This window comes from Hypomesus nipponensis, chromosome 18, assembly GCF_054491055.1.
Source record: "Hypomesus nipponensis isolate SF chromosome 18, ASM5449105v1, whole genome shotgun sequence".
NCBI classification, from domain to species: domain Eukaryota; kingdom Metazoa; phylum Chordata; class Actinopteri; order Osmeriformes; family Osmeridae; genus Hypomesus; species Hypomesus nipponensis.
In genome coordinates, this window is record NC_140378.1 from 1,410,779 (window position 1) to 1,482,867 (window position 72,089).

The following is a 72,089-nucleotide window of genomic DNA, read 5'->3' on the forward strand; positions in this document are numbered from 1 at the left end:
AGAAAAGGGTGGAGTGCCATCTCCGGGTCGGGGAGGAGATCCTGAACCAAGTGGAGGAGTTCAAGTATCTCGGGGTCTTGTTCACGAGTGAGGGAAGAATGGAGCGTGAGGTCGACAGGCGGATCGGTGCGGCGTCCGCAGTGATGCGGGCTCTGCATCGGTCCGTCGTGGTGAAGAAGGAGCTGAGTCGAAAGGCGAAGCTCTCTATTTACCAGTCGATCTACGTTCCTACCCTCACCTATGGTCACGAACTATGGGTAGTGACCGAAAGAACGAGATCGCGAATACAAGCGGCCGAAATGAGCTTTCTCCGCAGGGTGTCCGGGCTCTCCCTTAGAGATAGGGTGAGAAGCTCGGTCATCCGGGAGGGGCTCAGAGTAGAACCGCTGCTCCCCCGCGTCGAGAGGAGCAGGCTGAGGTGGCTCGGGCATCTGATTAGGATGCCTCCTGGACGCCTCCCTGGTGAGGTGTTCCGGGCACGTCCCACTGGGAAGAGGCCCCGGGGAAGACCCAGGACACGCTGGAGGGACTATGTCACTCGTCTGGCCTGGGAACGCCTCGGGGTCCCCCAGGAAGAGGTGGTGGAAGTGGCCGGGGAGAGGGAAACCTGGGCCTCCCTGCTTAGGTCGTTGCCCCCGCGACCCGATCCCCGGACAAGCGGTAGATGACGACGACGAATTCAATTGAATTGCTCCACAGTGCGCGCGCTCCAAATTCTCACAGACTCATCCCGCCCCTTGACACTAGGATGACCACTTTGTATTTTGTCGCACAGCATTTTCACCCCTTGTTCCGCACGTCGCATATTGAAAATGCTGTGCTATACAGTGCAAAGAGGAACAGGTGGTCAACCTACTGACACGCGTGAGCTTGGCCAGACGCACACACGTCCTTTCTGGAAATGGTGTGCTGAGCAAGCCCCACCCTCATTTCGCTTCCAATCGCAGCTCGCCGTTGCGAATATAAATTATTTTTTGGCGGCCATTGTTGTTATCAACTGGAATCACCTGAAAGCCGTGTCTGAGGCAGCACATTTTAAGCTAGAATCAATGATTGGGTTTCTGAAAGTACACTACTCTTGAACTATGTTGAAGCTTTGAGCACTTTGAGACCTTTAGATCGTGAGTTTGAAGTGACGGAAAACCGAACTCGAAAAGTAACTAGGTTTTTCCCTCTGTGTAATTACTGAATCATGTAGCATCTCGGCGAATTCATCAAAAAGGTAGAGGAAGGCAGCTTTTAGGAGAACAAGCAATTCCCCACAGACCTGTTGGCTCAGAATTTTGATTTGGGTCGAGAAAGTCTTTGTAATAAGCCTATGCGCCAGGGAGACCGCATAGGCTTAGGCGGCAGCCATGTTTGGACGCGTCATGTTCATAAGTTCACCATTTTACAGTTCGGTCGACACCAAAAATGTGTTTGTTACCAAACCTCGAGGAGGGAAGCCTTTAGGAGATGTAGGAATTGTGCTTGTAGCCAGATGCTCCAATTATTTTTGTGATTTGTGGAAAACTTGCAAGTGGAGTGAGACTGCGTCCCGGGGGTACATTGTTTTGACTTTGATTCAGTGACAGACTCGGCTCGCTCACTCACTGGCAGTGTGTAAACGATATTGTAATTCACTAAATTCTAGTCTAAACGTCAGGGAGGGCTGCTTTTTGTAGACAAGAGTCTGCTGAAGATAGCCAGTATATAGGATATTTCAAAACATGCCTATTTCATTTGTCATTTTCCTGAGAAAGCGACCTACGTTAGCCAGGAAACAAAAACACGCAAATAAATCTATTGTGTCTACACAACATTGTTGACAGATTGACTATATATCATTTGAAATGATAACATTACTTGTTTCCACTTCTGTTGTTGAAGCAAACTCGATTGACTTAGGTGGGTAGAACGTTAGGCTACAGCTTAGCAACGAAACCATATCCTGATTCTACTCGGTTTCAGTTAGCTAGCTAGCTCTAGATATCTTGCTGTAAAATAACACGACAAAGATCTGGACAAACAGCATTGTGAATTGTAGATTTTCTTTACACAGGTTATTTATTTGAATGAAACAGTCAGGAACATGAATCAACGTTAGCCCCATTGCCAATAAACTAGGCTAAATTATCACACATTCTACCTATGCTCTTGCGTTAACTAGCAAGCTAAACTTGTTTACATGCCTACAGTCTAGGTGTTACTAGTAACAGTTACTAGCAATGCTAACGTATCCTGTATCTAGAACCTGCCTTTCTCCAGTTCTTTCAAATAGATTATCTAGACAGGGTTAGCAATAAGCCAGACTGCTGTTCGTTTTCTGGCTATTTTTTGGAAGCTTCCCTTCTAATGCCGACTACAGCTAGTCTAACTAGAGTTATTTGAAGTGTGTAGAAAAGTATTTAGCATTCTACCTGGTATGCTATATACAGGAAACTTTAGCATTGCTAATAACAACATAATACTGTCCTTATAGCTTTCGGTTGCAATGAGCATACGGTCGGAACAGCACCTCTTTCCAGGTTCAGCTTCCTAGCAAATCCTGCTTGAAATTGTCCAAGATTGTCAAAACTGTCTTGGGTGAAATGTTCAGAGCAAATTAATAATTGAGTGTCGAACTTCGCCGGGATCTTTTCATAAGACAACAGCAGCCATGCCTGTTGAATGTTTGGCTCCTTGGGAAGACTGTGAGTGTTAGCCTTCCCTGTATAGCCTGGAACACAGCATTTACGACCGTGGTCCATTTTCAATATCCTTGTTATAATTCAAAACGTTCTTCTTTGTAATTCCTTATAAGTAGCCTACCCAGAGCAGCGCGCAGCTAAACTAGTATCGGAGATAGACGCTACCTCGGGCTGGTCTGGATGTAAATTCTGGGGCGTGACAAAGATACAGATCAGAGCCAATAAGAGGGCGATCACCGGTCCTACGTAGGACCGGTAGCTTTTTTGAAAAGCTAGCGTTTTACAGCCAAATTTTTTCTATTTGAGATTTGAATAGGAAAGAGGTGTCAATGGACTATGATATTCACGATATGTTCAGTTTACCCACCGAACTGTCGTTATTCAACTATGACAAGGTAAAATCGGTTTTGCAGTCAATTGCCCCTTTAACCTTTGCCCCAAAGCTGACCAAAAACTAATACTCATATCATGCAGTCGGTACACAGCTAGATAATCAGCGTCAGCTCCCTTGAGTACCCAGCATGCAGTGCGGCATGTCAAAAACGCGAAGACTTGTGGAAAATAGTTTGCTTACAAAAGCTGTGCGAGGGATTTCAATTGTTGTTTTCATTTAGTTAAATGTTTGTAATGTTGTTGTTGGTTAGTTAATATAATCGTGTTGGTCACCCTGATTGTGTATGTTGTGTAGTTTAACCGGATCAGAGAATCGGCTGCTTTACCATGACAGGCTGTTCTCTCAAGGAGCTGAATATGAGCACTGCTCTAGCCCAGTTGCTCACATGACTGTTGTAGTGATGGGGGAAACAAAGCTTTTCGAAGCAGCAAACTCTTTGACACAATTGTCTCAAAAGTATCGCTTTTTCGAAGCGTCGATGTATGGCGACTGTATTGAGCGATGGAAGAAATCAAGTGTGTTAAGTCCTCGAGACGTCAGTCTCATAATCGTCATTGACAACTTGATAAATAAAGGTTATGTGACAAATGATTCGGTTTGCAACTGTCAAAAATATGTTATCATATATCTTGTTGTATTATAAACTTTGCTACTTTACGTTTCTGAAATTTATTTTTAGGTTCTTATTACATTAATCACACAAAGTTCAATTGCGTATGGCTTCGTGGTAAGAGCACAACCCTTCACTCTGACGTAGTGAGATCGCATCCCTTCATCCCGTTTTAGTAAAAGTATATGCTAAAAGAATATATTACTATATGACAATGTAAGCTAGCGGTTAAGGTTTTGGAACATGCTTTTGCAACCGGGAAAGGAATGGCCACATTTAAAGGCTGGTAAAACTAGAGAAAGATGTAGGCTATGTACCTTGTGTACACCTTCTATCTCATATCTATCTATCTAGCTCTGGCAATCTATCTGTATCTGGTTCTTAGAATGTAGTGTCCGTAAATAGGCCTATGTCTCCTCTTTATAACCTACAAATATTAGTGATGTCTGATGTCTTGTAAGCGTTTGAATAAAACGCAGTTTGTCTCAGCTGCTCGTGTGACGTCCAATGTTTCGGATGTCACTTCGACACTTCAACTCTGATCACGTGGTTTTTTCCCATTTGAAGCCACGCTCGACACGTTTGTATCGGTACAAATTGTTTCGAAAGGTCGATACCGCTTCGTGAGCACGGTATCGAGCGTAACATCACTAGACTATTGTTAATTGTGCATTGACTGAGAGTCTGGAAAGAGATCAACTCAAGAAGAGTTTCAATATTAGGTATCCTATAAAAAGTTAATACTTAGCCCTTAGTAATTGGGGTGTGCTTGCCTTTGGCGAGCACAAACCATTGTTATCACACATATATATTATTATTATTCTTTTTGCCCCCCTAAAACTTTGTCAATATTTGGACTATATAGACAAACTAGGTGTCAAACGTTTCGTCTTGGTACATTGAGTTGCTTGTATATGGATTTACGTTCCGTAGCACAGTTTAGGAGGTTACAACGTTTTTGTGGCGACAAAGTGCCTTTTGTCGACGAAGGGTAATCTGTGCAAGCTACGTCACCACGTCAACACACGTTAGCAACGACGCATGGATACAACGTGATAGACTTTCTAGCTCGCAAATTGGAGCTTTATGGAGGACCAAACCTGCCAAAATTAAAAATAAATGAATGAATAAATAAATGTATAAATAAATGTACTTATACAAAAACAATGTCAATTGTTATTTACATTGCCATTTATTTCTGTATTTATTTGTTTTTGTATTTATTTATTTCTGTGTACATTTATTTCTGTATTTCCTTGTCCTTAAGCTAATGAGGTAAGCTGTCAATCAATGTATGTCACGGTGTCACCTTAACCCCATTGGTTGATCGGTATCAGAGTGCGAAGATTGACTTTCCATGCCTGGGGTTGCTATGAATACCTTGGTAAACAAAAGACTGCACACACGCAACAGACAGCCAGGGATTTGAGAGTTTTGGCTAGCTAACCTTGCTAAAAAAAGTGCTAGTCAAGATGTTTTACTTTTTTGCGTTGAGGCTCTTTGTGGAAAGTGGAAATTGTGGAACAATTTAGTCCTCATTAGGCTACTGTTTGGTATGTACAGTTCGTAAAGTATGGTAGCTAGCATAGCCATTTCTAGCTCTGCTTCACAATATTGCGTTATGTATTATAAATTAATGTTATACATACATGTTAATAAAGTAGCAGACATACATGATACAACACACCAGTAACCAATTGACATTGTGTTAATATACCGAAAATATCCGTGAAATGAGATGGTGCTGCTGTCTGTCCCGCCGAAAACCATTCAAACAGGTTGACAGCAGTGGGGTTTTTTTGTAACAACAGCGAGTGATCACGTGTCGGCGAGATCAAAGCGTGTCGCAACTCTCTTTTTCTATGGCTCTGGAAGATTGACTTTCCATGCCTGGGGTTGCTATGAATACCTTGGTAAACAAAAGACTGCACACACGCAACAGATAGCCAGGGATTTGAGAGTTTTGGCTAGCTAACCTTGCTAAAAAAAAGTGCTAGTCAAGATGTTTTACTTTTTTGCGTTGAGGCTCTGGATACCAATTTGAACCATTTAGCTGCATGCAGAGTCATAAAGAGTAAGAGTTGCATCAATTGATTGGCTTTACGTTCATGGTACTGCACTGTAGGCTAGTTAGAACTAGAGCGAGCTAGCATCAGTTTCAAACACAGCAGCATCGTTGTTGAGGAACAGTTGTACTGTATTGTATGATGGAGCTGTGCCAAGGTAAGAATGTGTAAGTTCTTGGCCCATTTTCTGGCATCTAGTACATTTAACATTTCAGTATCTTAAAGTGCCGAGATTTTTTGATGCTAGCTAGAAATGTAGAAGCCAGAACGTAGCAAAAACAATGTGCTACGAAGTGAGTGATGACCTGTTTATGTAATGTTAAGTGTAGCTAGCTAATTTAGTGCACTATTTATATTTATTGAGAAACTAATGCCTACAAACAAGTTTGTGTGAGAGGAAAGCTGTATTTAATTATTAATCCATAAATGTGGTCGCTTATTTGCACCAAAGTCTGGGAGTTGGTACAGTAAGAAATTGGATGATATTATACAGTATCAAGGAACCATCAAAGAACAGAGTACAACATGGTTAATCTATTCATAAAGTGAATGTTTACTAAGCAAACTGAGTTAGAGACCATTGGAACGTTCAGTCCATCATGAGTTAGAGACCATTCAGTCCATCGTGTGATTATCATTACAGCTTACTGTTTGTTTATGTGTGTGTGTGTCTATGGCCCTTGCAGTCTGGCATTGCTACTGAGGTTGATGTGAGCTGAAAAGGAGGACCAGTGCCTTGGAGGTGGATGTCAGACCACTGGACGAAGGAGCGCTGGACGGGAGACCACTAGTTGAAGGAGCGCTGGATGGGAGACCACTGGATGAGAGAGAGCTGGAAGGGGGACCACTGGATGAGGGAAAATGTGATGGAGTGGGCTGTCTTATATTTGAACCACAGTATTTTTTGTCATTTCTATGCTTTTAATTGTGGTCGTTATTGAGTTATATTGAGTTTGCTCCTGTTGACTTTAGCAAACCACCTCTTTCTCCTCTCACTATCAGCTGGGAAGCTGTAGCCTACATCACGATTCCCTATTTGGAGCATACAATACATCCCCATGCATCACACCCAACCATTATGAAATCCAAGATGCTAGGTGCAAGACCAAGACAGCGCAGTGTAGACAAAAGTTTAACCTTTATTGTGTCACCCTTTACACTCTTTTCATAGCAGAGACTAAAATAACGTGTACATATTATAATAGTCATGTTGACTATCATGTAGTTGTACTGTAGCCTTTCGCAACCAAGTCCTTGAGGTTTAATCATTGTGCACTACACATGCTTAAAACTTTATAAAACTGTTTCCTATTTCTATCATTACATGGTCATAATCACCTTGTGTGCTGTCAGTTATTGATGATTCAATAAAAAGGAATAAGTAGGGCAAGATTAAATAAAGATGCAGAACAAACTACTTGTTTGTAAGTTACATTTAATGACAACACATGGAGGGTATGAAGAGATTCTTAAGTTGGAGTACAGCTCTGGTTGCATCTGTGGCGGTTGGTTTAAACCTGATGGACTTGCTGTTGATAAATTGTGTCGGTAAAACTGTAGAGTATTACAGTATAACCATGCTACGAGTTCCTTAGTTTAACCCGTTTGACAGATCGTTGCTAGCTAGAGCTAAATTCATCTGAATTTGTGGTTGCCGTGTACTGTATACTGTAATACTCTACAGTTTTACCGACACAATTTAGTCATAGTTTATGGAGTGCATTTTTGTCATTATCAACAGCAAGTCCATCAGGTTTAAACCTGATGTTCCTCGTTGAGGAACAGTTGTACTGCACGTGGTTCATGTAGCTCGCTGTAGTTCCAAAAAGCCCCACTGTTGTCAACTTTTTTGAATGGTTTTCAATGGAGCTGGCCAACGGAAGTCGCTTTCTCAGGCAAATTACGAATGAAACAGGCTTGCATGAAGAAATCCGATATTCTGGCTATCTTCAACTGACTCGTATCTACATAACGCAGTCCTCTCTGACGTTTTTGGTGTAAAATGGAGTGAACTACAACATTGTGAAAACTCACTGCCAGTGAAACGCAGGAAAAAAGCTAGAGCTTTTTTGTGACGTGATTCCGGTAGCTCGCTGTTGTTACAAAAAAACCCCACTGCTGTCAACCTGTTTGAATGGTTTTCGGCGGGACAGACAGCAGCACCATCTCATTTCACGGATATTTTCGGTATATTAACACAATGTCAATTGGTTACTGGTGTGTTGTATCATGTATGTCTGCTACTTTATTAACATGTATGTATAACATTAATTTATAATACATAACGCAATATTGTGAAGCAGAGCTAGAAATGGCTATGCTAGCTACCATACTTTACGAACTGTACATACCAAACAGTAGCCTAATGAGGACTAAATTGTTCCACTTAACGTTTAACATTCGACTGTTGAAGTAACTGGTATTTTTTAAATTCATCATTCCACTTACAATTTACCACATTAACAACACTTATATCTGTAGTACTTGATGCAAGTTGAATCAAACCATGATCACCAGCAACTGTTCAATTGATAAAAATAGAACAGAATATACAAGGCAACCAACTGCAATTCAATAAAACATTTTATTGTTTACTGTACAAAATGTCCAGTGTTCTTCCACTCCGTTTGTTTGTAGTGATCCAGTGATCTAAATGTCTGCTGTTCACAAACCTCAGCCTAGGCACACACACAATTATTATAGTGGTTGAAATGCAGTATAAAATGTCCAATGATTGAGCTCCTGCACTTCATTTGATCCTAGAAAAAGTGTTGCTTAGCTCTACATTAGATACTAGCCCTAGTCTAGCTCTAACTGCAATTAGAATCTAACTAGTCATAATCTTACGATAAATTGTATCCAAAGCTGGCTATATGAAATACTACTAATAACAATTGATATGTGTTGGTTGAAATATATTAAAAATGCTGGATTTTCATCAATTTACCAGCTAACTTGCTTCGGATCCTTTAATCTGCCATTCATTGTTGCTAGCTCTACTAACTAGGCTAATATGAGAAGACTAACTTTGTATGCCAATGAACACCAATAACTAGAACTAATTTCACAGACTATAACCAAACCAACGGACTTCTGGTTATGATACACGTGCTCTCTAGCTATAGCTTCAGTTAAAGTGTTGCTTAGCTCTACGTTAGATAGCTAGCTAGCTACTAGAATTACAGTTTAGCTCTAACTGCATTTAGAATCTAACACGCTATAATCTTACGATAAATTTGATCTAAAGCTGGTTATATGAAATACTACTAATAACAATGGATATGTGGTGGTTGAAATATAAAAAAATGCAGGATTTTCATCAATTTACCAGCAAACTTGCTTCGGAGACACTGAAAATGAATGGGGTTCAACGGTGGAAAATACAATGTTTGGAACTATAGGTCGCGTGAGACACGCTTTACTTCCGCATTCCTCAATAACAATGGGAGTCTATGGAAGTGTCGCAACTCTCTTTTTCTATTGCTCTGCAATCTTCGCACTCTGATACCGATCAACCAATGGGGTTAAGGTGACACCGTGACATACATTGATTGACAGCTTACCTCATTAGCTTAAGGACAAGGAAATACAGAAATAAATGTACACATAAATAAATAAATAAATAAATAAATACAGAAATAAATGTACACAGAAATAAATAAATACAAAAACAAATAAATACAGAAATAAATGGCAATGTAAATAACAATTGACATTGTTTTTGTATAAGTACATTTATTTATTCATTCATTTATTTTTAATTTTGGCAAGTTTGGTCCTCCATAGAGCTTGGATTACGAGTGAAAAATACCACCCACAAAAAATCACAACCATTTGGCTTTGTAGAGAAAGCGATTTCGAGTGGAACTGCAATCTCGCATTTTTGATTTAGTCTTTGAAATGTTGAGTGCGAGTGCAGTGTGCAGGTCGCCCGTGACACCGCCTCGTCTTTTAGGCGGCAGCCATGCTTGAAAGCGTCATAGTAGTATTTTTTGTAGCTAGCTAATTTTATAATTCAATTATTATTATCAATTTTACACTAAAAAACTGAAAGAGGGAAATGTTATGACTATATGACTATTGTGAAAACAGCCAGGCGGTGAGATTTTAATATAGATTGCGGCAGCAACAACAGTGTTGTCAACAGTGTTGTCACTCAGTCAACTGTCGATCTGCGTCTGGTGAGTATTCTCTTAATTTCGTACCAGGGTCAATTCTAGATCTAATGATGAACGATACTGTGCAGTGGACGCACTCATTCTGGTGTCTGTGAATGGCACGTTCACTCTTTTTAATTTTGTTTAATAAGGTGCCAGATTTCTAGAGACTTCCAGGCTAAAAACACACCGTTAACAGTCTTGTGTCCAGGGTTACCCAACTTGTCAATTGCTGCGTGTGCTTTTTTTTTCTTCTCTTTCTTCTACTGTCTATGCATGGCAAGTGTGAAAACGCCGAATTGCGTAGAGGCAGAGAGCGGTATTGCAGACGGCAGCCACATATTGAAAATAACTGAACTCATTAATAACTGAACTCACTAATTTTGCCATCTTTGCCACCCTTTAATCCTGCTCTTTGTGTTTGTGCCGCTTCCTGCAGCCACTTTTGTGTTTTTGAAAGAAGGGCATGATGGGGTAGCCTACTTACCGCAATTACTCAACACCCAATGCAACACACACTGCAAAAAGCTGCCTTAAAAAAACAAGAAAAAAAGCCAAATTTAAGTGAATATTACTTAAAATAAGCGCAATTATCTGCCAACAGAATAAGAAAATTTGGCTTGCCAAGATTTTTTTAAACAAGAAAAAATATCTAACCTCAACAAACTTACAGATACCTTAAATCTAGTGTGTTCTCACTAATAACGAGTGCATTTGCCTTAATACGATTAAAATATATAAGCTTTCTTTTCTCAATATGTTGGAAAATGTTCTTAAATTAAGTAAATACTAGTGTCATAATCTTGTCATAAAGCTACACACTAGGTATTATTTTCTTGATACAATACAATGTAAGTAGTTTTTTCTCAATGTGTAGTATAATCTGCTTAAATTTAGCATATACGTCTTTACACAATTCTTGAAATAAGGAAAAATCCCTGAAATATACATGTCATATTAAAGTTAAAAATCTGTAATCCTGACATAATAGAAAATGTAAAAGGCTTGCTTAAAAAATTAAGATACGAGTCGAATTTCTTATCACCTCTTTATTTTTTTCGTTTATCAGCAGAGCATAAGACCCAAGGCTGAAAATCTGAATGGGCAAAATTAAACAATATCATTTGACAGAGAAACATCACACATTTTCTGGGAGGTTGAAAAAAACAACAACAGCATACATGAAGACCCCAAGGCTGAAGGGGCAAAATTAAACAGTATCATTTGACAGAGAAACGTCATAAATTTTCTGGGAGGCTGAAAAAACTACAACAGCTCCTCCAAAACATTGTATTGGGGTCAGGCATCCACGTTATTACTAATGTTCAAGCCTATTTGGCAATGAACGTCTTCCACTCAGCCATAGCTTTTTTTATATGACAAAGTCATATCTCGGTCATGGATGGAGTCCATGAGGACTTCTGTCTGCAGCACAGAGGAGTGTGGCAATGCACTTGGGATATGTAAGGTGAAAGGTGTAGTAACATGCAAGGATGTACATCACACTGACAGAGAGGTCTTCCTTTGGGAAGGTCAGCACAGGCATGGTTCCAATGGCCAGTATGCAGTTGGTTTCACAGACAATCACAACAGGGCTGGAGAGTGGTCTTGCCTGAAGAAAGGTGTTGGGGTCTTCTGCAGACTGAAACAAGAATAGAAAAACAAAAATAATCACTTAAACAAGTCACTGTTAAGAGAATATGATCAAGTAATATGAAAAATACATGCATACATTTCTTACCTTGAGGATGTGAAGCATAGCCGCACTTGCATGTCCTAATTTCTTGTGAGCCACAGGTGATGGGAACAAGTCTGGCAAAGCCTTAATCACGGCAACAGATTGCTTTACTGTGAAAAAGAAAAATAGTCTCATTATATTTACTGCAATCGGTAAAAAAACACAAAAAACCTTACTAAAATGGGAGTCTGACATGGGATTCTGATAGCACCATTCACTGCAAAATATAGAAATTAACACAATTAAGCATCATGTCTAATGAGATAATCCAATCCAGTTCAATGATGAATATGTCAAAATTGATGACAAATAAATTGAAAGTATAATATTTTGCATAAATGACGTAATATCAGAACTGGTCAGTGAGGTAGGCTACTTAATTGGGCACTGCAAAAGAGCTACAGTTCCTGTAGACAACCATCTCTCCAGCTCTCCATCTTAGCCAAAGCCCATCTGAGAGGTCACGACAGCTAGTCAGACTTGTTAGATCAGAGAGGTATATTAACATCGTTTGAGTATTGAATGAGTCGAGACTTCAGGACCCCGGGTTCTGGACTGGATGGAGTGCTACAGAGATGGTGTTCTGTCAGAGTCTCCCATGTATGAACAGGAACACTAAAGCTATGTAAGAGTGTCTCTTTTTAGTAAATACCACTTCAAGAACCGAAATGGTCAAAACAACAGACTACAGATAACTACAATAACATAATTCACCATTGTAATTACGAACTCATGATTAACGGTATTAGATTTGTTTTTCACTGACGTAGATTTTTTACTCACATGGGATTCTCAATAAACTGCAATTACCTTTATCTGACAACGGAGGCCTCATTACTTTTTTTAAACTCCATAAAACTGTGCCTTCTCAAAAAAGGTTTCCCAGCGGTTCTTTAGTTCAGACAAGTAGTGAGCGTTTTCCTGATTGAGGATCCTCCAGAGTTCATCCATTACCTGGTACAGAGAGACAGACAAAAATAGATTAATTAATTAAATATATAAAGAAAATAAATATTACAATCTACATTCCAGTTAAAATCGAACTAATATATCTTTTAAATTGTATCAATTTCTTGAACCACTGTGGAAGTGGAATTTGTGGACTAAATGTATTTGACTAAACAGGACAAAATGATCATTTTCCACACAAAGTTATGTAAAAACATCTATCAAGTCCCAAAACTTGAAACAGAATGTGCAAAATAGAACTTAGCCAATAACCCAATATATGCTTACATGATCCAGTTCTCTGAAGCAGGGATATGCTTGAAGAATCTTGGTAGGCCTGTCAAATCAAATCAATTTATTTGTATAGCCCTTTTTACACGCAAGCATGTCACAGAGGGCTTCACATACGCCCATAGAACTGCCCCTCAACCAACCTAAACCCTCAAGGAAGACAAGGAAAAACTCCCAGAAAAACTTCCAACAGGAGAAAAAATGGAAGAAACCTTGGGAGGAGCAATTCAGAGAGGGATCCCCTCCTCCAGAGACGGTTGGTAAGAGAGAGGAGCAGAACACAAGCTAGACATAGTCATACAATGTCAATTGGTTTTGAAACACCAAAAATCCATTGTTCGGCTTTATAGACGTTGGATGGGACCTGGAAACTTGCTGTTGGCCGTCATGGAGGCTGGTTTCCGGTACACAACCTGGTCCAGCGTTGGTAGACCGACGACCAGGCAGGTCCTGACAGCTCAGATCCCCCACACCACAGGGGATGTGTGGGGGGGACAGAGAGGAGAACAGGGATTAGAGAATGCCAGGAGCAGCTAACAGTTTCAGTCGTAATAGAATGAGATCCCCACCGGTCAAGTGTGGACTAGTGCAGCAATTTAACAAAGCTAAGAGGGTATTTGATGCAGCCCCACACACCAAGACAGCGACAGCCCCCCTTGGTTGGAACATGAAATCTGTTCCGGGGGAAACAACTCTAAAATAGGTTATATTTATACGAATAAGGATGAAAACAACCAGCCCCCCGTTGTCTCCAACTAGTAAACTATAACAATAAAAATATACAGCAATGGAACTATTACAGTAACAATATACAATAACAGGTTTACTTTATTTGTAACATTTAAATGGGCAGTGTGAACATAAACTAAAATTACAATTTAAAAGTTACATGTGATACACACATAGGCAAACGCACACCCCAGGTTTACATAGAAAGTACACACATTTAACAATCATAGGATTGACTAAACAAGAACGTTTTTAATCTAGTTTTAAATGTCGAAACAGTATCAGCCTCCCTAATTGAGACAGGTAATTTGTTCCAGAGAAGAGGTGCTCTATATGAGAACGCCCTACCTCCAGCAGTTTTTTTCTTAATTTTGGGTATTACCAGATAGCCGGCATCTTGAGATCTTAGAGTCCTTGCGGGGCAATAGGGTGCAAGGAGCCCGGAGAGGTACAGTGGTGCCAATCCATGTAGAGATTTGTAAGTTAGTAGTAAAACTTTGAAATCAGCTCTGGCTTGGATAGGGAGCCAGTGTAAAGAGATAAGAGTAGAGGTTATATGATCAAACTTTCCTGTTTTTGTCAATAGTCTAGCAGCAGCATTTTGTACCCGCTGTACATTTTTCAAGTAAGTAGCAGGCCAGAGAACAACACATTGTAGTAGTCCAATCGGGACGTAACAAAAGCATGTATTAGTTTTTCAGCATCATCCTTTGAGAGGAATTTTCGTATTTAGGCAATATTACGTATATGGAAAAATGCAGTTCTGGTGATTTGTTTAATATGGTACTCAAACGAAAGGTCTGGGTCCAATGTGACTCCTAAATTTTTTACCAACTGGCTTTGAGATACTTTGACACCATCTAAGTTTAAGGTCAGATTGGATAAATTATTTGTTTGTTTTTTAGGGCCGAAAATTTGAACCTCGGTTTTATCCGAATTAAGAAGGAAATTTGCTGTCATCCAAGTTCTCAACCCGGAAACACATTTTTCCATAGCATGTGGAAATTCTCCAGGCTTTATGGACATGTATAGCTGAGTATCATCTGCATAACAGTGAAAATTTACCCCAGAGCTTCTAATTATGTTTCCTAAAGGCAACATATAGAGTGAAAATAACAGAGGGCCTAGAACTGAACCCTGTGGAAGTGCTCCTGGATGAGCAACCATCATAGTGGACATATTGTGATCTATCAGATAGATACGATCTAAACCACTGAAGTGAAGTACCAGAGATCCCAACATAGTTCTCCATACGCTCCAGGAGAATCTCATGATCCACAGTGTCAAATGCTGCACTAAGGTCTAGAAGAACCAGAACAGAGATAGAGCCCGCGTCAGAGGCTAATAATAGATCATTGACTACCTTAGCTAATGCAGTTTCAGTGCTGTGGTGAAGACGAAATCCAGACTGGAGAGGTTCATGAAGCTGATTTGAGGAGAGGTGCTCAGTTAGCTGTTGTGCCACAGCTTTTTCTAAAATTTTGGAGAGAAATGGCAAATTTGAAATTGGCCTATAGTTGCTAATACAACCTGGATCCAGGTTTGGTTTTTTAAGAAGGGGCTTAATAATAGCTTGTTTGAAATTGTCAGGGACTTGTCCAGTTACAATAGATTCATTAATAATACTAAGCATGGAAGGTCCAATAATAGGGAGAAGTTCCCTACAAAGTTTGGCAGGGAGGGGATCAAGAAGGCAGCTGTCCTGCTCCCTAAGAGCATCAGAGTCGATGAATTTCCGTCTTGCTTGGTACTCAAGGTCCAACAGCTGGGCAACATCCTTCTTATTGGGTCTGAGCTTGGATTTGTACAGCTCTTGAAGAAGTTTGTAATGTCTTGCCTGGTTCTGTGTGCTATCAGTAGTAGTTTCAGATCCTAGAAAACACAGTTTAACGTTTATCATGATGTAATGAAATTACAATCAGTTTCTATTATTACAGTTTGATAGAACCATACAAAAACATATAGGATAAAAACTGTTAAGTCCGATACGCCCGGTACCAGGCCAAGTGTATTAGTTTAGTCTGTTTTAAAGGTTTCTTAAGGACAAAGCTTTAATGCAACATCAGTCCATATCCAAGTTTTTCTCTTTCACTTTTGATAACAATAAAACTACTGCATTTGGAGACTATATAACTTACTAACATTGTAACTGTTACTGACAATAGATAATGAGGTTTAACCAAAAAGACCAAGATTAGTTTTGAAGCTCTCTCTCTCTTTTAAGTTAGCCACAGCTCCCAGACCCTATAGGGTTTAAGAGGTGTGACATTATTTTTAGATGAACTCATTTAAAGAGATGGTTTTCTCCATTGTTAACAGTAAACGTTGCATTAATACCAAAACACAATCTTAATATGGGTTCTTACCATCCACTTGTTCAGCCTCCGGGGAACTGCATCTTGGTCTTTCCAAGATCAAAGTTGAAGCAGTGGACTCATCAGTGTCATCAGTAAATGTCTCCTGACTGCTGCTCTCAAAGCTAAGGGCCCGACGCCTCTTTCTCAAAGGCGTCGCTCCCTGCTTCTTTTTGGGGGTTGTCACATTCTGGACCCTTTTCAAAAGCTGCTTTTTCACAGATTCCTGACAAAAACACAACACACATTAATAAAAATAGATGTGGAAATTAAGCCATACAAGCACTGATCTGAATTAGCTGCGTAGTGACATACCCACTCAGCTCCACCGGCTGCAGATTTGTCCTGCAACATTGGGTAGTACTCTATGCGACGCTTAGCCATTACAGATAGTTCACGGATGCATGGATACTGGAAGTCATCCCTTGCAGTTCTCTTGATGGCAATCATGCTTGTTACCGTATTCCTTATTAGGCGACAACGAAGATCTTTGGAGAGTGTATAGTCTCCTTCTTGTCCAGCCCGCTGTTTCTCAAAAAATACACTTCTTGACTGCTCCAGCTCGGTGTCTGTGTATACAACATACTGTGGGCTTACAAGTTGTACGGTTCTGCTGTTACCATGTTGGTTTCTTGGGTTTGAAGAGAGGAGAGGGGTGGAGGAGGATGAGGAGGACAACGGGGTTGAGGGAACAGGGCTGGCATCATTATCTAACGCTATCTCCACAATGTTTAAATTGAACATTACCTCATTTTCATCATGTGAAATTCTCCAAATGTCTTTCCTTCTGAAGAACTGCTCAGGCCCCGGAAAGAGATCACGCAAGTCCTCCTTGGAGAGACTAGGAAGCATGTCTGCGCTTATACTAGCAGCTGGAAAACACATTCAACCACACTGTAAATATATAATCTGATAACATAAACATAAAACTAATTATTAAGCCGTTAAAAAGTAGCGTAGCACAAATGTGGTCGTTTGAATGCGGGTCTCACAGCACGTCGCACATGTAACATAGCAACTGACTATTTTCCATAGACAAAAACTATATGACAAACGCTATAGTATGACTTCAAAATGTACAATTAGGAGGCTAACAAGTAACACTACCAGGTAGTAGCATTGCTACGAGTATTATACTAGGTTGCTAGGTAACGGAAGCTAACTGGGTAGTTAGAGTCCGTTTTGAAACTCACGCATCTAGTAAAGGCTTACTGTCTGCCAGCCCTTTCACCTAAATTCATGAACCCTTTTAAAAACACCAACTATTCGGACATTAACCCCCAAAAATAGGCTATGAGAAGGCTGTTGGCTGATAACCAGGCCCAAACGTAGGCTAATTCCCAATTCCGCGGGTTTTCGTTGGAATTCAGCGCTTGCTAATTAGCTACGTTTGGGCCTGCTGATAACGTAAAGTCACAAATGAAAGGGCGCCAACTACAGTAGCTAGCGTTAGGCCAAGCTAAAACAAAGCTAAAATTAAGGTAGCTCTAGCTACTTTGTTAGCGAACTGACTAACTTAAAGTTAAGGTGCAGGTGCAGCAATTAAGTACTATTAATACATTTTCAAGACATGGCTTTTCGAGTGGTTAGCTTATAGCCAAAATTAACACGATTCTAAAATTAGCATGGTATGACTGGTTAGCCAGCCTCACAATAAGCTGTTAGAGCTAGATTAGTTTGATAAAACAGGCCTAAACAAATCAATAACGTTAGATAAAATACAATTACCTTTTAATACTGAAATTGTTGTAGGATCCATACCCGGATAAGCCCTTCCATCTTCATCCATAGTTTAAAGTATTCAGACGACTTGCAAAGGCTCGAGAGTATAACTGCACAACAGGGAAAGCTAACGTACGGTGATGGCTGCAAGTGCAACTGACCACCACCCGGCCTTGACAATTTTACCGCGTTTGGAATGTACCATGTCATAAAATGGGGGTGACTTTAATACTAGAAGCGTTGTACAAACGGAGAATGTGATTAATTAAATGTCATTATTTAAAATTCATATAATATGTTTAAAGATTCATCACACGCCACGTTACTTCCAGTGAATATTATTATAAATATAAATAAATACAACTTAATTCACAGATGTCCCCTATGCTGCTAGATAGTGGAATACAATTACATAAGAAACATCCTTTCAGTTACTTTCCCGCTGATGTTTTTCATGGATTGCAGAGGAAACGTTTCGCTCGTTTTGTGAAGTATTTTGTTAACTTCAAGATGCTTTGGCGCTGCGCTATCTGCCTCGTTTTCCTCAGTTTTTCACTAAAACTGTTATTGAGCCATATTAATCGAATGCACAGCCATAGCCCTGATTTCAGGTTGCTCTGTGGTATTGACGGATGTACCGAGGTATATCGAGTGTATAACTCATTCTATCATCATGTGAAAAGAAGACACTCTCAACACCTTCTTGAAAACACCAGAGCAGGCGATGGCAACCATGCAGGTCAACAACCACAGGAGGAGAGTCAAGGAACACACCAGCAACAAGTAAGTAAAGTTAGCTAGCATGCATTGCTTGTCTTCGGCGCCGTTGTTCTAGTGTTGTGTGGGAATCGCAGGAGCTAACCGGTCGAAGGGCGTACAAAAATAAAAGTTGATATTTACAGACAGATTTTTTGATTACTTCAATATGAAGATAAAAAGCAGTAATTTACAATTTTGAGAACCATAAAATAATCATGTTGACCATTTATTATGTGTGTTTAATCTATAACAACAATAGCCGCGCATCTAAAACTTGGTTTATGTGAAAATTATCAGTTTGATTTATGTGACAATGAATGAACATACCTAAATCTAACAGAAATGTACTGGTGAAATGTCATATCTTCAGTTTCTTATATGTGACACACAGGACAACGTTCAATCCAATCAACTTCCAGAGGAAGTTGGTATCTCTGGTATCACCAATCAACAACTGACACCTGATACAGATGAAAGGCAAATAGAAGATGGAGCTGCAGTACAACCAGTAAGCTACTGTTAGTGAAAGTCTACTGAAAATGACTTTTAGGAAAGTACAATGAATATTTATGTGTTTAACACTTTTGAATGTTAAAGTATCCTTCTTTGCTCATTAAATTCTTATTGAGTACTTTGTTTTATGGATAAACTTCAGGGTTAGCCTTCACAACCATTTCTTCTGTTGTAGTTACAAATCAAAAGAGATCACGTTACATCAACAACAGTTAATTCATTTTGTACTGCTTTAGGATCTGACAACACAGGCCACTGCCTTTGTCATAAATGCCGGGCCAAACATCATCTCTCACAGGTAAGATGCTTGTTTACTAATAGCACAGTATATATTTACTTATGTACACAATAACACATAGCTTTTTTGTAAATGGTCCAGCTATGGTTGATGGTCAATCTTTGTAGCATTTTATTCACTTCACTTTTGTTGATCTCTTGATGCTAATGTATAGGTCATAAGCAAAACTGTATATTACAAGTATCAAAATCTTTTTTTCATTTTCAGAAAGGCATGAATGACATTGTTGCTGGAGTGCAGCAGTATCACTCATCATTGTTGGACAACCTCAGGGGCAGATGGAACAAGTATTAAAGAATCATTCAGGAAGCTCATCAGGACACCTTCAAAAAGAAGTAATGGGCATATTTGACAATTTTATTGCCCCTTTTGCAAGTGTTGCAACAACATTTCGACAGAACAGTGTTATTAAGAAGCAATTCAGTATTGTGGATGCTGAAGAAATTCCAATTGCTCGAACCATATGCAGGACGAAACGTGGAGGATCTAAAGACTTCTTCATCAAAGACAAAGTGTTTCATTATGTCTCGTCTCGTCATCTGCCGCTTGTCCGGGGATCGGGTCGCGGGGGCAACGACCTAAGCAGGGAGGCCCAGGCTTCCCTCTCCCCGGCCACTTCCACCACCTCTTCCTGGGGGACCCCGAGGCGTTCCCAGGCCAGCCGAGTGACATAGTCCCTCCAGCGTGTCCTGGGTCTTCCCCGGGGCCTCTTCCCAGTGGGACGTGCCCGGAACACCTCACCAGGGAGGCGTCCAGGAGGCATCCTAATCAGATGCCCGAGCCACCTCAGCTGGCTCCTCTCGACGCGGAGGAGCAGCGGTTCTACTCTGAGCCCCTCCCGGATGACCGAGCTTCTCACCCTATCTCTAAGGGAGAGCCCGGACACCCTGCGGAGGAAGCTCATTTCGGCCGCTTGTATTCGCGATCTCGTTCTTTCGGTCACTACCCATAGTTCGTGACCATAGGTGAGGGTAGGAACGTAGATCGACTGGTAAATAGAGAGCTTCGCCTTTCGACTCAGCTCCTTCTTCACCACGACGGACCGATGCAGAGCCCGCATCACTGCGGACGCCGCACCGATCCGCCTGTCGACCTCGCGCTCCATTCTTCCCTCACTCGTGAACAAGACCCCGAGATACTTGAACTCCTCCACTTGGTTCAGGATCTCCTCCCCGACCCGGAGATGGCACTCCACCCTTTTCCGGTCGATAACCATGGCCTCAGATTTGGAGGTGCTGATTCGCATCCCAGCCGCTTCACATTCGGTTGCGAACCGCTCCAGTGAGAGCTGAAGGTCATGGCCCGATGAAGCCAACAGGACCACATCATCTGCAAAAAGCAGCGACCCGATCCTGAGGTCACCAAACCGGACCCCCTCAACACCCTGGCTGCGCCTAGAAATCCTGTCCATATAGGTAATGAACAGAATCGGTGACAAAGGGCAGCCCTGGCGGAGTCCAACCCTCACCGGAAACAAGTTCGACTTACTACCGGCAATGCGGACCAAACTCTGGCACCGGTCGTACAGGGACCGGACAGCCCCGATCAGGGAATCCGGTACCCCGTACTCTCGGAGCAACCCCCACATGAGCCCCCGAGGGACACGGTCGAATGCCTTTTCCAAATCCACAAAACATGTGTAGACTGGTTGGGCGAACTCCCATGTACCCTCCATGACTCCGCGGAGGGTATAGAGCTGGTCCACTGTTCCACGGCCAGGACGAAAACCACATTGCTCCTCCTGAATCTGAGGTTCGAGAATCCGGCGGACCCTCCTCTCCAGGACCCCTGAATAGATTTTCCCAGGGAGGCTGAGGAGTGTGATCCCCCTAAAGTTGGAGCACACCCTCCGGTCCCCCTTTTTAAAGAGGGGAACCACCACCCCGGTCTGCCAGTCCAGAGGCACTGTCCCCGATGTCCACGCGATGTTGCAGAGTCGTGTCAACCAAGACAGTCCTACAACATCCAGAGCCTTAAGGAACTCCGGGCGGACCTCGTCCACCCCAGGGGCCCTGCCACCGCAGAGCTTTTCAACCACCTCGGCGACCTCGGCCCCAGAGATAGAAGGGCCCCCCCCGATGTCCCCAGACTCTGCCTCCACGTCGGAAAGCGTGTTGGTGGAATTAAGGTCTTCAAAGTATTCCTTCCACCGATCCAGGACATCCCCCGTCGAAGTCAGCAGCGCACCGTCCCCACCGTATACAGTGTTGACAGAGCACTGCTTCCCCCTCCTGAGTCGCCGGATGGTGGTCCAGAACCTTTTTGAAGCCGTTCGGAAGTCATTCTCCATGGCCTCGCCGAACTCCTCCCATGCCCGGGTTTTTGCCTCCGCGACCGCCAGAGCCGCGTTCCGCTTGGCCTGCCGGTACACATCAGCTGCCTCAGGAGTCCTACCAGCCAATAAAGCCCGATAGGCCTCCTTCTTCAGCTTGACGACATCCCTCACCTCCGGAGTCCACCACCGGGTCCGAGGGTTACCGCCGCGACATGCACCGACCGCCTTGCGGCCGCAGCTCCAGTCAGCCGCTTCAACAATGGAGGCCCGGAACATGGCCCATTCGGACTCAATGTCCCCGGCCCCCCCCGAGACATGATTGAAGCTCTCCCGGTGGTGGGAGTTGAAGCTCCTTCTGACAGAGGGTTCCGCCAGCCGTTCCCAGCAGACCCTCACATTACGTTTGGGCCTGCCAGGCCTGACCGACGTCCTCCCCCACCATCGGAGCCAACTCACCACCAGGTGGTGATCAGTTGACAGCTCCGCCCCTCTCCTCACCCGAGTGTCCAAGACATGCGGCCTCAAGTCCGACGACACGACTACGAAGTCGATCATCGAACTGAGACCTCGGGCGTCCATGTGCCAGGTGCACATATGGACACCCTTATGCTTGAACATGGTGTTCGTTATGGACAAACCGTGTTTAGCACAGAAGTCCAACAACAGAACACCACTCGGGTTCAGATCGGGGGGGCCGTTCCTCCCAATCACGCCCCTCCAGGTCTCACTGTCATTGCCCACATGAGCATTGAAGTCCCCCAGGAGGACGAGGGAATCCCCGGGAGGAGCGCTTTCCAGCACCCCCTCCAGAGACTCCAAAAAGGGTGGGTACTCTGAGCTGCCGTTTGGTGCATAAACACAAACGACAGTGAGGACCCGTCCCCACACCCGAAGGCGGAGGGAGGCTACCCTCTCATCCACCGGGGTGAACCCCAATGTACAGGCACCGAACCGAGGGGAAACAAGTATTCCCACCCCAGCTCGACGCCTCTCACCAAGGGCAACTCCAGAGTGGAAGAGAGTCCAGCCCCTCTCAAGGAGACTGGTTCCGGAGCCCGTGCTGTGCGTCAAGGCAAGGCCGACTATATCTAGCCGGAAACTCTCTACCTCGCGCACCAGCTCAGGCTCTTTTCCCGCCAGCGAGGTGACGTTCCACGTCCCTAAAGCTAGCTTCTGCAGCCGAGGATCGGACCGCCAAGGCCCCCGCCTTCGGCCGCCGCCCGTCTCACACTGCACCCGACCCCCATGACCACTCCTGCAGATGGTGAGCCCACTGGAAGAGGGTCCCACGTTGTCTCTTCGGGCTGTGCCCGACCGGGCCCCATGGGAAAAGGCCCGGCCACCAGGCGCTCGCCATCGAGCCCCACCCCCGGGCCTGGCTCCAGGGGGGGGCCCCGGTGACCCGCTTCCGGGCAGGGGCAACTGGGAACCATTGTTGTGTTTCTTCATGGTTGGTTTTTTTGAGCCACGCTTTGTCTGGTCTTTCACCTGGAACCTGTTTGCCTTGGGAGACCCTACCAGGGGCATAAAGCCCCCGACAACATAGCTTCCAGGATCACTAGGACACGCAAACCCCTCCACCGCGGTAAGGTGGTGACTCACGGAGGGGCCATTATGTACCATTAGTCAAAAGTCTAGAACAGTTCTTATCACACCCAAGGATATGGTCTATGATTGACAAGGGACCACAGAGGTGCAGAGTTTTTTTTATAGACATTGTCGATGGTGCCCTTCTAAAATCACATCCCTTATTTTCAGAGAAACCAAATGCATTACAGATTGTTGTATACACGGATGAAATAGAGATCTGTAATCCACTAGGATCATTTGCATCAAAAAACAAATTATTAATGGTGTATTACACCCTAGCAAACATAAATCCGAAATACAGGTCTAAACTTGCTGCTATTAGGCTACTTGCCCTGGCTAGGTCAGTAGACCTCCGTCAATGTGGTGTAGATGTAATATTGAATAGAATCAAAGAAGATATGGATGCATTGTACAATGGTGTTAAAATGCAAACTATTAATGGACAGAAAACTTTATGGTGCCATGGTCTCTATTTGTGGCGACACTTTGGCGCAGCATGAACTTGCAGGGTTCAAAGAGGGTGTGGGCTTTGCCTATAGTAAATGCAGACACTGTGAGTGTACTTTTGAGGACATGCAGTCATACTTCAACGAGGATTCATTTACCAAAAGGACCTTGAAGAAGCATATCAGACAAACTAATGAAATAGAAAATGCAAACACAGACTTGCTTCGCAACAGCCTAAGAACAACATATGGGATCAATAGCAGGAGCAAATTAGTTGATATCCCTGCCTTTGATATTATTCAACAGACTCCGCAAGATATTATGCATGTAATTCTGGAAGGAATAGCTCCTTTGGAAATCAAGCATGTTTTGAATCATCTTGTTCAGTCAGGGCAGATAGATCTAGACTCTGAATTCTGCTATTCTTGGTTTCCCTTATTAACCTCTGGATGTTAGAGATTGGCCTTCCCCGATATCAGTTAGTACGTAAATTGTCAAATGATGGTAAATTAAAACAGTCGTCTGGTCAAATGCATGTCCTGATAAGGATATTGCCATTTGTTTTGGAAAGCTTGAAAACCAATGCAATGGAGGCTGTGACATCATACATCAGCTTCTGTGAGGACTGCTGTATACCAACACGCACCAGGGTAAGCTACAACAACGACAAACCCTGGTTTACAGCTAAACTCAGAAGGCTGAGGCTGGACAAAGAGGCTGCATTTAGGAGTGGGGACAAGGACAGTTTCAAGGAGTCGAAGAACAGGTTTAGCAAGGCGGTGAGAGAGGCTAAACGACTCTACTCAGAGAGGCTGAAGCGCCAGTTCTCTGCCAACGACTCTGCTTCTGTCTGGAGAGGGCTCAGGCAGATAACCAACTACAAGCCCAGAGCCCCCCACTCCACTAACGACTCTCGTCTGGCCAACGACCTGAACGAGTTCTCCTGTCGTTTTGAAAGACAATTGGACTGCCCTGAACTATCCCTTCTCCCCCCCCCCCTGCTCCCCACCAACTCTGTGACGACACTCTCCATTCATGAGAGTGAAGTTAACAGACTTTTCAAGAGGCAGAACCCATGCAAAGCAGCTGGGCCAGACGCTGTCTCCCCAGCCACCCTTAAGAACTGTGCTGACCAGCTGTCTCCGGTGTTCACCTACATCTTTAACACCTCCCTGGAGACATGCCATGTGCCAGCCTGTCTCAAGTCCTTCACCATCATCCCTGTGCCCAATAAGCCCAGGCCAACTGGACATAATGACTACAGACCCGTCGCCCTGACCTCTGTGGTAATGAAGTCTTTTGAGTGCCTGGTGCTGGCACACCTTAAATCCATCACAGACCCTCTACTGGACCCCCTGCAGTTTGCCTACAGAGCCAACAGGTCTGTGGACGACGCAGTTAACATGGCCCTCCACTTCACCCTACAGCACCTGGACTCCCCAGAATCCTACGCCAGGATCCTGTTTGTGGACTTCAGCTCTGCCTTCAATACCATCATCCCAGCCCTGCTTCAGGACAAGCTCTCCCAGCTGAACGTGTCTGATTCCACCTGCAGGTGGATCACAGACTTTCTGTCTGACAGGAAGCAGTGCGTTAAAGGTGACATGACATGAAAACTTCATTTTATGAGGTTATTTAACATTAATATGAGTTCCCCTAGCCTGCCTTTGGTCCCCAGGTGGCTAGAATTTTGGATAAGTGTAAACCAAGCCCTGCGTGTTCTTCTCCGCCTTTGACAAAATGAAGGTTCAATTGCGCTGTTTGAAAATCTCCCCCGAGTGACGTAGATCGGGGGAAGGTTACCTCCCCTCTCTCTGCTTTGTCCGACCAGATCATCTGGCCTGCCCATGAGAAACTGAGCAAGTGCAAGTGCAATATCGGTTTTTCCTGGAGAGAAATCAGATATTGCATCAGAACCAATACTTCACGCCACAAAAACAGTTTTTTCCCTTCCACTGTTGGCCTCTTCAACAAGGCCACGGGTCCACACTGACTGTAAATGATTTCCTGCTTAAAACACATTGCATTTACACAATTCTATCTTGTACATTTGTATCTTTTGTAATATTTGTATTTTTTTGTATTCTCATATTGTAATTGGCAACTTATTTTATGGCAACTTTTTTTTTATAGTACATTTTATTTAATTCTAATTCCACTTAGTACTGCTAGTTTATGTACCCTTAATATAGATAGTCCACATATTTTAATTTTAGGTTCCTATCTGTTAATTGTATGCACCTTCCTGCCAAAGTAAATTCCTTGTCTGTGTAAACTTTCATGGCGAATAAATCCCTCTCTGATTCTGGTTTTAAAATCGTCTTCCTTGTGCTTTCTCTGACATTTTTACCCGCCTCTCCATTGAAGTTAGTGAGAGTATTTGAAAGGCTGCTCTCGCTTCAAGGCTCATGACTGAAAATCTGTAAATGTGAGCTCTTTAATAGTTACATTGGCTGAAAGAAGACACGTTTTCCTACGTTTTAAGGTACGTCAGAGGAATTTGTTGAATATCAGAAAAAGAGCAGCCAGCAGTGTGCCACTCTGCTGGCTGCTCAATCATAAACATCAAGAAGGAGCTAAATTTTTCATTGAAACTGTCACAATTCCAAATCTGCTGAATATTTTAAAAAGTTGAATCATTTGGGAATAGCTGAATGTATTGTGAACATTTTAAAGGTTGAATGGTGTCTCTAGCTGAAAGTATGCTGAAGTAGTTAAGTTTGAAAGAGGAGGAAGCTTTTTAATGATTTGAAAGGATTTACTATTTCTTTTAATGGGAGAATAATTTGCACAAAAACCTTAATTCTTTAAAAAGTATAAAAGTGAGAAATGAGCCAAGAAATACCACAAGTCATAGCACACATCTCCTGAAGGAGCTGAACGTTTTGATACCAAAATTGTAGGAATCGGTGAAAGTATGCAGGACTAGTTAAAGGGCAAAAAAACAGTTGAAGAACTCAGAAGTTGAAACACAAGATAAACAGGAAAACAATAGTGAGAATGCTTAACAGCATTCTCACAATTATAATAAATATATATGTGAGAGAACAAAGGTTGTGCCCTTGCCGAAGGCAAAGCACACCCAATTAAACCAAACTGGAGGCATGCCATTCCACCTTTTTGGCCCAAGCTAACCAATGACACCAATGGATTACGCTTATTTAAAGGTGATCAAACTGAGTTATCACTTTCAAAAATGCCAGAACAATACAAAGATGGCATCAAGGCTTGAACAATCGAACATTGTGTAGCACCTATGACGGTTGAACAGTGTGATAAGGACCAGTTCTAGATTCGTTGGGAGCAGTAGCAAGATTTGGGTTAGAAATAAACAGACCACAGACCATAGAATAGATTTAAATTTGCCGGCGTGCTTGATCTTGTACTTAACCAATGGATATCCTTTAAACCGAAATAAAAACAGACATGTACTCTTCAAATGAAACTTAGATTTTCACTTGTGATCTTTAAGGTGGATCCTGTAAACCTTTTACTTTGACCTGTATTTATATTAATCCAAATAACATTTTTATCTATACCTTCTATATTCTATTTTTCCCATGGGTTGGATCTAAATTATATTTCTTTTAAGTATTCTCCTAATTAGCTTTAAACAAAAACCGTTCAGCTAATAAATTGAAACACTTTTCAATTGTATTCCAATCACAACCAAAACTATTATGACATCAAAACCTACAATGTAAAATCAATTCAAATCAGTTCTAAATCAGCCAGTCGCTGTTTTGCAACCCTTCACTGTGCAGAGTCTTTTGATACCAACGTTGCAGGTCTTTCGTGTGCCGTCTTCTTCCTAGGGAGGAGTCTATGGGTGGCTCGCCATCTTGGTCTTCACACGTGAAGTGGACCATTCAATTTCAAAGAACCCCAAAAAACCTGACCTGTTTATAAAACAGCGTCATACATACAAACACAAAATTAGTGTAATTTCTCAAAGAAAACAATTTAACCGACACTGTATACATTTACAATGGCATGCATTTCAGAATGAATCAAACAAAATGGATGCTAGCTCGTAGCTACTACATCGTAGGGTCTTTACAACATGAGACCAAAAAGTCTTCAAAAATAATTAATACAACCGATACATTGACTTTCTTTATATTGTAGTTTGGCTTTGACAAAACATATTATCAAAAGAAAACTTACCAATTCCGTTCAACGAATTTCCCAAAACAAGTAGTTTCACTAAGACAACCAACACCGTGGTTGGCGTACTTTTTTCTTGTTTGCTCTTGATTATTTATTTCTCTCTTTAGTAAATCGTTTTTTTTTTTAACAAACTTTAGCTATGTTTGTTATAAAGTATTACCAAACTTTAACTCAAGTTTTCGTTCTTTCTTTTTAATGCAGTATTCTCTTTTCTTGCTAGAACTCTTCTCAAGCGTTTCTCTCTCTCGTTCTGGCAGTAGCAACGTCTCAACTGCTTTCGCTCAACTTTTGCTGATTGGCTGATCGTCAATAGGCTACTCTTAAAGAGACATCACACATGAACTATCAAGCCTATTGTTAAACCTATTACTTTATTTGTATTCTACTTATTCAAGTACCCTATTTTTATTTATGTAATTCACCTGGGTTACACTCTCCCCCTCTAACTCTATGCAAGCCCCTTTGCATAGCAACAGGCTGAACTGTTACGGGTTCAGGCATCTCAACATAACTAGGTTGAATTAAAGAGTTGGAAACTGCTGTGCTCAAACTTTGGAATAAAGATTGGACAATTGAGACGAGCGGATTTCCTAATTCAGGATAAGTTAACCTCTTAGACTTCTCTTTTATTCTTGTAGAACGTCTAAGTAAATCATCCATTTTATATTGATCATTCCCTGAGGTCGTTTCATTCATAATTGCATCAGGCATATTTTCAACTAACTGAGGCTCTATTACTTCTTCAGGTCTATCAGACAAGATCTCAGGTATGTCTTTTTCAGAGTCAGATATAGCTATATCACGTTTTGTCAAGGTACACCTTGATTTTCTGACCTCACTCCTGAACTGTCAGTGTTTTCCTAGGTAAAGTTTCCACTTCAGGGTATTCCGATTCCATTTCTGGTAAGGAATCCATCCCAGATATGCACTCCGTGGCCGGTACGGACTCCTCCTGCGGTAAAGTCTTCAGGTCCAGACGAGTCTTGGTTTGCAGAACCACTGGAATGCTCTTGTGGATGTCTTACGATGTCACAATGTCGCGTAAACCTTGTGGTCGTCAAGAGTGGTGCATCTCCATAAGAATAAACCATATGGTCGTCTTCAGAGGTAATATCCAGATCCTCCTGCTCTTCCACATCAGGGTTTTGTCTTGTAGCTGGCCTTTTGCGTGCTTTGGGCACCGCATGATCTTCAACACAGGTAGGTAGAAAACCACATGGTGAAACCCTGTATAAACAGGGAGGTCACCTGCACGGCTTACGACAACATGCACACCGTCTTCCCATTTATCCGCCAATTTGTGTTTACCCCTAAGTTTAACATTTTTTACCAAAACTCGATCACCAACATTTTGTGTTGACTCAGTGACTCGCCTATCAAATCTGATCTTATTCCGTTCACACTTTTTGAGTGCATTTTGATTGGCAATCCTATAACTCTTCTAGTTGACTCTTCAGATCTTGTACATACTGTGAATGTGACTTCTTCTGGTTAGATACAGGGAGATTGAAAGCCATGTCAACTGGTAGTCTAGGTTGTCTCCCAAACATGAGTTCATATGGAGTATAACCAGTGACATCATTTTTGGTGCAGTTATATGCATGTACTAACGGTTTAACAAAGTCACGCCAGTGAATTTTGTTACTTGGGTTTAGAGTACCTAACATCTGCAAAAGCATCCTGTTAAAACGTTCAACAGGGTTACCCCTTGGATGGTATGGTGTCGTTCTCACTTTTTTGATCCCAGCAAACTCACAAAGCTCTTTGATTGTCCGTGATTCAAAATCAGGACCCTGATCACTATGAAGGCGCTCTGGGAAGCCATAGTGCACAATGAAATGGTCCCATTTTGCTACAGTTCGAGCCTTTTGGTTTGGAGGTGGTATAGCCACTGCATACTTAGTAAAGTGATCTGTAATCACCAATATATCCTTAGTGTTACTACAATCTGGTTCCAGAGAAAGAAAGTCCATGCAGACCAGTTCTAAAGGCCTGCTGGTCTTAATGTTAACAAGCGGAGCAGCCTTCTCTGGAAGGGTTTTACGTCGCACACAGCGGTTACAAGTCCTGATCTTTTCCTCAACAAATGTCGACATCTTGGGCCAATAGAACCTTGATCGAATAAGATCCAATGTACGGTCAATGCCCATGTGGCCCATATCATCATGTAAACTTTGGAATACAACAGCTCTCAACACATCTGGAAGCACTAATTAGAAAGAAGTGTTGGCTCCTTCCTGCCTTCTTCTATAAAGAACTCCGTCTTTTAGCTCCAAACGGTTCCACTCGCGCAGCAACAGAGAGAGCTCTGGAAGCTCCTGCCTAGCAGTGGGTGGTGGTTTCTCTCCTGTCTCCAACTGATAGACAACCTCCCTGATGCTGGGGTCAGCTCTTTGTTTTTCTACAAGCTCTTTTTCTGACAAATGGGGAATAACAGGACAACCATCCTGATGCTCTTCATCTTGGAAGACGTCTGGTATTGCACTGGAATTCATGGCAAGAGACTCAACCAATACAATCGCAGAGTGCCCATCTTCAAGATTAGAGGAACGGACGAGGTGTCGATCACAGACGGCTTTGACCACATCTTTATGGACTTCTTTTAAATGATGGAGAGTAAACTGATGAATTCGCTCTTTCTCCTTTGAGGACACGTAATCATTTGAAAGTTGGTCATGAGGGAGTCTGGAAAGAGAATCCGCATCTTGGTTTTGTTTTCCTGCGCGATACACCAGTTTGAATGAATATGTGGAAAGGGATGACAACCACCTGTAGCTTGTGGCATCCAGTTTTGCAGAGGTCAATATGTAAGTCAGTGGATTACTATCGGTTAAAACAGTAAATTCAGTCCCATAGAGATAGTCACTAAATTTCTCTGTAACTGCCCATTTGAGTGCTAGGAATTCGAGTTTATGGGCGGGATACCTAGCCTCACTGTGGGACAGCCCTCTGCTAGCAAATGCTATTGCCCTCTTCTGCCCATCTTGTTCATGATAAAGGGCAGCGCCTAACCCAGTAGTACTTGCATCCGTGTGTAAAATGTAAGGGAGCTTTGGGTTGGCGAAACCCAACACAGGGGCCGAAGTGAGCTTTTGGATTATGGTGTCAAATGCCTGCTTACATTTTGGTGTCCATCTGTTTCCAAATGGCTCCTTGGGATTATGATAGTCACTTTTTTCCCACTTTCTTTTGATTTGCTTTTGCAGTGGAGGATACCTCGCAGTAAGGTCATTTAGGGGTCTGACTATACTTGAGTAGTCTTGGATGAATCTACGGTAATACCCTGAGAACCCAAGAAATGACCGCAATTCTTTTAGAGTTTTTGGATATGGCCAAGATTTTAGTGTTTCGATTTTCTCAGGGTCAGTTTCAACTCCGTGTTCAGATACAACATGCCCCAGGCACCGCACTGAGGTTTGTAAAAACCTACATTTTTCTGGCGATAGTTTCAGGCCATATTCTTTTAGACGGTTTAGTACTTTAAGTAGTCTACTTTCATGTTCTTCAAGTGACTCTGAGAATATGATAAAGTCATCAATAAAAACAAGAACCTCTTTTAGGTGTATATCAGCCATGCAACGCTCCATTAGGCGTTGGAAAGTACTTGGTGCGTTTGTGATTCCTTGTGGCATACGATTGAATTCCCAAAACCCTAACGGACACACAAATGCAGTCTTCTGTTTGTCAGATTCCTCCATTTCAATTTGGTAGTATCCTGACTTCAAATCAAGTACGGAGAACCACTTTGATCCAGTTAGAGCAGAGAAAGTCTCTTCAAGGTTTGGGAGTGCGTATGCATTCTTTACTGTCTGCAAATTCAGCTTGCGATAATCAATGCAGAGCCTAACATCACCATTTTTCTTTCTCACAACTACAATAGGAGATGAGAATGGAGACTAATTCACGCACAACTCCTGAGCTCAACAGCTCTTGTAGATGCTTACGGACTGCATCTATATCTTGTTGGTGAATTGGTCTTGCTCTTTGCTTGATTGGAGTCTCATCGTGGAGCTTAATGTGGTGCTTTACTTTGCTTGTATGAACAAAATCGAGTTCATGATGAGCAAACACTTCAGGCATTAAGTTGAGCTTTTGTGTAATTTGTTCTCTCCATTCAGCCGAAAGGGGAGAACCGTCAAAATTGAAACACAGGCTAGAGGTTTCAACTGTCTCTTTCAGGTGGTCTGAAGAATTGTCTGTTGACACTGAGTGCTTCTTCAGCTCAACACTCTGTACAGCATGCACCTCTGCCACTACTGTCCTTGCTGGAATGATAATGTCATGACATGTTTCATTTTTTACCATAACTGGTAGATGGTTATTCTGCCTGGTAAGACAAGTGATCAACTCACGGCACACCAAAATTCCACCTGGAAGAGAGGAAGATGATGGTGGCTCCATAAGGACCCATTTTTCAGAGTGGGACCCTCGGACCCTAACTAATCCCTCAAGGATAACAGTTTGATTAGCAGGTATCAGCTCTGGCATTTTTGCTTTAAGTCTCACCAGTCCCAGGTTACTGTTGAATGCTTCTTCATGCCTAAGTTCAAGGATGTTTAACACTGCTCGGTAGCTATGTTGTAACGGTTGGTGATTGGCTTGTTTTTTCTGACTATAATCAGAATAGAGGATGTCAAGGGTATTAGTAACAATCAACACCTGTTCTTGAGCACGGAGATTGGGTAGCACCAATGCTAAGGTCTTTACGTCCATATCAGTCCCTACAAACTCTATAGCCTAGATAGGGAACTTCCATTAGCCCCCTCAACTTCTAGGAGACTGTTTAATGGTTTAATGGCTTGGCTGGATAAATGTTGCTCATAGAATGACAAAGGGACTGTAGTAACTTGTGACACTGTGTCTAAGAGACAGTTCACTTCATCAAAAATGATGACTCGTGCTGTGCTCTTGGCACCAACTAACCCTTTTGGTAGTTTTACAGTGGGCTCAGTACTGTGTATATATTTTAGTGAAGCTCGTTTTATGTCATTGGGACAATGTTTGGTCTCTCCAGCTCTTGTTTGTCCCCCAACAGGAGCTGTTTTTAGTTTAACTGTTCTGTAGCTGGATTTAGAGCTTCCCACTTGATCTGCCGTTCTCTAAGTTGTTTTTTCTTAGCTGCAACTAAGGTGGGATTAGATTCACCGTCACAGGATGTTGCTATGTGGCCATCTTTGCCGCACTGAAAGCAATACCAAGGCCTAGGCTTGCTGTTAGATTTGAAGCCGGGTCTTGACTGCTTCACAGGCTTCTCACTCGGTTGTTTGGCATTGTCTTTAGGTGAACCTATATAAGTAGTGCTTCCCTTGGGCTTTTTGTTGCTTTGAGTCTTAAGGTGTGAAAGCTGACTTTTGAGCTCAGCTATCTGTGTTTTTAAACTTGCTGTTTCACTAACCACCTCAGAGGGCTCACCAAGACATGCTTCCTGCAGTCTTCCCGACAGACATCACCCGAGTCTTGGAGTAGCCAACTGGTTGCTTAGCTGCGCCAAGGTGTTGCTTCATACGAGTCATTTTTCCTTCCTGCTTATCTTCTTCTGAGCGGAGAAGCAGCAAAAATTCTGAAAATGACGGTGGTTTATTTTTTTTCTGTTCCAGACCGAGGTCCGTTATAAGAGCATTGTCCCAGCAACCTCTACAGAATTGCCTAAGAAGTTGGCAATCAAGTGCATCGGCTGAAACACCACCCCTTCTCATGGCCATGCTCAGGGTAACTTACAGCCTTTGCAAGTAGCTGGATGGCTTTTCGCCATGATTTTGCAGGGTTCCCATGAATTTGGCAAAGAGCTCGTTTCCATCTTCAACCGTGCAATATGCTGAGTCTATCAGCTGAACGTAATCAGTCGCCAATGCTTGAGGACTCAAATGCTTTATGAGGTCTGCAGCTGGTGGCATAAGACTATCAACGATTCTTCTAGTACGTTGAATATCTGACATGCCAGGGTCATTCAGGATGAGTTCTACATTTGCCCGCCACATGTCAAAGTCTGCTTCATTGTTTGGAAGGGGGGATCTACCAGAAAATGCTCTGAGCCTTGTTGTTGCATGGAGCTGGGAGTTTCCTCATTCCTGACTGTGTTCGACAATTACCCTCTGCACATCAGTGGGGTTTACATCACTTAAGGTGATTGATGGGGAAGTCTTTACATTAGCCGGTTGGCCTAGTACAGTTGCTACGGTATTGGTCAGGTTTTGAGGCGGCGCAGAATGCACCGTGGATCTATGGTCATGCGGCTGTGCCATAGTTAGGTCTAACGATTCGGGACCTGTGTCTGTGTCAAGGTTAAGAGTTTAATCATGCCGAGGAGAAGTAGAAGGCTCACTAAGTTTAGTTAACTCCTCATTAAGTACTTCCTGAAAGGATTTACCAATTAACTTGGAAATTGCCTGCAGTTCTTGGAGATAACTCTTAGTTGGCGCTACTACTGGCAGTGGCAGGATATACTGTGGCTAAAGCCTCTACATGGAAGATAACCTCTGCTTGGCTAGGGTTCTCATAATTGAGAGGCAAAAGGGGTTCAATTGACTTAATAGAATTTACCTACGAGACATCTCTTATCATGTTTCTGTGGAACTCAGACGCTGGGTCATCCACATGGAGATACCGATAAATGGAACCAAAGCTTTTGAAATAGTCAGAGAGTTCTTCATCTAAGTCAGTAAGGCCACTAACTATTAGAGAGTTAGATATTTTCACACGTTCACGCATTACTACATCCATTTTCTATTCTGCCGGACTTAGGACTATTTTGGATCTGTGAAGTTGGTTTTTTAGAATTAAATATGAAGTTTCTTCTATAGTAACTGCTCCTGGCTGGCTCGCCAAAGATAATGTAGCACCTATGATGGTTGAACAGTGTGCTAAGGACCAGTTCTAGATTCGTTGGGAGCAGTAGCAAGATTTGGGTTAGAAATAAACAGACCACAGACCATAGACCATAGAATAGATTTAAATTTGCCGGCGTGCTTTATCTTGTACTTAACCAATGGATATCCTTTAAACCGAAATAAAAACAGACATGTACTCTTCAAATGAAACTTAGATTTTCACTTGTGATCTTTAAGGTGGATCCTGTAAACCTTTTACTTTGACCTGTATTTATATTAATCCAAATAACATTTTTATCTATACCTTCTATATTCTATTTTTCCCATGGGTTGGATCTAAATTATATTTCTTTTAAGTATTCTCCTAATTAGCTTTAAACAAAAACCGTTCAGCTAATAAATTGAAACACTTTTCAATTGTATTCCAATCACAACCAAAACTATTATGACATCAAAACCTACAATGTAAAATCAATTCAAATCAGTTCTAAATCAGCCAGTCGCTGTTTTGCAACCCTTCACTGTGCAGAGTCTTTTGATACCAACGTTGCAGGTCTTTCGTGTGCCGTCTTCTTCCTAGGGAGGAGTCTATGGGTGGCTCGCCATCTTGGTCTTCACACGTGAAGTGGACCATTCAATTTCAAAGAACCCAAAAAAACCTGACCTGTTTATAAAGCAGCGTCATACATACAAACACGAAATTAGTGTAATTTCTCAAAGAAAACAATTTAACCGACACTGTATACATTTACAATGGCATGCATTTCAGAATGAATCAAACAAAATGGATGCTAGCTCGTAGCTACTACATCGTAGGGTCTTTACAACATGAGACCAAAAAGTCTTCAAAAATAATTAAATAATACAACCGATACATTGACTTTCTTTATATTGTAGTTTGGCTTTGACAAAAAATATTATCAAAAGAAAACTTACCAATTTCGTTCAACGAATTTCCCAAAACAAGTAGTTTCACTAAGACAACCAACACCGTGGTTGGCGTACTTTTTTCTTGTTTGCTCTTGATTATTTATTTCTCTCTTTAGTAAATCGTTTTTTTTTTACAAACTTTAGCTATGTTTGTTATAAAGTATTACCAAACTTTAACTCAAGTTTTCGTTCTTTCTTTTTAATGCAGTATTCTCTTTTCTTGCTAGAACTCTTCTCATGCGTTTTTCTCTCTTGTTCTGGCAGTAGCAACGTCTCAACTGCTTTCGCTCAGCTTTTGCTGATTGGCTGATCGTCAATAGGCTACTCTTAAAGAGACATCACACATGAACTATCAAGCCTATTGTTAAACCAATTACTTTATTTGTATTCTACTTATTCAAGTACCCTATTTTTATTTAGGTAATTCACCTGGGTTACAATTGGTTTAATAAAATTTGTATTAGGAGAAATGTACTAAAATTGACCATACACAGAGAAGTTTCACAGTAGTTTGTGTTTAATATTAATAATACATAATCAAAAGAACATTCATGTGACTTGCCAGAGAGCCACCTTTAGGCGTCGGCTACATAAGACGTAAAAGTCTAGTGGCTAAAATGGCGCCAAATAATTCTGTCTTTTGCAATAGCATGTCAGAGATAATTAGCTAACAAGATAACAAAATCAAACAACTTTAAAAAGAGGCCTCTTCTCATGAAAATTGGGACATCAGGGCCAAAGCAAGTTGACTCAATATCTCCACATACAATGATCAAAAGGTTGCAGGTTCAAATCGCTCTGCCCTTTAATAAGTAGCTTTGGATAAAAGCGCAAGCTATATTAAAACATTGTTATAAACAATTTTGGTTCTCAGCTTACTGGACATATGGCTTCATTTATTTTACATATTTCTATCTGGAACCTAACTACTTTACTATTAAATTTCTGAGCATAAGATCAGAGCAGTGTTTGCAGACTCTTTCTCTCTGTAATATCAGGGCAAGGTAACCAGGTTACAGGATGGCCTGGGTGATATACTGGGGTATCCAAAATTGTACTCTCCATCGTCTGCCTGTCATTGGCTTTTTGAGAGTCTTTTTCGATGTAGTATAGACAGAGAGTAAAAGTCAGAAGAGACAGAGATCAAGAGAGCAGTAAGCAGCAGATGTTTGCTGCTGCACACCAGATTACAGGGTGGAGTGGATGTTGTGGAAAGGGGGAGGGGGGGGGATAGCATGAGCATGTTTCTGTTTGTGGGAGTTTTGTGGGAGTTACAGGGGGGTTAGGATACAGAAGTGGGAGAGGTGGTAGGAAAGGTGGAGGTAGGAGAGGTGGGGTAGAACGAGCAAATGGGTGGCGAGGGGTTGTGGAATTTAAAGGAGACCCCTTCTTTTTCCTACTGAAGTGCATGCCAGCCTGTGCACCACAAGCACACACAATCACAAATCCAGCTTGGTTTTGCTAGTTTGTCTAATGAGGGACTGCGTGTTGCGGGCACGGGCTTTGATGTTCCGGGTAGCTGGCTCCTTGCGTTTTCTGTCTTTCCCACTCTCCTTCTCTTTCTGTCCCACATCAAAAACTAGAAGGGAGCCGGGAAGCAGATGTTTCGAGCTATGTATTTATACGTAATGTAGGCCTACTAGATTCCCTCACTCTCTCTCCCTGTCTGTGTGTAAAATATCTATCTATCTATCTAATAATTTTCCCTTATGCACGTAAAATTATCCTGTCAATCTAAGAATGGGACTGTTATCTTTGCACCCCCAGTCTCTCCCTCCCTTTCATTTCAGAGTCTGGTTGTCATTATTCAGGGGGCAGTCAATGTTACTATGCATGTGTCAGTGTCTGCAACCATTGAGGGAGGAGAAAGAGATTGAAGAGACCAATCCAGTGTTGTCCAAGCTCTCTGTCTCACACATGGGAGTAAGTGACAGGAAATTCCCCTTTGCAGCAGCAGCTCCAGGGTGAAAAGATAAAGGAATGAAGAAATTCAAACCAGAAAAATCAAACCACATCTCTTATCATTCAATTCTTGTCTCTCTCCATCCCTTCCTTTTTTTTACACTCTCACTAAATACTTAATACCAGTACGCACATGCTAGAGTTGGGGATGGAGACATTTAGTCCCAGTAAATCCCTAGATCTACTCTCAAAAGACCGTTTTTGTTTAAATATATTTAGATTACCTGAGGTATGTGTCTGTGTGTTCCACGTGTGTAGGACAAACTAGTAATGTTCCTACGTTCCTGTCTCACGTTGCTAAAGCTGCACTCTATATGGGAGCTCCCTAATGTTTGTATGTGTGCACATGTGCTTTTCAATCTGTGTTTAATTCTGTGTGTGTGTGTGTGTGTGTGTGTGTGAGAGAGAGAGAGAGAGAGAGAGAGAGAGAGAGAGAGAGAGAGAGAGAGAGAATGTGAGTGAATGTGTCTGCCTCCCAGGCAACTGTGTACAGACAGGACATGGTGTCCTCTATGTAGCACATGCTGCTGCTGTCTCCCTTAGCTGTGAAGCCATCGACAGAAGTTTCCCCAGTGACAAGACGGGTATAACACACTTCTTCTCCACTGTAATTAAAGTCATACTTTTAGGAAACAATATCCGGCAGCCATAAAAATAAAAAACCTCTGTCTGCGAGAAGCTGCCATAAAAACTCTCACCTCCTCTCCTCTTTTACTTTGGAGAGTGTGTGTGGTGTGTGTGTATTATGTGTCTCCTCCTAAACCCTTCTGACACCCAGCCCAAGTGTTCTCTCAAATCCTGACCATAAGGTAGGAGCCAAGTCTCGGGGCATTTTAGACTGAAGTGTCAACATTCAAGAGCCAATCATCAAATTGTTTCTGACATTAGCATGAGCATTTCTTTTGTCTTTAGCATTAGCAATAGTAAAAAAACTGATATAAGCACTTCTGTTGCAGTATGTGAATAAGGGATCTCTGTGTCTTCTGTCCTTATAATCTTATTCAAATGATGCTAGATAAGGTAAACCTACGTTTACATACTGTGTGTCTACAGAGGCCTAATAAAATAAACAAGCCTTACCAGGCTTACCGCTGAGCTCACAAATAGTGTCAAGCAATATGGAACTCATGGAGTCTAAGTGGTTGCGGTCCACAACATATAAGACACCTGCCATGAAGTTAAATCACAGTTGTACATATTTACTGTATTGATTCTCAAAAATCCTGTAGACAAAAAATAATTTTAACAATGATACAGCAAGTTTCATGGTAGGATCATGTTATTTTCTAGAAAATATACCTTAGATTACCTGGTATTTGGTATGAGGGGATGGAAACATTCCAAGAATGGAAAATATTCCCTTGACCTCGGTCACTGTTACATGGTTGGCCATGTTGAGTTTACATGAATTTCCAGTAGTTCAAAGCACATCATTGGGCAGAACTATTAGTCTTCAAAGACTTGCTTCATTGAGAATGAAGAGTTAGTCTTTTAGTCTGTCCATTTAAGCACAGGTGCATAATATACAAATGCCACAATTGTCCTGAACCTCATTAGTAGAGCCTGTATCAACATTCAAAGCATGTTTTTTTTTTGCATTTAGACTATGTTAACTCATAAGGCATCATCTCACCATCCAGACCCCAACACTCAGTCTCATATTTTCCTATCAAAACTGCTCCAAAGGGTCTGTGACGTATGGGAAGAAGAAGGCAGGGTCCAAACAGGCAGAGAGCAAGAGAGAGATAGAGAAAACAGAGGGAAGACAAATTACTTGAGTCATCTCCTCTTCAATCTCTGACTTGACATTTTGAGAATAACAACAGCAACAAAGAGAAAATAGATCCCAGATGACAGAACCAAAAAGAAAAAATAAGAGGAGGGGGTACATAGATTCTCTGGGAAACTTAGATCTGGGAGAAAAATAAACTCGGAACGGGTAACTGGGGGGTTTATGTGCATTGTTGGACGTTAAAGACCATTTTGATTCACAAGTCCTGGAGGGACTAAAACAGGATACTGGCTGTCTTACTCTACTCGCACCTTACCTCCTCATGGATGCAGCAAGGTGCATGTGTCAAGTCATATTGGTTTGGGGAAGGCAATGATTTTAGCTGTAGAACCACCTAACACAGAATTATGGGTGGGGGGTGAATGAGTGGTTTACTTGCACACATTGACCCACTCCGTGACTCGGCACTCCTCGCAGAGCACATAGCAGCACCAGTGGAAACGGCAGTGGCATCGCTCGCTGCGTGTCTGCTTCAGAATGTTGTGTCCCCTGCCGCAGCACAGCGAGCTGCAACTGTCCATGCTCTGGCTGGTCTTGTTACAGATACGCCCCTGCGTGCCCAACGAGTCCAGTGACGGCTCTCTTTCACAGAAGTCTGGTGATTTCTCAAAGTAGACCAGCTCCCGGGAGACACTCCTTCGCCGGCCGATGCTGTTGAGCCCCCCCGCCCCACCGGCCCGGTTCTCATTGCTGTTCATGGCTCGGGGGTTGAAGACACCACTGTTCTTGTTCTGGGAATTGATGAATATGGCAGACAGGAACTTTTCCCGAAGGAGGGATCCAACTAGGCGGAAATCAGGGGAGACGTACCAGCAAGTCTTGAACTGGCAGCTGCCTGATGTACCATGGCACTTACACTTTCTCTTCATGTTGACAGCCACCAACTAGGAACCAGAGGACAGGGACCAGACAAAGAGAGAATCGTCTAAATGTTGTTTTTGAAATGTTTCATGTTATCTTTGTCATTCTATTACAAGCTTATTATCCAACATTGGTGATGTTAGTCACATTTTGCCAAGTCCTAACAAACTGTTATTAAGGTAAAACGTTTTTGACCGTTTTAAAGGTTTTAAACCTGTTTTTATTGGTTTCTGATCTCACTGATCAGAAAAAGACACAAGATGTAGCCTATTGTTTGACTGCTCACCTGTCTGCCAACTCGATTGTTGTGTATCCTCATGCGGGCGTGAATGTCCCGTGGAGATCCCCTAGAGTCTAGCCAATCTCTAGAGAAGCGCTCGCCAAAGCGAGCATCGTGGCTACACCCGCCCCACTCCCAGGTCTCTTGCAGTGAGCTGAGTTCATCTGAGAGGGGTTTGAGGAGGGCAGAGGGGTGGCTGGTGTGTCGTCTGGTGGGTTGCTCCCCACGACGACTGCTGAATTGTGATGCCTGTGCCACTCCCATGCTGACTTCTCCCCTTTGAAGTGTTTGAAGCTGAAGCTGTGTGAGTTTGATGCGGATCTTGTCATCATCCAATCGACGCTTGGCCTCACAGCCGCAGCCACTCAACTTTCCTAAGCTGCAGGCTGAAGCCACGGAATGAGCTACCCCTGCAGCCAGCAGGGACAGAGAGAAAGCGCTCTCACGAAAACCTGTGGAGACATGCCAGAAAGTAGTTGAGCAGAAGTGATGACATGGCTCTGTAGCCACTGTGAAAGAATTACAATGAAACTTTATTGTAATATAATTCCTTGTAATTTTCTTATTTTATTCTGTGAAAGATCAGAAAATAAAAAAATCTATCATGTCTGACCTATAGTACATACATGACCATTATTATTTTATGCCATAATTTATGTTATGACATGGAGGGGTGGGAACATATCCTGATGACCTCCGCAAAAGAATGTTCCCATCATACCCATGCCCCCACCCTACCCAGAAATCCCCTCACCCCTATTGAGGATGGCGCTATGGTGGGGCAGCTTTCCCTGGCCCTCCAGCGAGGAGCAGTTCCAGCGCTGGTCTCTCAGCTGATGCTGACACTCATGAATAGCCACCTGGATACCCTGCAAGGCGGACGCCGTCACATCCGGGCTGCGCACACACAGGCGCATCTGGCGCTTACTCAGGCCAGCCAGTCGTAGGCACACAGAGTTAGGGGTCAGAACTGGGTCGCCTGCCACCTTCAGGCCTAGTATGTCATTGCACAGCACCCTGGGAGAAGGAGAGATGTTAAAGCAAGGGGCTGTGTCCTGGTAATGTTAAGAACACGCCCTTCCTGTGTCCCCTTATTTGAGGGTGTATTGATATGATATTACTATCTTGGAAACTGTCCAAACATTTTTGGTCATAAAGGGTTTCTTTTATTCAGTCATGTTCATCAGAGATACCTAAAGAAGGGGAGAACAAAGAAAAAAGGGAAGGAAGATAGGAAGGAAAGAAGGAAGGAAGATTAGAACTAAACTAACAAAATTGAGTCCTGAGAGGGAACAGCAGTGAGTGTAAACATTTACAAAATTGTGTTCAAATGTAAGAATCATTGGTTAATTAGACTATGTATTTCTGACAGCAAAATATTAAAATAACACAAAAAAAATGTTGTTTTGGGTAGTTTTCCTGTTAACACACCAAAGAGTAGGGTACCATAATGTGTTATTCATATTACTGGAGACTGAGGTCTGTATCTGGAGAGTACCAGGATCCTAAATTATTCTTAACAAAAACATACCCAGTACAGTGCATGGATGACTCCCAATTTCCCAAATTAAGTGAAAGTAGGAAGGTTTAAATAGTGTGCAGTGGAAATATTGATCTCTGCTTGCTTTTGACAGCTAGTGAATTGAAGACAGAGTTTTACATGTCTTTAAACATGCACTCTGTCGCTGGCTTTCATTATTTGTAGTTTGTAGTTACAGTGTATTTGATTGTTTGTGTTTATGCCTTTGTCTGTGATCTTTTTATGGTGCCCATTCTAGATTCACAACTGTCAAGAACAGGATAAGAAGCACCAAAATAACAATGTATTAGGTAAGGGGCCACAAACGATTGCATGCCCTGTTTAATAAAACAAGATTACTGAAATTATGTAAATTTAACACACTTTGTTTGAAATAGAATATTTGTAATTCATGTTCCCCAATTATGATATAGTCAGTCGTCATCTATAGACTAATCCCGGCGCACCCCACTCATTAAATCAACTTACGTGATTGCAGGTGAGAGAAGTGCTGCCAAAATCAGGACTCGGTCCCAACGGAGTTTTTGCGAGATCTCCATTTAACCGTCTGTCCTGACGTGACATTAAAACACTGGTATGATGAGTCGTATTCCCAAAGAATCACAGCAGAGAGGAGTAAGTATATTGTTGCGCCCCCCAAAAGATCGAGGAGTGAGGACAGCGGGCAGAACAGTTTGGGGCGAGTGTGAAGGGGAGGGGGATAAAAAGAAGGGAGGGGAGATGCCTTTGCAGTAAGTTGTTTTCAGCTAAGAAAAATGATCAATAGTTGACCGTGATTAAACCGTGAAAAGACCGCTCGCAACAGCACCTAGTATTGATTCACAGATAATCAAATCACGAAAACAGGCTAAATCCGGACATGGAAGGCATAACCATAGAAATTGACAAAATCAAATATTTGTCATAGATATAGGCCTACTGAGGCTATATTAATAAGCCTATGTCTCGCCTGCTATCGTCCTAATTCGTTCATTCAGTGACAACGAATGCGTCACCTTGATAAAACATCCTTTGAAGTCAAGACAAGCACAAAACATTTTTGGGGGTAATTGAATGATGGGGGAGGGGTCGCTGCTAGTGCCACTGTACAACTGTGAGAGAGGCGACGGCGGCGGCAGCAGGCAAGCGCTCCTAACCCTCCAACAATGCTTGGTCCAGAGTCATCTGGTGCCCCCCTTCTTGCAACTCAATGAGCTGGTCTGTTCTTTATAATTGTGTTTAAAACAACGTCACTCTATGAACAGTCCGGGTCCTTTCATTTCACAGTAGAGGAAATAAAACTTTGCACACAGATCTGGTTCAAATAAAAAAATGTGTTGTGCGAATACGTTAGGCCTACGATATTTGCTGCTTCATGCTTTAAGAAAATTGAAATGTCCCACAGACAAAATACGCATTTTCAAATAAGATAAGAACATTTATTTGGCTTGTATAGTATATTTAGTAATTTTGTCAATTTAGACATTATAACACCAAGATTTGAAAAACCACACATTGTCCCCCTCAAGAGCGTCTGCTAAATGACTCCATTGTCTATTTGGCATCTGTCAATGACATGTCAACAGATCTCTGCGCATCCATCGGTGCCGCCGCTGGTTGCCTTATTCAAAAAAGATGGTTCTGTAAACAATGTAAGACTTCTTCCAACATTTAATCGAATATTTTTGTTACTGACGGAAGTTAATTGCAATAGGACGAGAAGTCAATTAACAGGCCATTTGAGGTCAGATAATTTTTTGGGTGGGGGCTTTGAATAATCAAACATGAATAAACCAAGGCATAGGGACTATTGTTTTATTGCATATTTTTGTTTGGTTATCAAATTAAGTTACCCCCCCCCCCCCCCCTCCAAATGCGGCCCACATGACACCAATACTCCATTTAATCTCCTTCTCCTTAAGCTTTGGCAATGAAATGTGCATTAGCATTCGGCCTCGGCATGTATATCTAAGTGGCTTAAAAAGTGATTTGAAGTTGATTTGTATATAAAAGGCGTCCCTTTATCCGGATTGCCACTCTAATCTGCTACGTTTCGGATGACTGCTTCAGGAAACTCGTTTGAGCACCTTCATGAGCGGAGAGTAGGCCTATAGGCTATAAACGTAAGATGGGCGCTTGTTTGAAGCCCCTTTACAAAAGCGCACTTCCTCATAGTGTGTGAACGTGCGAAAAGGAGAGAAAGAGATCAAATGCCATAATTCATAAATCCCTGTTGACCTGTCTAAATAGCATGTGACGAACCCATGATACATTTCACCCCTGTAATTTCATAGGGTATAGGCTATAGTGATTTCAATGGTCAGTAGGCTATGGGGGCCCGTGACATAGGCTACCATTGAGATAAATACACAACCCTTTCTATGAGTTGGAGATGCCACAGTGTGTTCATGAACACAAATAGCTATGGGGGAGGTCTGTCGTCCACATGTTTTATTCCCTATTCGTCCCCTAAGATCTTAGAGATAGTAATTTCGCAAACGTCTAACTTGAAGAACAATATTACTGTTAAACTAGTGACTTGATTGAATGAGAAAAGCTTTTCTAGCATCGTCAGCCTTGATCATCCGTTTTCCTTTGACAATGTGTGTGGATTTTTGGACGCCGGGCAACTGGCTGTCCGCGTTGAACTCTGAACTTTTCTTGATGTTCAGAAATACACAGAAAGTCGTTTTTGTAGGCTATTAAAATTGTGAGGAAGGCAACCGGCAGCACTCTAAGAAAGTGCGCGAGCTGTTTGAGACGCGATTATAAGGAAGCAATCCAATAGCCGGGTAAAAGTTTCCATCACTCACTCACTCATAGGCTATACTGTACTGTATAACACCAGCCTCGTGCAGCATAGGAAACTTACGCACGGCAACCATCGTTAGACACACACAACTGTATTTGCGATAAGGGATAGGTAGCCTACCGCAAGACGGGATGTGGGAGAGAATGCTGAGGATATGCCGACATACATTAATTTAAACGAAATTAATTTCGTACATTCACAAAGAAACTCTATGAACTTTTTGATTAGAGTGAGATTCCACTGAAATGTGTTATCAACACTGCGGATTGCCCCGACTTTCCCTATTTTTCTTTATTCTCTTTCAGTCCGGTTCTGTTTTCTTTATTCATTGTGTGTCCTACGAAGAGAATTAACTACCCCTCCTTCCAATCCTATTGAAAAGGCGCCGAAAAAAACAGAGGGAGATGAGAGCAGCAAATCCCTTTTTTATTCCTCTTGTAGTGCTCAATAAGAGAAGAATGTGTCGCCTATCAGTCACCGAGGGGATCAAGTCCTCGGGACTGTCCCACGCGTTCAATGCGCTGACTAGAGCATCTGTGAACTAGAGAGCAAGATAGAGAAAGAAACAGTGAAGAAGAGAACTGACTGGCCCGGAGGTAGAGCAGCATCCCTGCCTGGACACTTCAAGTCGGGACAAGAGTCATTTAGCAACCTGTCTCCTTGCCAGATTCATTTGAGTCAATAAGGGCTATTCGTTGCCTTTTCACCTTTCGAGTCCTCTCTGATAGTGTGGTGAGTAGCTACACCTTGCGATGATCAATTATACCATTAGGTAACACATAAAACATGCGCTCCATCTATGCATTTACCTGTGATTTATTATAGGGTTTTAGAAGAACTGTTGTTACTGTTCATTTTGTTATAACTACCATGTAGAATTGGAAGAGACAGGTTTTTCAGAAAAGGTAGGTATGTTCATCAGTTAAATTGGATCAGTGCTTATGGACCAATATTGAGCATTTTATATCAACTTAATGGAAGTCTAAAGGTTTTCGCTTTTCACATTTTTATTGAAGACAATGCGGGCCCTCGCTCTTATTCTGGGAGTGAAAGCCGCATGCATCCTGCTGGTGTCATCTCTCTCAGGCACGGGCGCCGTCAACAATAGCGGCCGGTGGTGGTGAGTTGAGTTAATGTGTGATGTATTAATTCCATTCCGCGTGGCTCCTGCTCATTTCAACGGATCCCTGCTGCTATGACACATTGGTTTAGTGCTTAATTGACTAAACGATCCAGAACATTTAAAATGGTTTTAAACATTCACTTCTCTATACAAAATAACGTGCTATTGTTGGCGCCCATAACAATTTATCTCAGTTTCTACGTAAAAAACTCAAACAGCGACAGCAAGCCATTACGAGGAACTTAGGACGCCACACGTCCTAATTACCGCGTTCGTAACAAATAAAGCGTTAAAATCGTTATATCGTGATATCACGCTCTTCATGAAAGGCCCATTTGATATAAGGGCGAGTAAACTGTAGACTAGGCTACTTTTTAGAATAGCCTAAGCTATAACCATTTTATTTGGGAACTGCTGGAGCCTATGCGTATTACATGTTCACGTCTCTCACTACACTCTTTAATCACTCACCGCGCTCTCTTTCTCATACTTACTCTCTCTCCCCCTGCCATTTTGACAGTGTGTTGAACACCAGACAGCATTTTTCAGTTCAATGTGGGATACATTAAACTATATATGGATTCAACGGTTGTAAGCAAATCATTCAAGGTCGTATTCGGGGTATTTTTCTCGAAATGTCTGAAAAATCCCAAACCCATTAGATATATTTGGCAAAATAGACAATGTAATAACTTGTCAATATCTGTAGATGGCCTATCCATTATATCAAAAATAAACACAAGTTAAAATTGTGTATATAACTATTTTATATATATATATATTTTTTTTTTATACAGTATATATTGTTTTTTAACCCTTTTTTAAATGGTCATGTAATTGTTTTTCCTTGTTTAGTTTCATGTCTGTAAATGTCAAGATCGTAAATAGATCATCAAATTATGTTTAACCGAATGATCTGTGACTTTAAACACAGTCAACATAGTTTATAATTAATTAATCAAGTGTGGGCAACCTCAGTCACACGGAGTCTCTGTCTCAGTCTGACATGTAACACCATTACCACTGTAGAGGACAAAAAGAAAAATACACAACAAAAGAAAACAAAATTGGGTTGAAACATATATTAAGGTTGTTTCTTCTGTTTTTAACCTAGAATTTCATCATCTCATTCTTTATCAAATCATATTATGCAGAGACTTAGTCATATTTATCAAAGACATAGTGTGCAGGTGATTAGTTAAGGTTCTCAATCTGCACTGTTTTATGCTATGCCAGGGGAATAATGAATGTGGCCTCCTCTGCCAACCTACTCATCAACTCCAAGAACGTGCAGTTGGTCCTGGACCCTAGTCTAGCTCTGTTGAGCCGACGCCAGCGACGCCTGATCCGCCAAAACCCCGGGATCCTGCAGGCCATCGCCACTGGCCTGCACACGGCCATACAGGAGTGCAAGTGGCAGTTCCGCAGCCGCCGCTGGAACTGCCCGACCACTCATAGTCCAGTAGTGTTTGGTAAAATTGTCAATCGTGGTGAGTCGCTCTTTTTGTCTCTCACTAGGCAACCAAAAGACAACTGTGGGCAGGATATCACATAATCCTGACAGGTCATTTGATAAAGCTTATCTTGACATCCTGCAGATAAGAGTTTATTGTTATTTAGAAAATATATTGTGCCATTGTGTGGAGTACACATGTATTCAGCTTCAAAAGGTATTTGGAAGTAAAGATGACGTTTAAAAAAGCAAGGATTTCTGCTGTTGCTGTTTCAGGTTGCCGAGAAACGGCATTTGTATTTGCCATTACGAGTGCTGGGGTGACGCATGCAGTGGCCCGGTCCTGTTCTGAAGGCGCCATTGAATCCTGCACGTGCGACTATCGGCGCCGTGGGCCTGGGGGACCAGACTGGCACTGGGGGGGCTGCAGCGACAACGTGGACTTTGGCCGCATGTTTAGCAGGGAGTTTGTGGACTCCAGCGAGAGAGGTAGAGATCTGCGCTACCTGACCAACCTCCACAACAACGAGGCAGGAAGAATGGTGAGGCACTTTCTGTTGAAAAAAAATAAAGCTTCATATTCTCACTCTCTAAAGGGAAACATAGACATATAACATATCAGATTTTTTCTGAATGGTGTCTGAAGAGTTGCACTTTTTTGTGTACTTAGTTTCTGCACATCACTGCTTGCCATGCTGGACCAACAAAGCTTTGTACAATTTAAAGTACAGCCTCAAAAGGATATTCCTCAATGCTATCTTGTGCTCAGTCTTACTCTCCTCCTTTCTCTATCCAGACAGTCTCATCAGAGATGCGACAGGAGTGTAAGTGCCATGGCATGTCTGGCTCTTGCACTGTCCGCACCTGTTGGATGCGTCTGCCCAGCTTTCGTGAGGTGGGTGATTTCCTTAAAGATCGCTTTGATGGCGCCTCGCGAGTTATCTATGCCAACAAGGGCAGCAACCGCGCCTCACACCGCGCTAACCCTCGACACCTGGAGCCTGAAAACCCTGCCCATAAACCCCCATCATCAAGGGACCTGGTTTACTTTGAGAAGTCTCCAAACTTCTGTTCCTATAATGGCAAGACAGGGACGCTTGGTACTTCTGGTCGGACCTGCAACAGCTCTTCTCCTGCCTTGGATGGGTGTGAACTGCTCTGTTGTGGTCGAGGGTTCAAGACACGGACAGAAAGGGTGACTGAGAGGTGCCACTGCACCTTTCATTGGTGTTGCTATGTGAGCTGCCTCAACTGCACCAGTACACAAACGGTATACCATTGTCTCTGAAAGAAAGGGAGACAAGGTAATTGTGACAGTAAATAAAGGTAGTATTTGGTACATAATGTGCTAAGTGGTAAGGAAGCATAACAGAATACACAAAACAGCACTATGGTGCAATAAGTGTTTTCCGGGTAAGGCAAGCATAAAGCTAAGGACGGGATGTACAAGAAGTGTGTGCTTCATCATACTCTCAAATGACTCAAATGATGAAAATGCATGGTGCCGATTGGTCTTATGAAGGTGTTCAATGGTCTAGCCTTTTAAAGGAATCAAGTCCAATTATTATAATTGTAATAGGCATTATAATAATAATGACTATTATATAATAATAATGACTCCAAGACAAGGCGTATATGAACAGTTTTGGTGTACAAGTAAAATTAAACAAAGAGAGAGAAAAAAAACTATGATGAAAACTACACAAAACCTCAGAAGGTTTTCTAGTACCACCTTTTTCCTTACTTCTTATCCCTGCATGAGTAAAGTAGCAGAGGGCAGAGACAAGGAACTGAACTGGACACAATTTCTGACATGTTTTGTGGTCTGAAGAACCACAAGCATGTTCTCTCGTAAACTGGTGAAGAACTCTAACAAGAGGGGTGATTACTCAAAATGTTGGTGTTTTGTTTTCTTGCGCTGCACTTGGACTCTCACATCAAATTGTGTGAAGTACTTAGGGCCTGGACAAAGCCCAACAGCTTATGATTTCCTTCATAACCTAGTAGACATGCCCGTTGTGTTTTTCCAAAATCTACTACACCTCAAGCATGATTTTATGTGTGATTTGGCACCCTTGCAGCAATGGTGTTAAACGGCTGGATGTGGCCCCATCCAAGGACAACAGAAGTGAACCAGACACAACTTTATAAACACAGGAATTCCTTTTGGGAATTCTAAGAAGCCAGAATAGTTTAATGTAGTATCTATGCACTGGACATCTTAACAATGACAAACAATGTGTGTCCACAAAGGGGATGTGTCTGATAGTGACGTGATTAGTCTCTGAAAACAAGGACTTTTATGACAATGAAAGTTACTGTACTTCTGCCATATCCTGTCCTATAAAAATACAATTGTGTTCAGGGTTTCCCGCAGCACTTTGCAGTTAAGGCGGCCGCCTTAACAACACACGCCTGCCGCCTTGACTACGTTGTTTTCTTTTATTAGCGATATTCGCTAATAATGTTTCCGCGAGTTTTCTCCCTTTCATTCAAATGGCAGTCTCCCTTCTGTAGAGAACTTAGTTTTTGGAGGAGAACCCCCCCCCCCCTTGACTAACACATTTTCTGCGGGAAACCCTGGTGTTTACAATGATCCAATTTCTTCCTGAATTGACAGTGAGTGTAGAGTTTATCCTATCAAACAGATGTGTATTAAACTATACACCACAAGTTAAAGGAATAAAAAACTTTGCCCAAGCATCAAAGGGAAAAACACTGTAAATCAGCTAAGAGCCAAATGTTGTAAATAATAATTATGTAAGAATATATTTATGCTGTGGTCACTTGCAATTTGACATATCTGTTATGAGCCAATGGAAAAAAATGCTATGAGTAGTAACATGTCCATTGTAAGTAATTATTTAGAGCATAAAGAACAATTGTTAGAAAGTGAAATTCCTTGCTTGTTTTAACACTTGCGTTTTGTCATGCACTGAATATGACAATTTTTGTAAATACTAATTATTTATTCCTGTGGGATTTGTAAACTGTTTTAGAAGAAGTAAGCATGACAAAGCATTTTAGATTTTTCTGTCTTCAAAGATTCAGCTTGAATTTATTTTGTATTATACGATAGAACAATAAATTTTATATTTTCCATCAGGTAGCTCTTTTTGAATTTACACAGCGATATCCTAACAGACCAGCTATAGTCTTCTTTACTGCTGTAAATGGATACCTATTACAATGGTGTGGTGAGTTTTAGATATATTTGATTACCAACCAACTGAGCATAAAAGCACATCCCTGGATGTCCAAACTCTAATCCTATTACAGAAAACAAAGTAGTCTTACCCCAGACTATCCACAACTGACCATATCGGCACTTACAAACACCACAAATTCTTTTATATCAGATTTTATGGCATAGAATGTTTTGAGTTATTAATTTAATGGTGGAAAAATTGTTACGAGAGTAATAATAAAAGCCTGCAGTCCTCCACATCCAGGACCTCCCCAATCTCTAACTTCACCTCCCCCTCTGGCAGCCATAAGCCCCCCAACCACAGGACTTTTTGTAGGACTTTGCATTTTCTTCCCGGTACTGTCAGAGCCGGAACTCAACTTGGATCTTCAGTGTGAGGGTTCCACTCACACTTCTGGAACCACGAGTGGAGGGTGAACCCAAAAGTGAGACGCACTTGGTACTGGAGAGGCTGAAGGTTTTTAATCGGCTTGGCAAAAGGAAGACTAACAAAAAGTAGCAAAAAACTTAGGACTGGCATAGGCAACCGGCATCAGCAAAACTTAAACATCAAGCACGGTAGGCATGAGTCCCCTAAATACCCCTAACGAAACGAGGCCCAGGTGAACCTAATAACAAAATCTGAGCAAGCCGGGCATGAGGACCTCTAGTGGCCAAAACACAAAAAACAAGCAATACACTGACCGGTACCACTGTAGCCCAGCACTGGGGCAGTGAGGGTCCACCAGGCAGGGCACCCGCCGCCACCTTGGAGAACATGCTGCTGCAATTAGAACACAGACTGTATGAGAAATTGTCATTTGAGAGAAGAGAGGCTGAAATATAAATTCTTTAACTGGATCTTCTAAATCTAAATTAAATCTCCAGATGACTCTCTCAGTCTTCATTCTTCTTCATTTATTACACGGCTGTTCTTAACGCTGTAGAAAGCTCCATTCACTTGAATGGGGCTTCCCAACATTCTGCGGTCTGATATCTTCTGATAACAGACCGTTGCTATGAATAATAGACCACTGTCAAGGAAAGTGGCATTTTTGCTTCTGATTCACATCTTTCGCAGCACTCCGCAAGTAGTCCGGTAACTTTTCAACCCCAGCGTACTTCGTTGCTTAGCGACGTCAGCTGATTTGAAGCCTAAAAAATGTTCAACATCTATGAAGTTCAACGTCTTTGGCAAACTATTTCTCTGCTGATCAACACTACGAATGGTAACAAATAAATTGTAAAAAGACACACTGTGTTAAGTAATTTTGTTGGCAAGTAGCCGTGTAATAAGCGGGATAATGTATAGAATGCCGGTCATTATCGGGAAAATAAGCCCCTTCAGAGCGTAGCTACACCCCTCCGCTTCGCGTCGGGGTGCTGTTCGTCCTATCGGGGCTTATTTTCCCGATAATGACCGGCGTTCTATACATTATCCCTTACTTATCACACCTTCCCTTCACCATGATGTCCATTGTCTTCTGCCTCTTATTTCTTCCATCTTTCTCTGTTCTCATGACCCCCTCTCTATTTCAGCCTCTCTTCTCTCAAATTATATTTTCTCCTACAGTCTGTCCTCAGACAAGGAGAACACCGTTGTGACCAGTAATCCTGGTGCTGTAACAAACCAAGATAACAATCCTACAAGAAAAAGAGTCAAAAGGAGAAGGCATATAACAACATTAGCAGAATTGGGACATCAGACAAGATTAGGATCAACAGACAACACAATAACAGATATGTATTAACAAAGAGGACAGAAAACCAATCTCTGAAGCAAAAAAATGAATTGGAGAAAAGATTAAATTTCGGACTGCACATTTCACGAAAGAAACAATACTTTTTGAATGTTAAGTTTCTATACTAACTGTGGACTGTTGAATAATGAAATGAGTGGGTCCCAAAAATGGGTGATGAAAAGTATGTTATGGCAGAAAAACGACTTATAGGAAGATGAAGTGCTTCTTGAGTTGGAAAGGGGAACAGTCAATGCTGAGAGCCTGAGTCAGAGAAAAGGGAAGATGTGTAGTTGTGGATGAGAGAGAGGGAAAGCCAATAGAAAAACAGAGACATAAAAGGGAGAGAAGTCGGTTCAAATCTTAGGCGAGAGAGGGATGTGGGAGATGTGAGTGTTTGGGGTAGGGGGCTGGGATAAGGCCTGTCATTGTGGGAGTGCTTAGGAGTCAGTGATAATTAGCTCAATTAGTGACAAAGGCAGTGTAATAAATACTGACTTAGTGTCTGGGTCCCTGCTGGCCTTTGCCTGCATGGCCTGCAATGTGGCCCTGGCCTTGCAGACAATTCATTAAACCGACAAAATACCCCACCACCCAGGCGTGACGCAGCGAGTTAGCCCCCTACCGGTCCACCCCATTGTTGTAATTGTCTGGGCTGGAGTCACTTTGTGGCACCCCTCCTTCTGACCCCCCTTCCTTCCTCTCCTCCTCTTAGTAAAAAAAAAAGCCTTTAAGAGCTCTACCTAACTACTCAGGCAGAAGGTGATAGACAGGTTGAGACGATGTGGTTTGGGGGGGGTCAGTAGAAAACGTCTTGGGGTTGCTGTTGGTTAGGGTAGTAGGGGGTAGGGGTGGAGGTGGTGGGATTAGGGGGAATGCAGGGAGGTTGCCTGGGAGTGCCAGGAGCAGTCCAGATTGGAATGCGGGAGAGATGAGTCCAGAAGCTCAGATGCAGGACAAAGCGAGAGTTAATAAGGAAAGATTGAAGGGGCTTGGCGAGATTGGACCACCACCCGAGTCAAGATGAAATTGCTTCCGTGGATTACTGGGAGAGGGGAGTATGTTACGAGTTTTTGGAACTGAAGTTCTGAGCTTGTGAGTCTGTGTGTGTATATGTGCGAGGGGGGGGGGGGGGGGTGTACAGGGCAGTCTTGGATTGTTGGCTGCCCCTCTGGTTGGAGGAAAAGGACCAGGTGGGGGAGGGGGGAGGGGTGGTGGTGGTGCTGACTGGCTGTTCCCACATTTGTTCAACCGCAGTCACCTTTGACATGTGGCATGCCAGGCGGTAAGCATGCAGCCGGCCAGCCTGGGAAAGACTCAAAATGCTTTGGACACAAACAAAAACACGCATAAGCTGCATGGAACCACTATTGGCATTGAAATGTCTGTGGATTCACTTTAAGTAAATATCAAGTAGTTCTTCATTGTTAATGCAATTAGCGCGCAGAACAGTAGATGCTTACCAATTGCTCATGCATTTCCTGACAACATTTTGCCATTTCCTTTTTTATCTATGAAAACCTAAATTCAAACAATATGCTGAACTGATTATATCACTCTAAACCACTCAACAGTCAATTCAGGCTAAAGCTCATCCAAACTTTAATTGAATAATTGAACTAATTAAGTGACATGATAATTGGCTGAGACCACAGTGGTTGATGTCAACTAAAAACTGAGGGTCACAGTTTCTGAAGGAACACTTTCTACTCGTACACAGACACTGCTGAAGTTGATGGGTGTTGATGATATAACCTATTTTGCTTGCCCCAGAGGAGAACTGGTACTTTGCTGTATAAGAAAGGTCATAGCATCCTGAAAAAATTCCACAACTCCATTGCGGAACATTAGTGAGATAAGTAGAGTATATTGGCCTGTTCAGAGGAGGGTGTGTCTTTGTGTGAGTGTTGGGGGGGGGGGGGGGGCTCATGGAAATAGTTTAGGTCACCACCACATTAAATTATAGGGAGTTCAGAATGAACCCCACACTTTCCCCCAAAATGCGTGTGTGTGTGCATTCATGTGGTACATGTTTTTTCTCTCTGTATGTCACTGTATGACTCACTGTTGGTGGTTCCATGTATGCTTGTGTGTGTATGTGTGCAAGTATGTATGCACACATGCATGGCCTGCGTGAGGATGGCAGCTGGGAGGCAGACAGAATCCAGAAGAATTGCCTCCCTAGCAACTGACCTCCCCAGCAGATGGCATCTCCAAAGGGAGCAGCCACCCAGCTTCACAATGGTGGCTCCTGCCTAGTAACATCTCCATCACTCCATGGCCCAGCAGCCTGCCTCCATGACCCTGGGACACATGGAGAGGAAAGGACATTCATCAATACTAAAACACACAGGGTCATACACTGGCACATAAACACGGGCACACACACAGATACACACATTATCACTCACAAGAACACACGCATGCACAAACAGAAGGTCACACATATGCTCACACACGTAGTAGGGGTGCAACGGTACATGTATTCGTACCGAACCATACGGTACGGGCGTCACGGTTCAGTGCATGAAATTACATGGAGAATACACGGTATAAAAATAAATAAAACTTGCGTGCAATTTAACTAATGTAATGCGGAACTACTGTTAGATACTCGTGTTCTTTAGGAACACCTAATCTGTAGCCCCCATTTAGCTCTGAAACTGATTGTCGCCGCTACCTGTGTAGCCGAGCTGTACCTGAGTGAGTCAGAGATAGCTTGCAGCAGCACTAAAGACAAATTTGGCGAGTGGTGGCGACACACACGAGCTAGAGGACCCGCCGACTTAGGTTTCCCAGTCACTTTACGCTACTCTAGTACAGGCGAGAGAGTAGTGGATAGGACAAGGACTTCGTGAGGAGGTATTCTGTGTACTTAATAAATAAGAGATGCTGTATTTTCAGTTTTATAAATCATATTTTGTTTACAAGTTACATATCGAGTATGGAGATTATGTGGGGTACTACTGTTTACTACTTTACACACCATGCTTTTGCAGCTAGCTCAGGGGAGAGACTGTAGGTGATACAGCCTGAGACATACACAATAGAAAAAAATTGTCTTCAAGTCGTCAATGCTCCAGACAGTTTTTTGAGACAATGCGATAATTTTTTACTCGTACTCGCGCATTTGCGACCTACACATTTGAAATTTATTCATACCTGCAAACTTGTCACTTTTAGGTGAAAATAATTTTGAATTAAAAAAATATTATCCACGTGAATCATGTAGATCTGGAGAGTTTTTATTTGGGGGGAGATACAATTTCCCATAAACGGGAGTTTCAAAAACCTACTGCGGTCGTCTTCACAATAAAGCATCTTTGGTGATACATCAGGCGAGTCATTTGGCCAATCACAATCAAGTGAACTGCAGTGTCTTCTTTGAAAAGGCTACAGTAGTCAGCTTGTCGACTAGTCAGCTTGTCAGCTAACGTAAGATCAGCGAACTGTGTCGCAGTAGCCTACCTACAATGTTGGAGCTAAATACGTACGTAATTTCATTACAAACACGTAATGAAACAAGACCAATTGGTGTCTGGTTTAATGATTGATCGAAACACCTGCTCTAGCGTATCATTTAACGTTGATTTAATGCATTCTGAGTTTGCCTTAACAAATGTTTATGATCATGAAAAAGTAGCCCTGGTTCAGCACATACAATATTAACAATTGTTTTGCAGAATGAGCGAGTTTAAAGAGAAGGATTCAATGTATATAGCACAGCTGGACTCAGGGCTAAGGTACAAATGCAGCTGGGCCTGGCTAAAGATTGAGGTCAAGACCCATGTGAAGGGGTTTTTGGCAAAAAAAAATGGGCCGCTACCAACATGGTTAGCTGTGTTGCTGATTCCACGAATGCACGATCCTTACAAGTTGTACCTCGTTTTAAAGGTGACTAATCTGGCTTTCCAACTATATAAAACACAATACCAATTGGTATTATTGAAATGGAGGAATAATAGACCGAAAAAACGTTTCAGAACTTTTGTTGTTGTTTTGACTATGTTACCTGACGTCTTTTCCTTTATTTTCTTCTCGGGGGGGGGGTTGTATAAAATGTCACCTTTTTCAGCCCTTCAGCGTTTGCAGGTATGTTTATTGGGTGTGCACAACATCAGCACACGTTAGCAACGACTCATAGATACAACGATCTGGATAAGAGCGTTGCTGATATCTCTTTCTAGTAAGAAAGAGCGAGCTTTCAGCATTAGTACCGCAGTGAAAAGTCTAGTAAAGTTAGGCTATTTTTCGCTATACCTAGTGTTAGCAACCCCTTGGTGGAAATACGAGGAGGCAGAGGGTTCTCACTGATGTCTTTATTAGCTATCGCCGTTTGACGTTGATTTCTTTGTAGAACTATGCATCAACATACGTCGTACACGAAGACTTCTAGACACCGTAAAACTACACAAAGAATACACAAATACAACAATGTAAATACACACATAGCACGAAGGAAATCATGTCTCGAACATGTGCTACTATTACAAACATGTGATCATGTCTCGAACATGTGCTACAATTACATTCAATTATACGTGCGGAGGTAAAATATTACAAGAAGACAAGTTTGACACATATACAAATTACCTCGCTCTGCTTTCCAAAGAGAGTCTGCATTAAACTTCTTTCAGGTAATTTAGCGCTTAACAGCTGCACGCACCTTACGCGATGACGTAAGACAACCAGAAACATCCAAACAAAAAGCCGGTCATTACACTTAGACTACGAACATGTCTCAATACTTATTTAGCACGAGCGTTGCTGCTACTGTATCCCTGCCTGTGTTTGCGCTGTTGCTCAGCAAGTAGCCTATCGTGTTGTGGTGTAGGAGGACTGATCGACAAGCGCATCATACATTTAAGAATAGGGTGCACGCGCAATTAGCTTGACTATGTAAATCTGACTTGAATTAGTAGGACTGCGTGAGCTGAAATTGGCCTTTATGGAACCGCTGAAGCCCCGCTTGACTAATTAAAATTATTCAAGTCTGGTTTAGGACTTGAAGTCTAGCTTTTTTGAGCGGCCTTTATGGAATAGGCCCCTGGACTGCTTCAGATTTGGTATGCCATTGGTAATTCTGCAGTATACATTTTTCTATACAGTTACAATTTGTCAAGAATAAACATTTTTCAATGGTTCGCAGTGTTTGGAGGAATCCGCCATTACTGCTTGCAGTTATATTCTTATTATTGGTGGCCAAGCCGCGAAGCGGCGAAGCCACATAAGTGATTCTACCTTTTCTTATTATTGGTGGCCAAGCCGCGAAGCGGCGAAGCCACATGAGTGATTCTACCTTTTCTTCTTATTAGGATTCCTCCGTAAGGAGGAAACCTATTGTTATTGGTGGTTTTATTAGGGGCGAAGCTGCGAGGCACCTATTGTAATTGGTAGTATTATTATTATTAGGGGCCAAGCAGCGAAGCTGCGAGGCACCTATTGTAATTGGTAGTATTATTAGGGGCCAAGCAGCGAAGCTGCGAGGCACCTATTGTAATTGGTAGTATTATTAGGATTCCTCCGTAAGGAGGAAACCTATTGTTATTGGTGGTTTTATTATTTGTAATTCTTGTACCATGGGAGTCAATGGCAGCCCCTAGACCCCATCGACAACTTTTTGTGAAATTTGGCACACTCATTAAGGACAGTTTCTTCTATACCTACACCAAGTTTCATGTCTCCCATTAGACCACTCTAGCGCCACCAATGGGTCAAAGTTGGACTTGTGTTTACACACGCAACTTTTGAACCGTATGACTCATTTTCAAAAATGAGGTACCATTGGATTCCCTGGATCAAGCCGAGTTCAACGCACACCATGGCGTTAATTTCCGGTTATATAGATTTCCCGCCATTTCCGGTTTTATCAAAAACCTTTGAAAGCCTACTCCTCCTACAATTTTTGTCATATCTTCTTCAAAATCACCAGAGATGATCTTCAGACCAAGCCTCACAAAAGTTATCAAAGGAATTTTGATCCTCATAACCGTCTGTCCGGTACAGCCAATCAAATTCATCAGAAAAGCCGCAAAACAGGATGTGAAGTCATGTCTCAGCAAATCTTTGAGATATCAACACTAAACTTGGTAGATCGGAGGAAGACACTACAACATGTTACCATGTGCAAAGGCAAATTCATATCTCAAAAAATGATTGATATAAAGCAAATTGAACTTATCGCTAACGCTAAAATTATGCTTTACACATCAGCCATTCAAAAACTGATACTCTGATTCAATCACAAGTTCATATGAAAACTCTTGAGAATGTTCATAACACAAATCTGTGAAAAAGTTGACTGTAAGATGAAAGGTCGATTTTTGGTGAATATTTGAAACATGCTTGCTTGGCTAATTTCTAGGCAAATTTCCAATGAATGTCTCCCTTGCTCCTCCCCGCGCGTGCTCCAAAATCTCACACACACTCAGCCTTCCCTTGACACACGCGCGGCCAAGACGCACACGCAACATTTCAGGAGAGTGTGGGCTGACCAAGCCCCCACTCATTCCTTGGTCTTTAGCAAAGGCCCATGTGGCTCTTGATGGTATTGCATTTCCGATTTTGTATGCAATAGTAAAAAGGTCTCAAATCCTGAAACATTGATAGTGTAGGCCGAGAAACACTTTAACAAAAGCCCATGTGGATCTTGTTGGTATTGCATTTCCGATTTTGTATGCAATGGTAAAAAGTTATAAAAATCCTGAAACATTGATAGTATAGACCAAGAGTAACTACCACACCACAAATGGCCCACCATTACCCATAGGTGGCGCTACAGGCCACGCCAAAAAGCACAAATATACAAGGCTTTCTGGAATGGATAGGCTCACCAAGCCCCCTCCCTTCACTTATTGGCTTGAAAAAAAGGCCCATGTGGCTCTTGATGGTATTGCATTTCCGATTTTGTATGCAATGGTAAAAAGGTCTCAAAATCCTGAAACATAGATAGTATAGGCAAAGAAACACTTTAACAAAAAGCCCATGTGGATCTTGTTGGTATTGCTTTTCCGATTTTGTATACAATGGTAAAAAGTTATAAAAATCCTGAAACATTGATAGTATAGACCAAGAGTAACTACCACACCACAAATGGCCCACTATTACCCATAGGTCTTCCCTTGACACACGCGCGGGCTTGGCAAGACGCACACGCAACATTTCAGGAGAGTGTTCCTTGGTCTTTTGCAAAGGCCATGTGGATCTTGATGGTATTGCATTTCAGATTTTGTTTGCCATGGTAAAAAGTTATCCAAATCCTGAAACATTGATAGTAAAGGCCAAGAGTAACAACAACACTTTAACAAAAGCCCATGTGGATCTTGTTGGTATTGCATTTCCGATTTTGTATGCAATGGTAAAAAGTTAAAAACATCCTGAAACATTGATAGTATAGGCCAAGAGTAACTACCACACCACAAATGGCCCACCATTACCAATAGGTGTCGCTACAGGCCACGCCCTAAAGCACAAAGCACTTCACTTCTTGTGAAGATTAAAGCGCTTCACTTCTTGGCTTGAAATAAAGGCCCTTGTGGATGTTGATGTTATTGCATTTCAGATTTGGTATCCCATTGGAAATTCTGCAGCATTGATTTTTCTATACAGTTACAATTTGTCAAGAATATACATTTTTCAATGGTTCGCAATGCTTTACACGTAAGCCAGTCAAACAAGTTCATATGAAGACTCTTGAGAATGTTTAGTACACAAATCTGAGAAAAAGTTGACTCTAAGATGAAAGGTCGATTTTTGGTGAATCTTTGAAACATGCATGCTTGGCTAATTTCTAGGGAAATTTACAATGAAATGTGTCCCCTGCTCCTCCCCGCGCATGCTCCAAATTCTCACACACTCATTCTTCCCTTGACACGCGCGGGCTTGGCAAGACACACACGCAACATATCAGGACTGTGTGGGCTGACCAAGCCCCCACTCATTCCTTGAATATCAGCATAGGCCCTTGAGGACCTTGGTGTCATTGCATTTCCTACTTTGTATGCAATAGTAAAAAGGTCTCCAAATCCTGACACATTGACAGTACAGGCCAAGAGTAACTACCACACTTTACCCAAAGCCCATGTGGATCCTGTTGGTATTGCATTTCCGATTTTATATGCAATGGTAAAAAGTTTTTAAAATCCTGAAACATTAATAGTATAGGCCAAGAGTAACTACCACACCACAAATGGTCCACCATTACCCATAGGTGGCGCTACAGGCCACGCCTTAATGCATAAAGATACAAGGCTTTCTGGAATGGATAAGCTCACCAAGCCCCCTTCCTTCACTTACTGGCTTGAAATAAAGGCCCTTGTGGATCTTGATGGTATTGCATTTCAGATTTGGTATGCCATTGGTAATTCTGCAGCATACATTTTTCTATACAGTTACAATTTGTCAAAAATAAACATTTTTCAATGGTTCGCAGTGTTTGGAGGAATCCGCCATTACTGCTTGCAGTTATATTTATTAGGATTCCTCCGTAAGGAGGAAACCTATTGTTATTGGTGGTTTTATTATTTGTAATTCTTGTACCATGGGAGTCAAGGGCAGCCCCTAGACCCCATCGACAACTTTTTGTGAAATTTGGCACACTCATTAAGGACAGTTTCTTCTATACCTACACCAAGTTTCATGTCTCCCATTAGACCACTCTAGCGCCACCAATGGGTCAAAGTTGGACTTGTGTTTACACACGCAACTTTTGAACCGTATGACTCATTTTCAAAAATGAGGTACCATTGGATTCCCTGAATCAAGCCGAGTTCAACTCACACCATGGCGTTAATTTCCGGTTATAAAGATTTCCCGCCATTTCCGGTTTTATCAAAAACCTTTGAAAGCCTACTCCTCCTACAATTTTTGTCATATCTTCTTCAAAATCACCAGAGATGATCTTCAGACCAAGCCTCACAAAAGTTATCAAAGGAATTTTGATCCTCATAACCGTCTGTCCGGTACAGCCAATCAAATTAATCAGAAAAGCCGCCAAACAGGATGTGAAGTCATGTCTCATCAAATCTTTGAGATATCAACACTAAACTTGGTAGATCGGAGGAAGACACTACAACATGTAACCATGTGCAAAGGCAAATTCATATCTCTAAAAATGATTGCTATAAAGCAAATTGAACTTATCGCTACCGCTAAAATAATGCTTTACACATCAGCCAGTCAAAAACTGATACTCTGATTCAATCACAAGTTCATATGAAGACTCTTGAGAATGTTCATAACACAAATCTGTGAAAAAGTTGACTGTAAGATGAAAGGTCGATTTTTGGTGAATATTTGAAACATGCTTGCTTGGCTAATTTCTAAGCAAATTTCCAATGAATGTCTCCCCTGCTCCTCCCCGCGCGTGCTCCAAAATCTCACACACGCTCAGCCTTCCCTTGACACACGTGCGGCCAACACACGCAACATTTCAGGAGAGTGTGGGCTGACCAAGCCCCCACTCATTCCTTGGTCTTTAGCAAAGGCCCATGTGGCTCTTGATGGTATTGCATTTCCGATTTTGTATGCAATGGTAAAAAGGTCTCAAAATCCTGAAACATAGATAGTATAGGCAAAGAAACACTTTAACAAAAAGCCCATGTGGATCTTGTTGGTATTGCTTTTCCGATTTTGTATACAATGGTAAAAAGTTATAAAAATCCTGAAACATTGATAGTATAGACCAAGAGTAACTACCACACCACAAATGGCCCACTATTACCCAAATGAGTGGGGGCTTGGCTGGATGCTTGGCTGGATTTGTTAGTCTCCTCCAGGATCACTACGACTCTTATTGAGTGACTTGTTGCTATTGTAGGTTAGATATAACGAAGTTAAGTCTTGTACTTGCTGTGTAATATTTTACTGTTGATTGTTCTTTTACAGGTACAGTCCTGCACTTTTGTGGTTCATGTTGTTTTATTTGTAACTTGTATAACTACATGCTCTTATGGGTCTTCCCTTTTGGCACTTGTTTAGCTTTTTCACAATGTATGCTTCATGTTTTGGCTGCTTGCAATGTTTGGGACTATCTCGTTGTTATGTTCAGTGACCTATGCTCTTTTGTAAAGCTCTCTCTTGGAAGTCGCTTTGGATAAAAGCGTCTGCTAAATGAATAAATGTAAATGTAAATGTAGGCTTACCAAGCCCCCACTCATTCCTTGGTCTTTTGCAAAGGCTTTGTGGATCTTGATGGTATTGCATTTCAGATTTTGTTTGCCATGGTAAAAAGTTCTCCAAATCCTGAAACATTGATAGTAAAGGCCAACAGTAACGACAACACTTTAACAAAAGCCCGTGTGGATCTTGTTGGTATTGCATTTCCGATTTTGTATGCAATGGTAAAAAGTTAAAAACATCCTGAAACATTGATAGTATAGGCCAAGAGTAACTACCACACCACAAATGGCCCACCATTACCAATAGGCGTCGCTACAGGCCACGCCCTAAAGCACAAAGCACATCACTTCTTGTGAAGATTAAAGCACTTCACTTCTTGGCTTGAAATAAAGGCCCCTGTGGATCTTGATGTTATTGCATTTCAGATTTGGTATCCCATTTGAAATTCTGCAGCATTGATTTTTCTATACAGTTACAATTTGTCAAGAATATACATTTTTCAATGGTTCGCAATGCTTTACACGTAAGCCAGTCAAACAAGTTCATATGAAGACTCTTGAGAATGTTTAGTACACAAATCTGAGAAAAAGTTGACTCTAAGATGAAAGGTCGATTTTTGGTGAATCTTTGAAACATGCATGCTTGGCTAATTTCTAGGGAAATTTACAATGAAATGTGTCCCCTGCTCCTCCCCGCGCATGCTCCAAATTCTCACACACTCATTCTTCCCTTGACACGCGCGGACTTGGCAAGACACACACGCAACATATCAGGACTGTGTGGGCTGACCAAGCCCCCAATCATTCCTTGAATATCAGCATAGGCCCTTGAGGACCTGTCATTGCATTTCCTACTTTGTATGCAATAGTAAAAAGGTCTCCAAATCCTGACACATTGACAGTACAGGCCAAGAGTAACTACGACACTTTACCCAAAGCCCATGTGGATCCTGTTGGTATTGCATTTCCAATTTTAAATGCAATGGTAAAAAGTTTTTAAAATCCTGAAACATTAATAGTATAGGCCAAAAGTAACTACCACACCACAAATGGCCCACCATTACCCATAGGTGGCGCTACAGGCCACGCCTTAATGCATAAAGATACAAGGCTTTCTGGAATGGATAAGCTCACCAAGCCCCCTTCCTTCACTTACTGGCTTGAAATAAAGGCCCTTGTGGATCTTGATGGTATTGCATTTCCGATTTGGTATGCCATTGGTAATTCTGCAGCATACATTTTTCTATACAGTTACAATTTGTCAAGAATAAACATTTTTCAATGGTTTGCAGTGTTTGGAGGAATCCGCCATTACCGCTTGCAGTTATATTTAGGATTCCTCCGTAAGGAGGAAACCTATTGTTATTGGTGGTTTTATTAGGGGCCAAGCAGCAGCGAAGCTGCTGTGGCACCTATTGTAACTGTTAGTTTTATTATTATTAGGGGCCAAGCAGCAGCGAAGCTGCTGTGGCACCTATTGTAACTGTTAGTTTTATTATTATTTAGTGTTGTCAGTTTAACGCGTTATTAACGGCGTTAACGCAAACCCAAATTAACGGCGTTAATTTTTTTATCGCGCGATTAACGCAATTTGTAGTTTTTTTTACATGCTGTTGCGACAACTAGTAACGTTAGAAAAACTACAACACCACACCAGATCTAGCTAGACCGGAAACAAAACAACAGGCACGCCGCACTTGCGAGCCGGCCAAAGAGTAAGGTATGCTCGACTTCATGCAGCGCCGGCTGCGCCGACAGCCTTCTGCAGCCGGCTGACTTGAAGCAGCCAATGGCATTCACTGCCTCAAGTCAGGCAGCTGCAGCCTGCTGTCGGCTGTCATGAAGTCGACTACACCTGTAGGCTAACGTTTTGAATGGCGAGCGCGAGACGCCGAAATGGCTGACAATACAATTCTTAATGGAAAGTTCACTTATAAAAAGTTGCCAAATGGTTCAGTTGATAAAACCAAAGTAATCTGTACCTTTTGTAGTTGTGAACTAAGCTATCATCGCAGCACATCTAGTCTAAAATATCATTTGATGGCCAAACACACTGCTGACGCTAAATCTGCGCCTCCTCGTCAAAGCCAGGCGACAATGGATGACTTCAGACAGAAGCCCATGGACAACACAACTAAAAAGAAAGTTACTGCAGCCATAGCTAAATGGGTGGCTACTGCATGTAGGCCTATTAACGTTGTGGAGGACGAGGGTCTAGCTGATATCATTCGCATCGCATCCAATGACTGGACCTACGAATTGCCTTCTAGAGCCACCATTACAAGCCACGTACAGACATTGCACGAAACGGAGAAGGCTACGGTACAGCAGGCGTTGGAGAAGACAAAAGCAATTGTGTTCACTGGTGATTACTGGACTTCCCTCAGTAATCACAACTACCTCGGGGTCACAGCCCATTACTTTGATCCACAGTGGAAACTTCAGTCGCATGCTTTGACTGTTTTAAAGACAGAAGATAGGCACTTCGCTAATGCTGTTGCAGAGCACTTTATGCAAGTAGCTAGAAAGTGGGACATTCAACACAAAGTTGTCTCACTGACCACTGATAGTGCACGCAACATGATTGCAGCGGCCAGGCAGCTCCCCTTTGAGCACATGCCGTGCATCGCACACATTGTGCACCGAGCCGTCACGGTTTCTCTCACCAACAGTCCGTTTGACAGCGCATTGGCAAAATGCAGAAAAGTTGTGGGACATTTTAAGCACAGCCCAGCAAACCAAGCGGAGCTCGAGCAGCAACAAGTCGCACATCATCAGAATAAAGAATCACTCGCACAGGAAGTGTCAACCAGATGGAATAGTACCCTGGAAATGATCAAACGTGTTCAGCGGAATGCTGAACCTCTGAGAGATGCACTGGCCCTGCACACAACCAATGTCGCCATGCCAACAGCTACTGAGCTGGAGAAACTGAAGAAGCTCGAGGCTGTGCTGGAGCACTGCAGGTAATTTGTGTATCCGTGCTGTGTGTGTATATCTGTTTGTTTAATAATCAAAGTAGGTCTGTGTCAGAACAGTAACGTTAATGATTGGGTGTGTGTGTTTATGTGCATGCAGCTATGCATGTGTGAAATATATGAGTGAGAGAACTCTGTGTGAATTACAGTAGGCCTAACTAGTTCCCCACTAAAGTGCTTCTCTATATTATTGCAGGTATGTGTCTGAACTTCTGGGAGGAGAGAAGTTTGTGTCTTGCTCAGCGGTGCTGCCAGCATTATGTCATCTGTCGCGATTGATGGAGGTCACTGAGGACGACCCAGCTTACATGATCAAGTTCAAAGAAACCTTCGCAGCAGACATGGAAGGTTGCAAGGAGAAGACCAACATCACATGGCTGAGAGTTGCGACAGCACTTGACCCAAGGTCAGATAGCCATGCTTCATTCTTACACTCATCCTCATTCTCAGCATTGTTTCTCCCAGTGTGTTTGTTTTGTTAGGTTGCTTGCTTCTTTACTTTGTATTTTTGAATTTAGCACTGTAGAGATCGGGGTATTGTTGCAATTTTGTTATACCTGTACTTGCATTTAAGTTGCATTTGATTTCAAGGTTTAAGGACCTCAAGTGTCTGGGCAAACCTCACAGGGCTGAGGTGTGGGATGCGATCCGCGCCTTGCTCCTGGAAATGGAGAGGCCTGCACAGCCGGTTAACCAAGTCACGCCTGAGCCTCCTATGAAGAAACCAACTCTCATGCTTGCACACGAGTCTTCGTCTGATGAAGAGGAGGACAGTATTGAGCAATGTCTGGAGCGCTACAAGGCAGAGCCTCTTGCTGGCATGGATGACTGTCCCCAGGAATGGTGGTCCACACATGAAGGGGCACACATTGAAATGGCCTGCCTTGCACGCAAGTACTTGGCCACACCAGCCACATCTGTACCATCTGAAAGGTTGTTTTCACTGTCTGGGCATGTTGTTCAAAAGAAGCGAGCTTCCCTGTTGTCTGAAAATGTCAACAGGCTTGTCTGTTTGAGTAACTGGCTCAAAGCAAAGAAGTAGTAGGCCTTTTATTGGTTACTGTTAATTCTTTCATATGTTCATTTTTTCTGAAATAAGAGGCTGGGTTGATGAGCCTCTGGTCAATAGAGAGTCCTAGTTTACCTTACATGTGCACTTTATTTTATTTTGTATCGCCCTATATTGATCCCTTAGAAAGGGGTGTTGAAGGGGCTGTTTGTGTGAAAAGGTATGACATTTAATTGTGTGAAATTGAACACTACATGCCAATGTTGTTTTCAATAAAAAAATATTTGCACAAAACAAGACGATCCACTTTTCCATGTTGATAGAGCATTAAAATGAGAACAAATAATGGGACAAAAAGAAATCAAGGGACATTTAGTATAGATAAAAATGTGCGATTAATTGCGATTAATCGCGAGTTAACTATGACATTAATGCGATTAATCGCGATTAAATATTTTAATCGTTTGACAGCCCTATTATTATTATTATTATACTTAGGACTAGGAGTCTATGGCAGCCCATAGAACCGATTGGTGCGAAGTTTTGAAATTTGGCACACTGATTTGGAACGGTCTCCTGATTTTCGTCACCAAGTTTCATGTCGATCCCTGAAGCACTATAGCGCCACCAAGGCGTGAAAGTTGGAGGTGCGTTTACGCCCACAACTTTTGAACCGTGAGACCGTTTTTCTTAATTGAGGTATCATTGGATTCCTTGGATGCAGACGATTTGATTGAACCCTGTGACGTCATTGTCGTCATGATGGTTTTTACGTCATTTGTATTTTAAGAAATTGCTACTTTTTCAAATCGTCCTAGGCCGTTGCTCCGATTTTCATGAAAATTGCAACAGATCATCTTCAGACCATGCCGACAAAAAGTTATCAAAAGTTTATCGATAAGTCAAACCGTTCACGAGTAACGCGCCAACGATTTTGACAAGGAGCACGCCAAAGCGGACGTGAGGCCTTGTCTCTGCGACGGTTTACCGTATGGAGACGAAACTTTGATAATGTCATCACAAGCATGTCATCTAATCATCTTCCTACTACAATCACCTTGATATGTCAAAATATGACTGAATTACAGCTGTTTATTCTCGGGTCAAATCTGACAAAGCTCGCCACGGGAGAAACAGCTTCCTTTTTTTAAATAATGTAACCGAACACATGATTTTCCAGCAGAGAGAATAGCTCACTGGGATAAGACGTGCTGCTTTGGAACGCAAGGTCGTAGGATCGAATCCAGCCACAGTCATCAAACATGTCGTGACACTGGATTATCTGTTTAGCGAAGCCAGGTATGCCACAGTAGATGTCTAGCAGTATAATCGTAATAGTAACAATAACGTTGCATTGTCATGGGATTTATAGTCAAGAAGAAATTGATTTACTGTGCTTTGTAGATACAACGCTGCTACATCTAGCCAGTGCATTTTGTCTCAAAATGACATGACTTGTGTTTTATGATTTGTTTCTTTAGCTATTGAATTTCCATATCGAATGCTGCTTGGCCCCTTCATTGCGCTTGCAGCTATATTTATTGGGGTGTGCTTGCCTTCGGCGAGCACAAACCATTGTTATCTCACATATATATTATTTATTATTTATTGTTTCTTTTCGCCCCCCTAAGGATGCCTCAATATTTGGACTACATAGACAACGGCGATGTCAAAAGGTTCGTCTCGGTAGCGATTGCGTTGGTTGTATTGGGATTTATGTTCCATTGCACGGTTTAAGTAGAAATTACGTTTTTGTGGCGAAAAGTGAAGCTAACGGTGGCTAACTTGCTAGCCACAGTCACTGACGCCACTAACGTCACCAACGTCACGAAAACTCGCGTGACTATCTCTAGCAGAACATTAGTTTCCCATCTGTTAACTTGGGGGATACTAATCTGCAAGGCAGCTGCAGAAACGCCACAAGCAAAGAGGCCAGGGTGATATTTAATCATTTTACTTTGTGGTGTGAAACATAATTGTGAAATGTAATGTACAATATTAGCTGATATTATTAAGTAAGTAGGCCCACATCTACTTTCGGAAACGGTAGTCTACTATTTCACTGAAGCATTAGCATCATGACATTAGCCTCTGTTGCTTGGGCAACACATACTACAGTGGTCATGATGCATCTGTTTTCAATCGTTAAAATAAACATTCCTCACAAATACGTTTTTGTTGTAGGATTTATTTTGACATTAATAAACGATTTGTTGGTGAAATGACCATTACCTGTGGTTTCAAATCAGTGTGGCGGCTCACTGCAACGCTGTAGCCTACCCGAGACACTAATGAGTAGCTAACAAAAACATCTCTTTAGAGATGTTTAGAAAGTCAAACGGCGACGGAACATGTTTGGCTTTCCCCTTACTCAAAAGTTTTTCAATAGGTGAAAGTATCTGACTACTAACCTGAACTTCATTGCCACAGCCTAAACTTTGTCAATGTCAAAACTTTGTCTGTTCATGAAAATAATTAATGTCAGCCTGCTTCAGCCTTGCTTAGCTGTAGGATATACATTTTACTGGGTCTTGATTTATTGAAATTATTATGAAATGTTATGTTTTACTAGCCATTTGCCTTCTTAAGCAAATCACAGTATTTCCCACCCCTCATGGTGTAACTGAGACGACCGTAAATAGCCTAATTCATCTTTCAAGTAATAAGCCCCCATTGAAGTGTTGAGCAGGAAATTAGCTGGTCTGTAGAGATCTTGGGTTGGTGGTTTTACTGATGCAGAATTCGCTCAAATAAAATCGATAGACGTAACGAGTGGCACATAACGTGAAGTAGGCCTAACATTGCATTTTATTTTGTTTGAGTTTTAATAACTTGTCCAGTGCATCGGGGCAAGTAGCACTAGCCTAAATTGATCTTCCAGACTTGCCGTTAAAAAAAAATGTACTCTTCCCGGACAAGCCTTAGCTACATGGCTAGACTGTTGATCCAGATCAGAATCCATCATATCTTGGACACTCAAAATCAGCGAATCTTGCAGCCAAATCAAGTAGCCTATATTTATAGGCCTTTATATGGCTACAAACTTCTGCTCGGTTTCTAGCTGGCTACTTGTTACCAAGTTACAACTTTGTTGCAGGGGCATTCTTTGTCTACATTGCGAGCTAACAGTGTCCGGTAATTATGTCGCTATAAATAATGATGTTAAACCGAGACCACTAAGCCCTCAAAGAAAATGTAAGGTCAAAGAAACAAAAGAAAGGTTTGAGGTTACTCTGAAAATTATTAATAAAATAGGCTTCTAATATTAAACTGCTAAATCCTTCTCTAACTAGGCTCCTCTATGATGCATAATGAAACTTAACGTTTTTTAAGTAATCAATAAGCCTACGCTTGCCCTCATTACTCAAATGATGCCGTTCAGGGCGTTCAAATTACATAATAGGGCGATGATAGGAGGATAATAGGACATAATAGGGCAACCAACAAGTTGTTTATATCTGATTACAATTTAATAAGTTATCTAGCGCTGCATCTTCATGAGCTACATTTGGCCTCCTTCTCTTCCAACCAACCAGTATCACCTCTCCTCCATCTGAGTGATGCATGTCATTTTTACAAACTTATTATCAAGGGAACACAATGGTCAGAACTGTAGTCATACACTTAAATGCTTTTTGAAATATGTAAACACCAGGAGTGTATGGAAAGCTGGGGCAGCCACAAGCACACCCTCACAATTTCCCCAGAAATTGTATGCTCTCTAGTTTGTAATTCTTGTACCATGGGAGTCAATGGCAGCCCCTAGACCCCATCGACAAATTTTTGTGAAATTTGGTACACTCATTAAGGACAGTTCCTTCTATACCTACACCAAGTTTCATGTCTCCCATTAGACCACTCTAGCGCCACCAATGGGTCAAAGTTGGACTTGTGTTTACACATGCAACTTTTGAACCGTATGACTCATTTTCAAAAATGAAGTACCATTGGATTCCCTGGATCAAGCCGAGTTCAACGCACACCATGGCGTTAATTTCCGGTTATATAGATTTCCCGCCATTTCCGGTTTTATCAAAAACCTTTGAAAGCCTACTCCTCCTACAATTTTTGTCATATCTTCTTCAAAATCACCAGAGATGATCTTCAGACCAAGCCTCACAAAAGTTATCAAAGGAATTTTGATCCTCATAACCGTCTGTCCGGTACAGCCAATCAAATTCATCAGAAAAGCCGCAAAACAGGATGTGAAGTCATGTCTCAGCAAATCTTTGAGATATCAACACTAAACTTGGTAGATCGGAGGAAGACACTACAACATGTTACCATGTGCAAAGGCAAATTCATATCTCAAAAAATGATTGATATAAAGCAAATTGAACTTATCGCTAACGCTAAAATTATGCTTTACACATCAGCCATTCAAAAACTGATACTCTGATTCAATCACAAGTTCATATGAAAACTCTTGAGAATGTTCATAACACAAATCTGTGAAAAAGTTGACTGTAAGATGAAAGGTCGATTTTTGGTGAATATTTGAAACATGCTTGCTTGGCTAATTTCTAGGCAAATTTCCAATGAATGTCTCCCTTGCTCCTCCCCGCGCGTGCTCCAAAATCTCACACACACTCAGCCTTCCCTTGACACACGCGCGGCCAAGACGCACACGCAACATTTCAGGAGAGTGTGGGCTGACCAAGCCCCCACTCATTCCTTGGTCTTTAGCAAAGGCCCATGTGGCTCTTGATGGTATTGCATTTCCGATTTTGTATGCAATGGTAAAAAGGTCTCAAATCCTGAAACATTGATAGTGTAGGCCGAGAAACACTTTAACAAAAGCCCATGTGGATCTTGTTGGTATTGCATTTCCGATTTTGTATGCAATGGTAAAAAGTTATAAAAATCCTGAAACATTGATAGTATAGACCAAGAGTAACTACCACACCACAAATGGCCCACCATTACCCATAGGTGGCGCTACAGGCCACGCCAAAAAGCACAAATATACAAGGCTTTCTGGAATGGATAGGCTCACCAAGCCCCCTCCCTTCACTTATTGGCTTGAAAAAAAGGCCCATGTGGCTCTTGATGGTATTGCATTTCCGATTTTGTATGCAATGGTAAAAAGGTCTCAAAATCCTGAAACATAGATAGTATAGGCAAAGAAACACTTTAACAAAAAGCCCATGTGGATCTTGTTGGTATTGCTTTTCCGATTTTGTATACAATGGTAAAAAGTTATAAAAATCCTGAAACATTGATAGTATAGACCAAGAGTAACTACCACACCACAAATGGCCCACTATTACCCATAGGTCTTCCCTTGACACACGCGCGGGCTTGGCAAGACGCACACGCAACATTTCAGGAGAGTGTTCCTTGGTCTTTTGCAAAGGCCATGTGGATCTTGATGGTATTGCATTTCAGATTTTGTTTGCCATGGTAAAAAGTTATCCAAATCCTGAAACATTGATAGTAAAGGCCAAGAGTAACAACAACACTTTAACAAAAGCCCATGTGGATCTTGTTGGTATTGCATTTCCGATTTTGTATGCAATGGTAAAAAGTTAAAAACATCCTGAAACATTGATAGTATAGGCCAAGAGTAACTACCACACCACAAATGGCCCACCATTACCAATAGGTGTCGCTACAGGCCACGCCCTAAAGCACAAAGCACTTCACTTCTTGTGAAGATTAAAGCGCTTCACTTCTTGGCTTGAAATAAAGGCCCTTGTGGATGTTGATGTTATTGCATTTCAGATTTGGTATCCCATTGGAAATTCTGCAGCATTGATTTTTCTATAC

General features: G+C 42.1%; 3 protein-coding genes and 2 pseudogenes across 4 annotated transcripts; 3 read left to right on the plus strand and 2 right to left on the minus strand.

Moving 5' to 3' along the window:
* Window positions 1–10,983: 10,983 nt before the first annotated feature.
* On the minus strand, window positions 10,984–20,085 carry LOC146250803 (uncharacterized; annotated as a pseudogene). The gene is made up of 7 exons (XR_014732149.1): window positions 16,272–20,085; window positions 15,969–16,182; window positions 15,305–15,474; window positions 12,871–12,924; window positions 12,445–12,588; window positions 11,638–11,744; window positions 10,984–11,538 (listed from the first exon to the last, which is right to left on the minus strand). The product of XR_014732149.1 is annotated as an uncharacterized LOC146250803 (transcript).
* Window positions 18,403–24,016, plus strand: LOC146250804 (uncharacterized; annotated as a pseudogene).
* Window positions 24,017–38,678: 14,662 nt separating this feature from the next.
* wnt10b (wingless-type MMTV integration site family, member 10b) lies at window positions 38,679–42,461 on the minus strand. Its single transcript, XM_084679967.1, has 4 exons — window positions 42,391–42,461; window positions 41,137–41,399; window positions 40,389–40,834; window positions 38,679–40,125 (listed from the first exon to the last, which is right to left on the minus strand). Exons 1-4 carry the CDS (start codon window positions 42,459–42,461, stop codon window positions 39,613–39,615), a joined length of 1,293 nt encoding a protein of 430 aa, XP_084536093.1. The 3' UTR covers window positions 38,679–39,612.
* Window positions 42,462–45,732: 3,271 nt separating this feature from the next.
* On the plus strand, window positions 45,733–48,577 carry wnt1 (wingless-type MMTV integration site family, member 1). Its single transcript, XM_084679968.1, has 4 exons — window positions 45,733–45,833; window positions 47,073–47,326; window positions 47,566–47,831; window positions 48,086–48,577. The coding sequence occupies exons 1-4, from the start codon at window positions 45,733–45,735 to the stop codon at window positions 48,575–48,577; spliced, it is 1,113 nt and encodes a 370-aa protein (XP_084536094.1).
* A 15,628-nt stretch (window positions 48,578–64,205) lies between these two features.
* Window positions 64,206–66,484, plus strand: LOC146250807 (E3 SUMO-protein ligase ZBED1-like). Its single transcript, XM_084680869.1, has 3 exons — window positions 64,206–65,299; window positions 65,508–65,717; window positions 65,903–66,484. The coding sequence occupies exons 1-3, from the start codon at window positions 64,230–64,232 to the stop codon at window positions 66,351–66,353; spliced, it is 1,731 nt and encodes a 576-aa protein (XP_084536995.1). The 5' UTR covers window positions 64,206–64,229; the 3' UTR covers window positions 66,354–66,484.
* Window positions 66,485–72,089: the final 5,605 nt, after the last annotated feature.

Bases quoted from the DNA above. Each gene is read 5' to 3' on its own strand.
- wnt10b (XM_084679967.1), bottom strand. From the start codon at position 42,461: ATGGAGATCTCGCAAAAACTCCGTTGGGACCGAGTCCTGATTTTGGCA. The intron at 41,400-42,390 runs GTAAGTTGATTT...TCCTTCTCCCAG, and splicing joins CTTCTCTCACCTGCAATCAC to GGTGCTGTGCAATGACATAC. The intron at 40,835-41,136 runs GTGAGGGGATTT...ATGTCTCCACAG, and splicing joins TAGCGCCATCCTCAATAGGG to GTTTTCGTGAGAGCGCTTTC.
- wnt1 (XM_084679968.1), top strand. From the start codon at position 45,733: ATGCGGGCCCTCGCTCTTATTCTGGGAGTGAAAGCCGCATGCATCCTG. The intron at 45,834-47,072 runs GTGAGTTGAGTT...ATGCTATGCCAG, and splicing joins AACAATAGCGGCCGGTGGTG to GGGAATAATGAATGTGGCCT. The intron at 47,832-48,085 runs GTGAGGCACTTT...TTCTCTATCCAG, and splicing joins ACAACGAGGCAGGAAGAATG to ACAGTCTCATCAGAGATGCG.
- LOC146250807 (XM_084680869.1), top strand. From the start codon at position 64,230: ATGGCTGACAATACAATTCTTAATGGAAAGTTCACTTATAAAAAGTTG. The intron at 65,300-65,507 runs GTAATTTGTGTA...ATATTATTGCAG, and splicing joins GCTGTGCTGGAGCACTGCAG to GTATGTGTCTGAACTTCTGG. The intron at 65,718-65,902 runs GTCAGATAGCCA...TTTGATTTCAAG, and splicing joins GCGACAGCACTTGACCCAAG to GTTTAAGGACCTCAAGTGTC.